General features: G+C 39.2%; 1 non-coding gene and 1 pseudogene across 1 annotated transcript; one reads left to right on the top strand and one right to left on the bottom strand.

The window, feature by feature from the left end:
- Positions 1–29,028: 29,028 nt before the first annotated feature.
- Positions 29,029–64,877, top strand: LOC136316929 (eukaryotic translation initiation factor 2 subunit 3B-like; annotated as a pseudogene).
- LOC136317972 (U6 spliceosomal RNA) lies at positions 44,746–44,847 on the bottom strand. The gene has a single exon (XR_010727959.1). It is a non-coding gene; the product is annotated as a U6 spliceosomal RNA (small nuclear RNA).
- Positions 64,878–72,089: the final 7,212 nt, after the last annotated feature.

Below are 72,089 nucleotides of genomic sequence, written 5' to 3'. Positions count from 1 at the left end.
CACACCTGTTAGATTAGCTATTATTAACAAGACAGGTAATAGCAAATGTTGGAGAGGTTGTGGAGAAAAAGGAACCCTCATTCACTGTTGGTGGGAATGTAAAGTAGTACAACCATTATAAAAGAAAGTATGGTGGTTCCTCAAAAAACTGAAAATAGAACTACCTTATGACCCAGCAATCCCTCTACTGGGTATATACCCCCAAAACTCAGAAACATTGATATGTAAAGACACATGCAACCCCATATTCATTGCAGCATTGCGCACAGTGGTCAAGACATGGAAACAACCAAAAAAACCTTCAATAGAAGACTGGATAAAGAAGATGTGGCACATATACACTGTGGAATACTACTCAGCCATAAGAAATGATGACATCGAATCATTCACAACAAAATGGTGGGATCTTGATAACATTATATAAAGTGAAATAAGTAAATCAGAAAAAAACAAGAACTGCATTATTCTATACACAGGTGGGACATAAAAACAAGACTAAGAGACATTGATAAGAGTGTGGAGTTTACGGGGGGGGGGAAGGGAGAAGAAAAGGGGGAGGGGAAGGGACACCAAGAAAACTAGAGAGAAGGAGATGGAAAACAATCTGACTTTGGGTGATGGGTATACAACATAATTGATTGACAAGATTTCCTGAAAATGTTTTCTTTGAACATATGTACCCTGATTTTTTAATGTCACCCTAGTAAAATAAAAAAAAATTGCTAATTAAAAAAAAAAATAATAACCTTAAATGTAAATGGATTAAATGATCCAATCAAAAGACATAGTAGGCCCTGGCTGGTTGGCTCAGTGGTAGAGCGTCGGCCTGTTGTGCAGACGTCCCAGGTTTGATTCCCAGCCAGGGCAAACAGGAGAAGTGCCCATCTGTTTCTCCACCCCTCCCCCCCTCCTTCCTCTCTGTCTCTCTCTTCCCCTCCTGCAGTGAGGCTCCATTGGAGCAGAGATGGCCCGGGCACTGGGGATGGCTCCTTGGCCTATGCCCAAGGCGCTGGAGTGGCTCTGGTCACGGCAGGGCAACACCCCAGAGGGGCAGAGCATCACCCCCTGGTGGGCAGAGCATCGCCCCCTGGCGGGCAGGCCAGGTGGATCCTGGTTGGGAACATGCAGGAGTCTGTCTGACTGTCTCTTCCCGTTTCCAGCTTCAGAAAAATACAAAAAAAAAAAAAAAAAAAGACATAGTGAATCTGCATGGATAAGAAAACAGGACCTGTACATATGCTGTTTACAAGAGACACACCTTAAAACAAAAGATGCACATAGATTGAAAGTAAAAGGATGGAAAAAAACATTTCATGCAAATGGAAATGAAAAAAAGCTGGGGTAGCAATACTTATATCAGACAAAATAGACTTTAAAACAAAGGATATAGTAACATATATAGAAGGCCACTACATAATGATAAAGGGAGCAATCCAACAGGAAGATATAACTATTATAAATATCTGTGCACTTAATATAGGAGCACCTAAATATATAAAGCAGACTTTGATGGATATAAAGGGTGAGATCAACAGCAATATTAGAATAATATGGGATTTCAATACCCCACTAACATCACTAGATAAATCCTCAAGAAAGAAAATTAATAAAGAAACAGCAGACTTAAAGGACACACTAGATCAACTCGATTTAATAGATACCTTCAGAACTTTTCACCCTAAAGCAGCAAAATATACATTCTTTTCAAGTGCTCATGGTACATTCTCTAGGATAAACCACATGTTAGGGCACAAAAGTGGTCTCAACAAATTTAAGAAGATTAAAATCATATCAAGCATTTTCTCTGATCACAATGGCATGAAGCTAGAAATCAACCATAACAGAAAAACTCAAAAATTCTCAAAACATGGAAACTAAATAGCAGGTTGTTAAATAATGAATGGATTAAGAATGCGATCAAAGAAGAAATTTTAAAAAATTCCTAAAAACGAACGATAATGAGCATACAACAACTGAAAATTTATGAGACACAGCAAAAGCAGTCCTGAAAGGAAAGTTCATAGCACTACAGGCACACTTTCAGAAGCTAGAAAAAGCTCAAATAAACAACTTAACCCTGCATCTGAAAGAACTAGATAAAAAACAGCAAGTAAAGCCCAAATATAGTATAAGGAAGGAAACAATAAAGATCAGAGCAGAAATAAATGACATAGAGGCTAAAGAAACAATACAGAGGATCAATAAAACCAGTAGCTGGTTCTTTGAAAAGATAAACAAGATCGATGAGCCTTTAACTACACTCACCAAAAAAAAAAAAAAAAAAAGAGAGAGAGAGAGAACTCAAATAAATAAAATTGGAATTGAGAGTAGAGAAATAACAACTGACACAAAAGAAATACAAAATATTGTAAGAAAATACTATAAAGAACTGTATGCCAAAAATCTGGACAACCTAGATGAAATGGACAAATTCCTTGAAACATACAATCTTCCAAAAATCAATCTGGAAGAATCAGAAAACTTAAACAGACCAATTACACCAAATGAGATCAAAAGAGTTATAAAATACCCCTAACAAAAAAAAGTCCTGGGCCTGATGGCTTCACAAGTGAATTCTACCAAATATTCAAAGAAGAACTAACTGCTATTCTTCTCAAGCTATTTCAGAATATTCAAGAGAAAGGAAGACTTCCAAGTTTCTTTTATGAGGCAAGCATAATTCCGATTCCAAAACCATGCAAAGACAACACAAAGAAAGAAAAGTATAGGCCAATATCCCTGATGAATATAGATGCTAAAATCCTCAACAAAATATTAACAAACTGGATCCAACAATATATGGAAAAAATCATACACCATGATCAAGTGGGATTTATTCTAAGGAGGCAAGGCTGGTACAATATTTGCAAATCAATCAATGTGATTCATCACATAAACAAAAGGAAGGAGAAAACCCACATGAAAATTTCAATAGATGCAGAAAAAGCATTTGATAAAATCCAGCACCCATTCATAATCAAAACTCTAAACAAAGTGGAAATACAGGAAACATCCTCAATGTAGTAAAAGCCATCTATGAGAAACCCACAGCCAACATCTTACTCAATGGGCAAAAATTAAAAGCAATCCCCTTAAGGTCAGGAACAAGGCAGGGGTGCCCCCTTTCACCACTCTTATTCAACATAGTCCTGGAAGTCCTAGCCACAGCAATTAGACAAAAAGAAGAATAAAAGGCATTCAAGTTAAAAAAGAAGTAAAACTATCATTATTTGCAGATGATATGATATGGTATATACTAAATTCTAAAGTCTCGGTCAAAAAACTACTGGACCTGGTAAATGAATTCAGCAAAGTAGCAGGATATAAAATTAATACTCAGAAATCAGAGGCATTTTTATACATCAACAATGAACAGTCAGAAAGAGGAATTAAGGAAACAATCACTTTCACTATTACAATAAAAAAATAAAGTACCTAGAAGTAAATTTAACCAAGGAGACTAAAGACTTGTACTTGGAAAATTATAAAACATTAATAAAAAAAATCAAGGAAGATACAAACAAATGGGAGCATATACCATGCTCATGGTTAGAAAGAATAAACATCATCAAAATGTCTTTGTTACCCAAAGCAATCTATAAATTCAATGCAATACCGATTAAAATGCCAATGACATACTTTAAAGATATAGATCACATATTCCAAAAATTTCTATGGAACCAAAAAAGAACACGAATAGCCTCAGCAATCTTAAAAAAGAGAAGAAAAGGGAAGTATCACACGTCTTGATATCAAGTTATACTACAAGGCCATTGTACTCAGAACAGCCTGTTACTGGCATAAGTACAGGCATATTGCTCAATGGAACAGAACACAGGACCCAGAAATAAACCCACAGCTCTCTGGACAACTGATATTTTACAAAGGAGGTAAGAAAATACAATGGAGTAAAGACAGCCTCTTTAATAAATGGTGTTGGGAAAATTAGACAGCTACCTGCAAAAAAATGAAACTAGACCACCAAATTACACCATTCACAAAAATAAACTCAAAATAGATAAAAGACTTAAATGTAGGCTGTGAAACCATAAGCATCTTAGAAGAAAACAGGCAGTAAGCTTTCCAACATCTCTTGAATCGATATATTTGCTGATTTATCTCCATGGGCAAGTGAAATAAAAGACACAATAAACAAATGGAACTATATCAAACTAAAAAGCTTTTTCACACGCAAAGACAATAAGAACAGAATAAAAAGACAAATTACACAATGGGAGAACATATTTAACAGTACATCTGATAAGGGGTTAATAACCAAAATTTATAAAGAACTTATAAATTTCAACACCAGGAAGACAAAAAATTTAATCAAAAAATGGGCAAAAGAATGTTCTCCAAAGAGGACATACAGATGGCCAATAGGCATATGAAAAAATGCTCAACATCACTAATCATTAGAGAAATGCAAATTAAAACCAAAATGAGATATCACTTCACAACAGAATGGCACTCATCAACAAAACAACACAGAATAAGTGCTGATGAGGATGTGGAGAAAAGGGAACCCTCCTGCACTGCTGGTGGGAATGCAGACTGACACAGCCTCTGTGAAAAACAGTATGAAGATTCCTTAAAAAATTAAAAATCAAACTGCCTTTTGACCCAGCCATCCCACTTTTAGGAATATACCCTAAGAACAGCATAGAACTATTCCAAAAGGAGAAATGCACCCCCATGTTTATGGCAGCATTGTTCACAATAGTGAAGATCTGGAAACAGCTCAAGTGTCCGTCAGAGGACGAGTGGATTAAAAAGCTTTGGTACCTATATACTATGGAATACTACTCAGCCATAAGAAATGATGACATCGGATCATTAACAATAACATGGATGGACCTTGATAACATTATATGGTGTGAAATTAGTAAATCATAAAAACCTAAGAACTATATGAATCCATACATAGATGGGACATAAAAATGAGACTCAGAGACATGGACAAGAATGTGATGGTAACGGGGTTAGGGTGTGGGTATGGGGAGGGGGTGAGGGAGGGGAGAGGGGGTTTGGGGGAGGGGAGGGGCACAAAGAAAACAAGATAGAAGGTGATGGAAGACAATTTGACTTTGGGTGAGAGCTATGCAACATACTGAAATGTCAAAATAATCTGGAGATGTTTTCTTTGAACAAATGTACCCTTATTTATCAATTTAACTGCATGAAAATTAATAAAAATAAGATTTAAAAATTCCCATTCAATAATAGGAGTGAGATGAAAATTATCCTAGTGATTATTTTTTATAGGAGGGAAGAGAACATGGAAGAGATGGGACTGTCCCTCGAGAAATGACAAGACACTCAGGGGAGGTAGACAATGTTTTCCTGAGTCATCACTATTCTTCCTGAACAATCTTCCTAGTTTTGGATCAAATATAGGTAATGCATAAGTGGGAATTTCTCCAGTTGCTATTGCTCATTTTTTTATGGATGGCAATAAAGGACACAGTATTAAGAGTCATCCTTATCAAAGTTGAAGCAAGAACAAACAGCTGCCAACTGGTGCTCTCACACTGCCCACTGCCTGCCCTGATTGGTCTAGGAATAAATCAATTTATTAATTCATTAAATGGGAATAATGCAATATTGAATTATATGTGACTTATGATGTATATGCCATTTACTATACAATGATAGGTTTTCCCATTTTTTAATTGCTTATTGCCGGTGTAAGAAAAGTTATGTTACATTTGAATAAATATTGCCATAATCTCCCCCCCCAAAAAGTTCCCAAAAAACAAAATCCCTGGGTTCATTGGCTTCACTGGTGAATTCTACCAAATATTCAAAGAAGAACTAACTCCTATCCTTCTCAAGTTATTTCACAAAATTCAAGAGGAAGGAACACTTTCAAGTTCCTTTTATGAGGCGAGCATAATTCTGATTGCAAAACCATACAAATACAACACAAAGAAAGAAAATTATAGGCCAATATCCCTGATGAATTTAGATGCTAAAATCCTCAACAAAATATTAGCAAACCGAATCCAGCAATACATGAAAAAAATCATACATCATGATCAAGTGGGATTTATTCTGGGGAGGCAAGTATGGTACAACATTCATATCAACTAATGTGATTCACCACATAAACAAAAGGAAAGAGAGAAACCACATGATAATTTCAATAGATACAGAAAAAGCATTTGATAAAATCCAGCACCCATTCATGATCAAAACTCTAAACAAAGTGGGAATACAGGAAACATACGTCAACATGAAAAAGGCCATCTATGACAAACCCACAGACAACATTATAATTAATGGCCAAAAATGAAAAGCTATTCCCCTAAAATCAGGATCAAGGCAGGGATGCCTCCTTTCACCACTCTTATTTAACATACCTGAGTTTCTCACGTGACCTTCTTGGAAGTCCTAGGCAGAGCAATCAGACAAGAAGAAGAAATAAAAGGCATCCAAATTGGAAAAGAAGAAGTAAAACTATCATTATTTGCAGATGATATGATATTGTATATAGAAAATTCTAAAGTCTCAATCAAAAAACTACTGGACCTAATAAACAAATTCAGTAAAGTGGCAGGATATAAAAATAATACACAAAAATCAGAGGCATTTTTATACACGAACAATGAACTGTCAGAAAGAGAAATTAAGGAAACAATCACTTTCACTATTGCAACAACAACAAAAATTACCTCGGAGTAAATTTAAGCAAGGAGATTAAAGACTTGTACTCAGAAAATTATAAAACATTGGTAAAAGAAATCAAGGAAGACACAAATAAGTGGAAGCATATACTGTGCTCATAGTTAGGGAGAATAAACATAGTTGACAATACATAACCAAAATTTATAAAGAACTTGTAAATCTCAACACCAGGAAGACAAACAATCCAATCAAAAATGGGCAAAAGAAATGAATAGACACTTCTCCCAAGAGGACATACAGATGGCCATTAGACAAATGAAAAAATTTTCAACATCACTAATCATTAGAGAAATGCAAATTAAAACCACAATGAGATACCACCTCACCCCAGTCAGAATGGTGCTCATTAACAAAACACATAACAAGTGCTGACAAGGCTGTGGAGAAAAGGGAACCTTCCTGCACTGCTGGTGGGAATACAGACTGGTGCAGCAATTGTGGAAAACAGTATGGAGATTCCTCAAAAAATTAGAAGTGAAACTGCCCTTTGACCCAGCCATCCCAGTTATAGGAATATATCCCAAGGACACCATATCACTGACTGACAAAAAGAAAAGCACCCCCGGAGTGACGTCACGAAGATGGCGCCGTGAGCAGCGCATCCGACAGATCTCCCCAAAATCTCAACAAATTTGTCAACTAGAAACAGAAAAATTTATCTTCGGAGCATCCTAGAGTTCCACACACACACTGAAAGCAAAAGGACTGTTGCTGAGGAGGGAATGCGCCTGTGGTGAGTCAACCCACGTCCCGGGGAGTGCCGGCAGCCACCAGCCTGCTCTGAGAAGCCGCACGCCCCCCGCACTTGCCGCGTCCCGGGGAGTGCCCACAACCGCGGGCGTGCTCTGAGAGGTCACGCGCCCCCCCCCAACCGCGTTCTGAGAAGCCGCGCGCGCGCCCCGAGCGGCCACATCCGTGCCGGCAACCTCCGGAGTGCTCTGGGAAGCCGCGCGCGCGCCCCGAGCGGCCACATCCGTGCCGGCAACCTCCGGAGTGCTCTGGGAAGCCGCGCGCGCGCCCCGAGCGGCCACATCCGTGCCGGCAACCACCGGAGTGCTCTGGGAAGCCGCGCGCGCGCCGAGCGGCCACATCCGTGCCGGCAACCACCGGAGAGCTCTGGGAAGCCGCGCCCCCCCCCAGCCGCGTCCGGGGGAGTGCCGGCAGCCACCGGCGTGCTCTGAGAAGCCGCGGGCCCAGTGCCATAGTCTGGGAGGGGCGCCAAACCTGTCTTTCCTAGTCAGGAGATTCTCTCCGTGGACGGGGCACCTTACCCAGCCATTGGAGCTAACAATCAAGCGTTGGGCGAGGGGCGCGTAGGCAGCCTGAAATACTCTCTGGAGCACAGCTGCGACCCAATCACTGAAATTAGCTTAACCCATAAAATATGCGCACCTTCGGTTCTAATTGATAAGATCTCTCTCAGTTCAGCGATCCAAGACAAGAGGCGTGATATTTTTTAAGTGCCTCTCGCTAAAGGGGCGGGGGTAACTTCTGATTGATAGAGCCCCCATATTCAGGGATAAACGCTAACAAGAAGGACTTGGCAGATAATAAGGTCTATACTACACTAGTCGCAAGCAGAGACTAGTGCCTCCTCTTCCCTGCAAAAACAGGCTACAAAGTGTGGAAAGCCTGGGTTGAGAGGTCCAACTAAATGATAGGCGCTGAACAGTCCCCTTGATAACAATTGACTCCCACCACCGCCTGATTACACTGGAGGCCCTGACTGTCAGAGCCTTTCCCAAAGCCTTGTGCTGAGTGGGGATAGAGTGGGGATTTCCCAGCTCTTTGAGCCTCTTACTCCCCAGGCAGAAGCAGTTGCAGCCTTATAGCTGGATCACCAGGCTGCTAATTCAGGAGGGGAGACTAGGGGAGAGACTCCAGGAAAGCAAACTCTCTCATTGTTGGACTCTGCAAACACCAACAAGCCTTGACTACCAGGGAGACTAAAGCCAATTATATGACATTGCCATAGAATCCCATCAACTGCAAATCCCTACCTAAGTGTGACACAGGGGCAGAACCTGGGGTACAGAGTCACCAACCAGGAAGAGGGAGAGAAAAGAAAAAGGAAGAAGTTAACCTCTCAAAATCAAGAAAAATCCACAGACTTTATAACTTGTTCCACTAATTCTTTGTTGTTGTTGTTTCTTTCTTCTTTCTTACTGCCTTTAATATTATTTGTATTTCCACCACCTCGGTCCTTTTATTCTCTGCCCATCTTATGCTACCCTTTTCTTGAACTACACTACCCATGAGTGTTACATTTTATTTCTTTTCTTTATCCTTACTATCCTTTAGGGTTACACTCCAAAACCCTTAACTCTCACTCTCTCCTCTTTTGTTTTGTTTTATTTTTTGTCTTGCTTTATTTTGTTTTTTTCTCTTACTATTTTATTTCTTCCTTCGTTTTTCTCTTTTTCTTATTTTTTCCTTTCTATTCGTTTTTTTTCTTTTCTCATTTTACTTTCCTCCCATATAATCCTCAATCATGAACAAATTAGTTAATTTGGGACTCAAGGCTTTTTTTTGGCTTTATTTCTCTTTTTTGCTTTTGTTTTTATTTTTTTTTCTTGTTTGTTTATTTTTGTGGCATTTTGGGTCCTCCCAACCCAAGGTCTCCATTGTATTTAGTCTTCACTCCACTTAATACAACAGATTTTTACTTATTATTTTTATTTTTTCTTCTTTATTATTCTTTTTTGGTCCTTTTTTCTGGTTCCCTCTTATCCCTCTCATTATATCTCTTAGTTGACCATCACTTACAAGCAAATCATCTTATGCTTGTCTAAGATTTTCTTCCTTTTTTTTTTTTTTTTTTTTTTTACATTTAGTAGGTCCCTACTCCCTTTTTTTTGCCCCTTGAACTCTTCACTCCAAATCAGGCCCTCCATTATAGGCACGATATTTCCCTGAGGAGGGGAGAGGAGGGAAAGAGAAGAGAGAAAAAAAGGGGGAAATAATAAATTATTACTGTTTTTTTTTGTGGGGTGTTTTACCTTTTTTTTTTTTTTTTTTTACTTTTTACTCTTTATTAATTCTAATTAGTGCTATCAATAAGACCACCCTCAGATGCCAATAAGAAAGAGGAAATCGAATATTATGGATACAAAAGAAAGAGAGGTAACACAAATAGATGTGGAAAAATCTATGGAGAAAAGACTTAACATATTGGAAGCCTTGGAGCTAAATGACAGAGAATTTAAAATAGAAATCTTAAAAATACTCAGAGATATACAAGAAAACACAGAAAGGCAATATAGGGAGATCAGAAAACAACTCAATGAACACAAAGAATATATTACCAAGGAAATTGAAACTATAAAAACAAATCAAACAGAAATGAAAAACTCAATTCACGAGCTGAAAAACGAAGTAACAAGCTTAGCTAACAGAACAGCCCAGATTGAAGATAGGATTAGTGAAATAGAAGACAAACAACTTGAGGCACAACAGAGAGAAGAAGAAAGAGACTCAAAAATAATAAAGAACGAGAAAGCCCTACAGGAATTGTCTGACTCCATCAGAAAGAATAACATAAGAATAATAGGTATATCAGAGGGAGAAGAGAAAGAAAATGGAATGGAGAATATACTCAAACAAATAATAGACGAGAACTTCCCAAGCCTATGGAAGGAACTAAAGCCTCAAATTCAAGAAGCAAACAGAACACCAAGTTTTCTTAACACCAACAAACCCACTCCAAGGCACATCATAATAAAGATGACACAAACCAATGACAAAGAAAAAATTCTCAAGGCAGCCAGGGAAAAGAAGAGTACAACATATAAAGGAAGGCCTATTAGATTATCATCAGATTTCTCAGCAGAAACTCTACAAGCTAGAAGAGAGTGGACCCCAATATTTAAAGCCCTGAAAGAGAGGAACTTTCAGCCAAGAATACTATACCCATCAAAGCTATTCTTCAAGTATGAAGGAGATATAAAAACATTCACAAATACAGAAAAGATGAGAGAATTTATCAACAGAAAGCCCCCACTCCAGGAAATACTAAAGGGGGTTTTCCAACCAGATTCAAAGAACAAAAGAAAACAACACCACAAGTAACAGCTCCACCAAGAACACAATAAAACGAAACTTAAACTGTGACAACAAAGGAAAAAAAAGGGGGAGAAGGGTGGAGATTAACAGTAGCAAAGGATGATGAAGTGCAGAAATACTTATAAGATAGGGTACTACAATGAATATGGTAGGTACCCTTTTCATTACTTAATGGTAACCACCCTTAAAAAACCACCACAAAAACACTTGACTTAAAAAAGGTAGCAACAGAGGAAAGAAGTATGGAACACAAACAAACAAAAACAAATGATAGAAAAACAAAAGAGAAGAATCAAACTAGATACAAAACTAACAGAAAGCAATTTATAAAATGGCAGTAGGGAACCCACAAGTGTCAATAATTACACTAAATGTAAATGGATTAAACTTACCAATAAAAAGACACAGAGTAGCAGAATGGATTAAAAAAGAAAATCCAACTGTATGCTGCCTACAAGAAACTCATCTAAGCATCAAGGATAAAAACAAATTCAAAGTAAAAGGCTGGAAAACAATACTCCAAGCAAACAACACCCAAAAAAAAGCAGGTGTAGCAATACTCATATCTGATAATGCTGACTACAAGACAGAAAAAATACTCAGAGACAAAAATGGTCATTTCATAATGATTAAGGGACAGCTGAATCAAGAAGACATAACAATCCTTAATATATATGCACCAAACCAAGGAGCACCAAAATATATAAGACAGCTACTTATTGACCTTAAAACAAAAACTGACAAAAATACAATCATACTTGGAGACCTCAATACACCGCTGACGGCTCTAGATCGGTCATCCAAACAGAGAATCAATAAAGATATAGTGGCCTTAAACGAAATACTAGAACACCTGGATATGATAGACATCTACAGGACACTTCATCCCAAAGCGACAGAGTATACATTTTTCTCTAGTGTACATGGAACATTCTCAAGAATTGACCATATGTTGGGCCACAAAGACAATATCAGCAAATTTAGAAAAATTGAAATTGTACCAAGTATATTCTCTGATCATAAAGCCTTGAAACTAGAATTCAACTGTAAAAAAGAGGGGGAAAAACCCACAAAATTGTGGAAACTAAACAACATACTTCTAAAAAATGAATGGGTCAAAGAAGAAATAAGCGCAGAAATCAAAAGATATATACAGACAAATGAAAATGAAAATACGACATATCAGAATCTCTGGGATGCAGCAAAAGCAGTAATAAGAGGAAAGTTCATATCACTTCAGGCCTATATGAACAAACAAGAGAGAGCTCAAGTAAACCACTTAACTTCACACCTTAAGGAACTAGAAAAAGAAGAACAAAGACAACCCAAAACCAGCCGAAGAAAGGAGATAATAAAAATCAGAGCAGAAATAAATGAAATAGAGAACAGAAAAACTATAGAAAAAATCAATAAAACAAGGAGCTGGTTCTTTGAAAAGATCAACAAAATTGACAAACCCTTGGCAAGACTCACCAAGGAAAAAAGACACAGGACTCAAATAAATAAAATCCAAAATGAAAGAGGAGAAATCACCACAGACATCATAGATATACAAAGAATTATTGTAGAATACTATGAAAAACTATATGCCACCAAATACAACAATCTAGAAGAAATGGATAAATTCCTAGAACAATACAACCTTCCTAGACTGAGTCATGAAGAAGCAGAAAGCCTAAACAGACCAATCAGCAGGGAAGAAATAGAAAAAACTATTAAAAACCTCCCCAAAAATAAAAGTCCAGGCCCAGACGGTTATACTAGTGAATTCTATCAAACATTCAAAGAAGACTTGGTTCCTATTCTACTCAAAGTCTTCCAAAAAATTGAAGAAGAAGCAATACTTCCAAACACATTTTATGAGGCCAACATAACCCTCATACCAAAACCAGGCAAGGATGGCACAAAGAAAGAAAACTACAGACCAATATCTCTAATGAATACAGATGCTAAAATACTAAACAAAATACTGGCAAACCGAATACAACAACATATTAAAAAAATAATACATCATGATCAAGTGGGATTCATCCCAGAATCTCAAGGATGGTTCAACATATGCTAAAACGGTTAACGTAATACACCATATCAACAAAACAAAGAACAAAAACCACATGATCTTATCAATAGACGCAGAAAAGGCTTTTGATAAAATACAACACAATTTTATGTTTAAGACTCTCAACAAAATGGGAATAGAAGGAAAATATCTCAACATGATAAAGGCCATATATGATAAACCATCAGCCAACATCCTATTAAACTGGCGTAAAACTGAGGACTTTCCACCTTAAATCAGGAACACGACAGGGTTGTCCACTCTCTCCACTCTTATTTAACATGGTGCTAGAAGTTCTGGCCAGAGCAATCAGACAAGACAAAGAAATAAAAGGCATCCATATTGGAAAAGAAGAAGTAAAGCTATCACTTTTTGCAGATGATATGATCCTATACATCGAAAACCCAAAGGACTCCACAAAAAGATTACTAGAAACAATAAACCAATACAGTAAGGTTGCAGGATACAAAATTAACATACAAAAGTCCATAGCCTTTCTATATGCCAACAATGAAATATTAGAAAACGAACTAAAAAAAATAATCCTCTTCACGATTGCAACAAAAAAAAATAAAATACCTAGGAATAAACATAACAAAGAATGTAAAGGACCTATATAACGAAAACTATAAGGCATTGCTAAGAAAAATAGAAAACGACACAATGAGATGGAAAAATATTCCTTGTTCTTGGATAGGAAGAATCAATATAATTAAAATGGCCATATTACCCAAAGTAATATATAAATTTAATGCAATTCCCATCAAAATTCCTATGACATTTTTTAAAGAAATGGAACAAAAAAAATCATAAGATTTATATGGAACTATAAAAAACCCCGAATAGCCAAAGCAATCCTAAGGAAAAAGAATGAAGCTGGGGGCATTACAATACCTGACTTTAAACTATATTATAGGGCCACGATAATCAAAACTGTATGGTATTGGCAGAAAAATAGACAATCAGACCAATGGAACAGAATAGAAAGCCCAGAAATAAAACCACATATATATGGTCAAATAATCTTTGATAAAGGGGCCAACAACACACAATGGAGAAAAGAAAGCCTCTTCAACAAATGGTGTTGGGAAAACTGGAAAGCCACATGCAAAAGAATGAAACTCGACTACAGCCTGTCCCCGTGTCCTAAAATTAATTCAAAATGGATCAAAGACCTAAATATAAGATCTGAAACAATAAAGTACATAGAAGAAGACATAGGCACTAAACTCATGGACCTGGGTTTTAAAGAACATTTTATGAACTTGACTCCAATGGCAAGAGAAGTGAAGGCAAAGATAAATGAATGGGACTACAGCAGAATAAAAAGTTTTGCTCTGCAGGAGAAACTGATATCAAAATAAACCGACAGCCAACTAAATGGGAACTGATATTTTCAAACAACAGCTCAGATAAGGGCCTAATATCCAAAATTTACAAAGAACTCATAAAACTCAACAACAAACAAACAAACAATCCAATAAAAAAATGGGAAGAGGACATGAACAGACACTTCTCCCAGGAAGAAATACAAATGGCCAACAGATATATGAAAAGATGCTCAGCTTCATTAGTTATTAGAGAAATGCAAATCAAAACTACAATGAGATACCACCTCACCCCTGTTAGATTAGCTATTATCAACAAGACGGGTAATAGCAAATGTTGGAGAGGCTGTGGAGAAAAAGGAACCCTCATACACTGTTGGTGGGAATGTAAAGTAGTACAACCATTAGGAAGGAAAGTATGGTGGTTCCTCAAAAAACTGCAAATAGAACTACCTTATGATCCAGCAATCCCTCTACTGGGTATATACCCCAAAACCTCAGAATTATTGATACGTAAAGACACATGTAGCCCCATGTTCATTGCAGCACTGTTCACAGTGGCCAAGACATGGAAACAACCAAAAAGCCCTTCAATAGAAGACTGGATAAAGAAGATGTGGCACATATACACTATGGAATACTACTCAGGCATAAGAAATGATGACATCAGATCATTTACAGCAAAATGGTGGGATCTTGATAACATTATACGGAGTGAAATAAGTAAATCAGAAAAAAACAAGAACTACATGATTCCATACATTGGTGGAACATAAAAACGAGACTAAGAGACATGGACAAGAGTGTGGTGGTTACCAGGGGTGGGGGGGGAGGGAGGACATGGGAGGGAGGGAGGGAGAGAGTTAGGGGGAGGGGGAGGGGCACAGAGAAACTAGATAGAGGGTGATGGAGGACAATCTGACTTTGGGCGAGGGGTTTGCAACATAATTTAATGACAAAATAACCTAGACATGTTTTCTTTGAATATATGTACCCTGATTTATTAATGTCATCCCATTACCATTAATAAAAATTTATTAAAAAAAAAAGAAATAATGGAGCCAAGAACTGGTGGGCTGTTACCTTTAATCCTAGTTTGTACATGGTAGGCAAGAAATACACCCAGTGAGAAAACACTTCCCTTTCCATTCAGGGTTCCCAAAGCCACAGTCACCTTAGTATAAGGCTTATTTTACTCTTAATTTTTTGAACACTTTCTTCTCTGGACTTACTGCAGCCAAGAGGCATTTTATACCAGCTGAGCAATGGCCTGAGCCTCTCATGTTGTACTGGGATATTAGCTGGTCTTGAGTGGCAGATTTGAATCAAATTACTAACTTGGGGATGAAGGTATACTCCAATTTTGTCATCAATAGGTCCTCTTTCAATACCAGTGAGGAACAAGAAATATGAAGCCTCATCATGAATTGCATTAGCTTCTAGAAATCAACTCAATTCCAGAAACCCAGAAGCTAATAATAAATCATCTCTGGAAATGAAACGAGAAAAGAAGGACACCTAACTCACTCCCAAACACTCAGGGAGCAACCAACATCACCTGGGATACTTTGAAACATCTAACCAGGTGTGCTAAAGAACTTTTTCAAAATACTGAAACACCATAAATCCCTAAAAACCTCTTTTTCTCTATACTTGCTCTTTACCTTCCACTACAACTATCTAACCATCTTCTCTTTTAATCTTTACTGAAACAAAATAAGAGATGTATGGAATCATCCTTCTAACCTTGAACCCTCTATGACCTAGATTGGGGAACTTTATTTACAAACCCTGAGTGAATGTCTCTTGGATGCAAACATCGAGAAACAGTGTGAGTGACCTTTATGCAGATACAAAAAAAAAAAAAAATGAAAGGGCTTTAGAAAATTAGCCTAGAAGTTCTAGATTGCCCCTTCCTTTTGTTGTAAAGTACTGCACCCCAGATTCTGAAAGGCACTGTACCTCACTTCATCAAATCCAGGTAGAAACACCCAGTCCAGATGCATTTTGAAGAGTTTTATTGAAGGAGGAAATTTGGTAAATATGCTGGCTGCATATGACTGACATGGGGCATGTGCAGACCCAAACTGTGCACTGAGTATATTTCAGAGGCTGGTTATATACCCTTTGATCACATACAGGTTGGGGGGGGGCATAACAGCATGACACAATCATTAACAAGATTAACATTTGACAAGATTTATGTTACATTAACAAGATTAACATTTGGTCTAGGGCAGGGGTAGTCAACCTTTTTATACCTACTATCCACTTTTGTATCTCTGTTAGTAGTAAAATTTTCTAACCATTGACCGGTTTCACAGTAATGGTGATTTATAAAGTAGAGAAGTAACTTTAATTTATAAGATTTATAAAGCAGAGTGACAGCAAGTTAAAGCATCTAATAATAATTACTTACCAAGTACTTTATGTCAAATTTTCGCTAAGTTTGGCAGAATAAATCTTTATAAGACAACTTACTACAGTTAAATTAATTTTTTTATTTATACTTTGGTTGCTTTGCTACCACCCACCATGAAAGCTGGAACACCCACTAGTGGGCGATAGGGACCAGGTTGACTACCACTGGTCTAGGGAATTTACAAAAAATACTAAAACTTTCAAGGTAATACAATAAAAAATATTCACAAATTCTTTCAGTATCTATCTCTCCTCTTTTGCCTAGAGGTACACGTTAATCTCAGGATTTCAGAAAGGGAGACTTCTACTCCGAGAAGCCTACATCTACGAACTTTCTCAAAGGTCTAGGCACCTAGTCAGGTTGTTTCTACTACTGTTAAAATACCCTAAGAGATCTTGACAACTTTTGCCACTGGACAGGGAACGCATCAGAAATTCCTTACGTGCAGGCTTTTCTTCTCCTTTCTCTCCTGTCCTTAATTTCTGTGCCGCTTGTTCTACACACAGGCCATTTTTGGCCAGAGAAACCTCATCTAAAACCTCTGCTCCTAATCTTTCCTTCTCCATGGACTCCCAAATCTCTCCCCTTCTTGCCTGACCCCCAAGGGCACCCCTCTCTTGGGACCCTTCTTTGGTCCTTCTGCAAATCTTTCACTTGAGTCTCTTCCCTCCAGAAAGCCCCCTCCTTTCACAGGATTCTGTTTTCTCATTCACCTGGAAATACCAGTCTTCCTCCTCCCCAGCTGGCCAGGGGTCCCTTTCTTCTCCACAGTGTTTTTAAACAATTTCTCCCTCCTTATAGATAGGAAGCGCTGTCTCTTTTACTTCTTTGACCCATCCCCCCCACCGGCCTCAGCTGTCTCTTTTTCTTCTTTGACCCATCCTTCCCCTCCTCAGAGACTGACTGTGCCTTCCACTACCCCTCATCCTCTCCCCTTTCCTCAGAGCTCTAAATCTTTTTGATTCCTCTGACCATGTGGCACCACCACTAATACCCCAACCTCCTCCTCCTCCTGCAGATTCTGATCCTCCTTCTTTTCCATCCAGCTACTCTCACTGGCCATCCGTCTGCTTTCTCTCTTTCTCCCTCTATGCTGACAACTCCCTGCCATCTCAAAAAGCTTAAAAAAGCAGAACTGTCTATTGAGCTATATGAGTGAATAATCTGTTTTGTCTCTTTGTCAGAAAATATCTCTAGTATAATTTTAATTGAAGCAAGTAAAGCACGTTCATTTAAATTCCTTAATTCATAATGTGTATCTGAAATCTTTGTTTAATGTGTAACTGTGTCTGTTTCTAAGGCCTTAAACCAATAATGACCCACCTCTTAAACCAGTCTTACTCATCCCCATGGACTCTCCCTGCAATACCCCCAACCTTCCTATTCAAAAACCTTCAGGGGATTATTGCCTTGTACAAGACTAACACCTAATCAATGAGGTGGTAGTTCCCCTTCATCTAGTAGTCCCTAATCTACCATGGAAGAACTTTCACCCTCCCACTACATAGCCCTCCTTATCTCTGCATTCCTAATCTCCAAACTAAACCCACTTATAAATGTAAGTGCACTGATGGTCAGTTCTTTAAATATTGTCTCTTTCTTCAGTTGACCACCTCCTCTAATCCTTGGATCTTTGATATCTGGGACCCCTGGGATAATAAGTGGGTAAAACCATATTTAGTGTATCTCTATTCATCAAACTTTGGACAGAAAATTCAAAATATATAAAAAATGGGTAAGGATGCCTGACCAGGCAGTGGCACAGTGGATAGAGCATCGGACTGGGATGCAGAGGACCCAGGTTCGAGACCTCGAGGTCGTCAGCTTGAGTGCAGGCTCAGCTGATTTGAGCAAAGCTCACCAGCTTGGACCTAAGGTTGCTGGCTTGAGCAAGGGGTTACTCGGTCTGCTGAAGCCCACGGTCAAGGCATATATGAGAAAGCAATCAATGAACAACTAAGGTGTTGCAACGAAAAACAGATGATTGATGCTTCTCATCTGTCTACGTTCCTGTCTGTCTATCCCTCTGTATGACTCTGTCTCTGTAAAAAAAAAAAAAAAAAAATGGGTAAGGAAAACCCCCTCCAAGGTTCTTGAAGAATTAACCAATTCTATCCTTACCTATGAGGATGACCTTAAAACTCAAGCATCTAATCCCTACTCTCAACCTTTTTGGCTAGGACTCATCAAATAGGGCAGTCAAGTTCTCAACCTCACTTCTGTAAATAACATTTCTCACTGCTTTCTCTGCATCTTCCTTAATAAGCCTCCCATCACTGTGGTTCCTTTACCCTATCCACTCAACATCACCAAAAATCTAGACCCTTTTCCTCTTTCTGAAGTTCCTCTCTTCCAAAAAGACCCCACCTCAACCCTCTCAATTTGCTACACCTATCAGCCTATCCCGTTATGTAATAAGACTATCCCAATCAAAACTTCTCTAACCAGCCCTAATGGAACTCATTTCTGGTGAATGGAACCATTCTAAAAACCTTAAACACCTCTTCCCCCCTCTCTTGTGTCCCAGTAGTAGTTGCACTACAACTAACATATTATGGAGAGGAAGAATTTTCAAACCAGCTGAGAACAAGCAGGAATAAACGGGCTGCCTTCCTCCCAGTCCTCCTTGGCCTTACCCTTGCCACCTCTATAATGCCTGTAGGGATAGGTGGGGCTGGCTTAAGCCATAGTATATGGACTACTAACCAACTAAAGGCAGACCTGGAACAGGCCCTTGATAATTCAGTCATCTCTCTAGCCTCCAGCCAGAGGCAACTTACCTCTCTAGCTCAGGTCGCCCTACAAAACCAGAGGGCAAAGATCTACTAACAGCAGAGAATGGCGGTACTTGCCTCTTTTTATAGGAACAGTGTTACTACTATATTAACGAGTCTGGCCTGGTCGAGGAAAATATCAACTCTCTCTGAAAACTTCAAGAATGAATCTGCAGTGGCCAGGCCAGTACTGACCCCTACTCCGAACAATGGTGGAAAAACCCCTTATTCTGCATGCTAGCACCAATTATAGGACCAATCCTAATTCTGTGCCTAATTTTAATGCTTTCCCTTTTCTTTAGCAAGTTCCTACAGGCCCAGATGAGAGAAATCTCTAGGATGACCTACAATCAAATGCTCCTATACCTTTATTCCTCAGTACTCCAAGGAGAACTTCACGAGGGAAATATCAAATAGGTAGGAATGACAGCAGGAAGAAGCCACCCCTCAGCCCAAGAAGTTCCCTCCTGAATGTTCTCCAAATCCCCCTCCTTTTAAACCACACATATTCAGTCCTTCTAAAAACTTAGACCAACAGGTTCCCTGTCTCTAAAAATCTCCACATATCCTCCCATTCGAGAGGAACCAGACCAGCATGTCTCATAAGACTCATCCAGGAGACCGTGTATCACCATGTCACTCTGTCCACTTGGCACTCACAGCAAGGAATTCACAATTATTACCTTGCAAAATTTTTTTACTTCCTCACTCAGGTTTTCGAGGACATTGCCTGGTTCAGACCTCACAGCATGGAAATTGATGGCCTCCTTAACTGGATGAGGGACTTGTCTTGGCAAGGTTCCCTTCTTGAGTTCTCTCCAGAAGAAGCAATAATTTTCCAATTTTTTCTCCTCTTTCTCCTCATCAACCCTCACCATATATTATAAAATTAATAACTGCCTTTCTTTTATATGTAACCACAGAGTTGAGAAATAATAAATACATGAATTCCAAAGTGCCCTCTTGATGTTCCACTTATCTGTCAGACCTCACCCTTACTGGACTATATTGCCCCTGAGGCAGAGGAATTCCAAAAAGCTGGCAAGCCTTTCAAGGAGGACATACCAGAACTTTTGACTCAGTACCCCCTTCCCCAGGCTCTCCAAAACACTATAAAAATTGCCCCTAGTCTGTAACGGGTGCTCTCCCCAGAGAAGTGCCTGGCAGAGTTTCTTTCTTCCTTTCAATAAAGCCTGTTACTCTGGTCTTTTAGAACTCCCCATGGATTCCAACACTTCTTTCTGCACAAACTCTGCACAAACTGGTTTCTCCTTTAGCACTCCACCATATTGGCTGCTTTTCCTCTGCAATGCTAATTTCAGGAACCAAGAGAGAGTGAGCCACTGGTCTGCCCTGATTTAGAGTGTAAAAACAAAACCTTTAAACCAATATACAAACAAGGAAGTCTCTGATACAGAGTCACTGATCTGAGGCATAAATGGGATTCTTCATAAGAGTGCACCACCCCACATCATGCAACAGTCAAGGGTGTGGGGAAAAGCTTAGTGTTGAGAAGATCTTAGTATTAAAAGGGTGTAAAAGGCTTAGTCTTAAAACTAAACCTTAGACTACATGGACCTTGTCTGCTTACAGCCTGTCCCCTACACCCAATGCAAACTATAAGCAAGCAAACATATACATCATATTTGCAAACTTATTTGATGCACAGGAGAAAAATGTAAGGTTTACATGAAATCCATTAGTGGTAGAATAAGAAAGCAAAGTGGAGAAAAATCTGAAATTGGATAAAAAGTAAAATGGGGAAACAGTTCTTTTACATTGGTGGGACCAATAGGGTTAACATTCATAGGCACTGGCTGGTTGGATCAGTGATAGAGCTTTGGCCTGGAATGTAGATTTCACAGGTTCGATTCCCAGTTAGGGCACAGAGGAGAAGCCCCCACTTGCTTCTCTACCCCCTCCCATATTGCTTCTCTCTCTCTCTCTCTCTCTCTCCCTTCTCTCTTTCTCTCCCCCTCCTGCAGCCATGGCTCAACTGGTTTGAGCAAGTTCTCCCCAGGCACTAAGGATGGCTCCATGGTCTCTGCCTAAGGCACTAAGAAGAGCTCAGTTGCTGAGCAATGAAGCAATGCCCCAGATTGGCAGAGCATTGCCTTCAAGGTAGATTCTAGTCCAGGTGCATGTAGGAGTCTGTCTCTGCTTTCCCTGCTCTTGCTGAATAAAAATAAATAAAAAATATTTACAGTATACAGATATAGTATATGGTCAACAAATAACATTAAGGAGCTTCCATGTTGCCAGGCATGTTTTGGAGAGGATATGGTAAAGAAAATAACTGATATTTTAAAGGGATGCTATAAATAGGACTTATTTAAGGTAAAGTTTAACCTTTTACTAGGGAAACTACATGCCAGGATTATGACTACCTCCCATGACCTGCTGAGTTATGAGAAAAAAAAATCACATGATTTGTTATGACCAGGTCAGGCCTTCCATGTAACCACTGACCTTCTAAGGTCTCGTCCCACGTGGAGGTATAGGCAGATGAAGAATATGGAGGCACCATTGGCATGGAGGTAGTGGAGAAGTCAGCTGTAATTTTCGTCTCAGCAGATGTGTGTTACAGAGTTAAATGCTGCGGCAGTGTCAGAAGTGTAGTGTATGGCAAGGAATAGGCCTCTTAGAATTTGTACTGCTAGACAGATTCCTAAGATAGATCCAAAGTTTCATCAGGAGGAGACACTTGAGGGCGCGGGAGGTCGATGAATGAGTCGTTGATGATTTTAAAGAGTGGGTGGGATTTGTGGATGTTGGTCATTATTCTTATAGTTAAAGTACAATGGTGATTTTTCATGTCATAGGTCATGGATAGAGGCCATGTAGGAATTATGATGACATACATTGCATTTATTTTAAGTATCATTTTTGTAGTTGGGTTTGTGGGGTTTTCTTCCAAGTCCTCACCAATTTATGGTGGGTTGGGGTTGATTGTGAGTGGTGGGGTGAGTTTTGGTATTGTAATTAGTTTTGGTGGGCCTTTTCTAGGCCTTATAGTATTTTTTATTTATTTAGGGGGAATATTAGTAGTTTTTGGTTATACTACAGCTATGGCGACCAAGCAGTATCCAGAGGTGTATGTGTCTAATATGATGGTTCTAGGTTCTTTTATTGTGGGCCTGCTTATGGAGGTGGGGTTAGTTATTAGTGTGATTGAGAGTGAGGGCATTGAGTTGGAGGTAATTTTAAAGTTCAATGACATGGAGGATTGAGTAATTTATGATACAGGTGATACTGGATTTTTTAGTAAAGAGATTATGGGTGTTGCAGGGTTGTATAGTTATGGGACTTGGTTGGTGGTAGTTAAGGGTGGTCTTTGCTTATTGGGGTTGTGGTGATTATGGAGATTACTCATGGAAATTAAATATGAGCATGGTGAGAGGGTAATGAGGAATGAGAGGAAATATAGTTTGACGAGGCCTTTTTGATTAGATACTGTGGTGGAGAATTTTATATGTATGTTTGAGATTGATTTTGGTAATAGTATTTCTAGTCAGATTTGGTCCAATAGGAGGAAGACAGATTTCTGGCTCATTGTGAGGCCTATTAGTGGTTGGAGTCAGTGTATAATGGTGGGGAAATAACCTAATAGGTTGGAAAATTTGAATATGTTTGATGGTTTGTTGAATTTTAGGTTATAGGTGATTTGGTTTAGTTCTAGGGCTATTATAAATCCTATTAGGGTCATTCCTAGGGCTGTGAGCTTTAGGTAGGGGGGTATAGTTTATTTTTGGGATGGTGGTTGGGGAGATGTTGTTTGATAGTAGGAATCCTGCAAAAATGCTTCCAATTAGTAGGCGTTTAATAGAGTTAATCAGGAGTGGGTTGTTTTCATTAATTAAAATAAGAGGGGGGAATCGTGGCTGTCCCAAGAGTGCAAAGAAAATGATTCAGGTACTGTAGACAGCTGTGAGGGAGGTGGCTAGGAGGGTTATCAATAAGACTCAGACGTTGGTGTATGGGGTGTTGGCGGCCTCAATAATAAGGTCTTTGGAATAGAAGCCCATTAGGAAGGGGGTGCCTGTTAAGGCAAGGCTTCCTACAATTAAGGCAGTAGTGGTGAAGGGCAGGGTTTTGAATAGGCTCCCTATTTTTCAGATGTCTTGTTCATCACCTAAGCTATGGATGATCGATCTGGAGCATATGAATAGTATTGCTTTGAAGAATGCGTGTGTGCAGATATGAAGGAACACTAGGTGGGGTTGATAGATCCCAATGGTTACTATTATCAGGCCTAGTTGACTGGAGGTGGAAAAAGCAATGATTTTTTTTTTATATATCATTTTGGGTGAGGGCGCAGACTGCTGTAAATAGGGTTGTGATTGCTCCCAGGCATAAAATTATGGTTTGTACCAGTTTGTTGTTTTCTGTTATGGGGTAGAATCGGGTTAGTAGGAACACCCCTGCTACAACCATGTTGCTCGAGTATAATAGGGCAGAGACAGGTGTGGAGCCCTCTACAGCAGAGGGGAGTCACTGGTGGAGTCCGAATTGGGCAGATTTTCCAGTGGCAGTCAGGAGTAGGGCCATTAGTGGAAAGTTTGTGTTCTCTAGATTTAGTGCAAAGATCTGTTGAAGCTCTCATGTATTAGTATTAGCTATAAATCATGCTACAGAAGTGATGAATCTGGTATCCCCAATCCAATTATATAGGATTGCTTGGAGGGCAGCGGTATTGGTGTCTGTATGGCCATATCACCACCCGATAAGCAGGAAAGATATAATACCCACTCCCTCTCAGCTGATGAAAAGTTGAAACAGGTTGTTGGCGGTTACTAGGACTATTATTGTAATTAAAAATATTAGTAGATATTTAAAGAAGTGGTTAAGATTTGGGTCCGAGTGTATATATCATATTGAGAACTCTATAATAGACCAGGTGATGAATAATCCTATGGGCATAAATAGTATTGAGAAATAGTCGAACTTGAAGCTCAGCGTTAGTTTGATTGTTTGAATTATAATTCAATGTCAGTTTGAGATTACTATTTCTTGGTGAGAATTAATAAATAGTAAGGTCAGAATTAGGCTAGCTGCAAAGGAGTATGAGATTATGGTCTTGATGTAATTTGGGTAGTTTGGTTTTTTATCTAAATTGAGGGCTGTTGCTACAATTGGTATAGTTAATAGAAGCAGTGTGAGTACAATTGATATGTTAAATAGATTTATTGCTTTTATTTGGAGTTGCACCAATTTTTTGGCTCCTAAGACCAACTGATAACTACTGTTCTTTAAAAACTTGAAAAAGCCGTGGCTTTAGGCACGGTGGCATGAGTTAGCAATTCTTGCATACTTCTTCGGTAAATAAGGGGGTTTAGACCCTATTACTAGATTCACAATCTAGGGTTTTTATTAAACTATATTTACAGTACAGCGTACCCAGGATGATTTTTGGTATGATTGATAGGAGGATTAGGGGCATTAGGTGTATTACTATAAGTGTATTTTCTCGTTTGTAGTTGGGCTTGATGTTGGTGATGTGGTGCGCTTGCCCTGTGAGTTATGATTAGTATGTATAGGAAGTAGAGGGCGGTAATAATAATGTTTAGTCCTATAAGGATAATGGATATGTTCGATCAAGAGAATTTTGCTATAACTACGAATAGCTCTCTGATTAAGTTGATAGTAGGGGGGAGGGCTAGGTTAGTGAGGCTCGCTAGGTGTCATCAAGAGGCCATAAGGGATAAGATGGTCTGTAGGCCGCGTGCTAAAATTATAGTTTGGCTGAGAATTCGTTCGTAATTGGAATTGGCCAGGCAAAATAGTATAGAGGAAGTTAATCTGTGGGTGATTATTAGAGCGGTGGCCCCTATGTAGCTTTTTGGGGATTGGCTGAGAATTACTATGACTACTAGGGCCATATGACTTACTGGTGAGCAGGCAATTAGTGATTTCAGGTCTGTTTGACGTAAGCAGATTGAGCTTGTTATAATTATGCCTCATAGAGTATCATAAATGGGTATGCCATATTACTTGTAAGTGGGCTAAGGAGGGCTGTGATTCACAATATCCTGTAACCCCCTAGCTTTAATATGACTGTGGCAAGTACTATAGACCCTACAATAGGAGCCCCTACATGTGCTTTGGGGAGTCAGAGGTGGAGTTCATAGAGAGGTATTTTTACTATAAATGCCAGTATGCAGGCCAATCACAGGAGAGAATTGCCTTAGGAGTTTTGTAGGGGGTTGGTTCAGTATTGTAATAATAAGAAGTTTAATGATCCTGTAGTGTTTTGGATATATGTAAGTGCTACTAATAAGGGGAGAGACCCCACTAGGGTGTAAAATAGAAAATAAAGTCCGGTATTGAGACATTCTGCTTGTCCACCTCAGCGGGTGATGATAATGAGGGTTGGTACTAGGGTGGCCTTGAATAAAATATAAAATAGAATTAATTCTGTGGCTGTAAAAGTTATGATTAAGAATGTTTGTAATAGAATGAGTATAGTAACATAGAATTTTTTCAGTGTTGCAGATTCTTTTGTCAGGTGGAACTGGCTGGCAATAATTATCAGGGGTAGAAGCCATGTTGTTAGGAGAAGGAGTCAGAGAAAAATATTAGGGAGAGGTTTAGGGTGTTATTGCTGAATTGTTGATCAGGGGTAGGCACAGTAGGCTAATCAATAGGCCATGTATTGTTGTGTTAATTCACATTATGTTAGGTTTGGATAGTCATGTAAGGGGGATAAGTATAACTGTTGGTATAATAATTTTTAGCATTGCAGTAAGTTTAGGTTTTGGACATGGTCGACGCCGTAGGTTTTGGATACTATGACTAATAGAGACAATCCCAGGGCTGGGAGTTAGGTGGGAGTTTAGAATTGTCATAGCGATTATTACAAATAGTGATAAGATCATGCCTTCTAGGCATAGTAGTGAGGATATTATGTGGGAGCGGTATATTAATAGGCCAACTAGAGAAGTTGTGAAGGCTAATATTGTGTTTATATAGGTCAAGGACATTTAATAGTTATGGGTGGGGCCATAGTCTAGTGAGTTGAAATCACTTATTTTATTTTAAACTAACTATCATTACTCTGCTCATTCTAGTCCCTCCTGTGGTCATTCGTAAGACAGGCTAATGGCTAGTAGGGAGATGAGAAATAGGGATATGATGAGTATGGTGGGGAGGTTGTTGGTCTGGGTCGCTCAGGGGAGGGGTAAGAGAAGGACAATTTCTAGGTCAAACAATAAAAAGGTAATAGCCATTGGGAAAAATTTTATGGAGAAAGGAAGACGCACTGACCCCATAGGATCAAATCTGCATTCATAGGGGCTGGATTTTTCTGCATATGTGTTGGTCTGGAAGAGTCAGAATGCAATAATTACTAGTAGGGTTGCTAGTAGGGTGTTAATAGAGATGGAGATCAGTATGTTAATTAGTCTTTTTCAGACTTATCACTAAATTAACTGATTGGAAGTCAGTTGTACTGATTAATACTAAAAGAGTAAGAACCTCATCAGTAGATAGAGACATATAAGAATAATCATACAACGTCTACAAAATGTCAGTATCAAGCTGCAGCTTCAAATCCAAAATGGTGGGTCAATGTGAAGTGGAATTTTAACTGTTGTAGTAAGCACACAATTAAGAAGGTGGAGCCAATAATTACATGTAGTTTATGGAATCTAGTGGCCATAAAGAATGTGGAGCCGTAGACTCCATCAGAAATGGTAAAAGAGGTTTCATAATATTCAGAAGCTTGAAGCAGTGTAAAGTATAGGCCCAAGCAAATTGTAATAAATAGGCCTTGAATTATATGTATGTGATTACCTTCTATTAGGCTATGGTGGGCTCAGGTAATTGACATGCCGGAGGCTAGTAGGATGGATCTGTTTAGTAGGGGGACATTTAAGAGGTTTAGGGGGGTGATGCCTGTGGGAGGTTGGTACCCGCCTAATTCAGGAGTGGGGGCAAGACTTGAGTGGTAGAAGGCTCAGAAGAATCCTGTGAAAAAAAATACTTCTGAAATAATAAAGAAGATTATTCCATAACAAAGTCCCTTTTGAACCACTGGTGTGTGGTGACCTTGAAATGTACCCTCTCAGACAACATTGCGTTATCGATATATTGTTAGATTAGTAGTTAGGCCCCAGTAGTAAAAGGGATATTGAGTTAAAGTAGAATCATATAATTAGTCCTGAAGTTAGTAATAGTGCAGAAAGGGCTCCTGTGAGGGGTCAGGGGCTGGGATTTACTATGTGGTACACATGGGTTTGGTGGGTTATTAGGCATTATCGTGTAGGTAGAGGCTGACCAGGTGTGTGAAGACGTAGGCCTGGATAAGAGCTACAGCAAATTCTAAAATGGTTAGTAAAATAACGATAATGAATATAATTAATGCTATTGCAGTGCTGATGCTCATGAGTGCTAGAGTTGCCCCTCCAATAAGGTGGATTAAAAGGTGCCCGGCGGTAATATTTGCCGTCAGTCACTCCACTGTAAAAGACAGACATTTCCTTCCTTCCTTCCTTCCTTCCTTCCTTCCTTCCTTCCTTCCTTCCTTCCTTCCTTCCTTTTTTCTTTCTTTCTTTCTTTCTTTCTTTCTTTCTTTCTTTCTTTCTTTCTTTCTTTCTTTCTTTCTTTCTTTCTTTCTTTCTTTCTTTCAGCTTGCCTGTCTTCGCAGGCCTCCCATAAATTGGTATGGCCCACCATTATCCATAGCCACAGCTCCTTTACCATCTACTGGAATTCAATGCAAATCTGCATGGCCACAACCACCAGTCGCACAATAATTCTCCTCACTAAACTCTCAACACACCAAATAAAGCTTCCAGGTTACAACCATCCCCACCAAGAAAGGAAACAGTTTATCTCTCTCAGACCACAAACGGCATTCTGTCAGTTATATCATGCACCCAGGGAGAGGTCTTTCATGGGGTTGCCAGTATGTTACCTGCATGAAAAATCAGTAAGTCTGAGGATAGAGAAACTTTGTTTAAAAGTCAGTCAACCTGCTGACAGGTGTCAAGCAAACTCAAGCCTGAGAAAAAAATCGAACTGCCTTTGGACCCAGCTATCCCACTTTTAGGAATATACCCCAAGAACACCATAGCACTGTTTGAAAAGAAGAAATGCACCCCCATGTTTATGGCAGCATTGTTCACAATAGTGAAGATCTGGAAACAGCCCAAGTGTCCGTCAGAGGACAAGTGGATTAAAAATCTTTGGTACATATATACTATGGAATACTACTCAGCCATAAGAAATGATGACATCGGATCATTTACAACAACATGGATGGATCTTGATAACATTATACTGAGTGAAATAATTAAATCAGAAAAAACTAAGAACTATATGAATCCATACATAGAAGGGACATAAAAATGAGACTCAGAGACATGGACAAGAGTGTGGGGGTTACAGGGTGAGGGGAGGAGAGGGAGGGGGTTGGGGGAGGGGAGGGGAATAAAGAAAACCAGTTAGAAGGTGACGGAAGACAATTTGACTTTGGGTGATGGGAATGCAGCATAATCAAATGTCAAAATAACCTAGAGCTGGAAAAAAAAAATCAGTCAACCTACTGGCAGGTGTCAAGCAAACTCAAGCCTGAGAAGTTCATACAGTGAAGACTGCTACACTGATGATAGATAGTTCTTTCCACCTTTTCTCTCTCCCTTCACTCCTCACTCTGGGGGCCTGCGTCCAATCAGGCACCATTCAGGATGACTTCCTGCTTCTGTGGGCAAGATGGTGTGGGTTAAATCTATCTTGACTTTGGGGCAGCCACGTCTTCTCATCAGGATCTCACCAGCTTGGTAAGGTTTTAATATGTAAAAAGGCAGAGTAAACTCGGGTTTGCGGATAACAGTGCCTCCTGGGAGACATTTACCAAAAGTAGTGCAGTATTGTCGCGAGAAAGTGTTTGCTGGGAGCCGGCAAAAACCTGCACGTTGTCAAGTCTGTGACTTAGATTTGGGGGTGTGAGACCGTTGGACCTGGAGCTCCCAGAGGATTTGATTTTAAAGTTATAGTATTAAGTGTGCTTTAAAGTGTTTATTTGTCAAGTTCTAGAAGAAATATTTGTTAAAGATTCAGTAAGAGACTTTTACTTTCTCATCGGTGCTAATTCTAAAATTTTGCCCTAACTTTTCCAGATTTCTTACTGTGAATGGAAGGGATGGTACTCATCTCTTTTGCACGTACAATACAAAGGGTTTTTGGACTGATTAGTCTTATGATTGTTTCTGAAGTGAACTCTTCATACAGAAAACCTGTTTATTTTTCAGAACTAAACAACTGAATATATGGTGGCAAGGTGTAGGTACTAAACGTGATATCAGACTCCTCATTTCTTTTACTTGCTGTAGTTTAAAATAAAATACTTTATTGCAGGATGTTACCAAATTGACTCAACTCTCTCAGGAAGTTATCAGAAGACAGGTCACAATTAACATAGGTAAAAATAAATGATTGCATCGAATACTAGTATATTTCGGGAAGCCTGACTTGACTTCTCTTTGACAATGCATTTTAATCTCTTGTGCTATAAACAGAATAAGAGGACACAAATATATAAGGAATAGATTTGAGTACTGATGAGTACCTGCTAGACTTTTTGGGGATCCACAAAGAAGGTACTCCAGTCTTATCTTATGGAATATGTGTAATGCAAAGGCATGGATATATGAAAAGGCAGTATGCTGTGAGCACATATAGCAGAAGTTTAAGAAAGAGTTGAAAGAGCTTGTTGCACAGAATCATTTTATTTTGTTTTTCAGTTGCAGTGCATATTCAATATTGTAAGGTCGGTGGATAATGGGAAAGGTCAGACCCGGGAACTTTGGCTAGGACCGCCCACAACCAAGTGCGCCAAAAAAGGCTTCACAGGAGCCCTTTGGAAAACAGTGACCATCTGCCAGCCAGAGAAATTTCACGTCATATTAGCTCAACCACCCTAGGGACCCTTTAAATATCTCCCATGCGGGTCACCACTTGCAACTTCCCTGGCCTCCATCTTTCCTCAGGGCCAGGGAACCTCGCCCGGCGGGATGCGCGTTGTACTAAATAAAGCCTTTTACTATTCCACACTTTGTGGCTCTGACCCCTTCCTTCCTTCTTGGTGGGGAAAAATACCTTACATTTTGGTGCCAAAAATCTGGGAGGAGTTTTTTTTTTTGGTGTTGTTTTTTTGTTTTGTTTTGTTTTTGTATCTTTTCTGAAGCTGGAAACGGGGATAGACAGTCAGACAGACTCCCGCATGCGCCCGACCAGGATCCACCCAGCACGCCCACCAGGGGCGACGCTCTGCCCACCAGGGGGGATGCTCTGCCCCTCCGGGGCGTCGCTCTGCCGCGACCAGAGCCACTCTAGCGCCTGGGGCAGAGGCAAGGAGCCATCCCCAGCGCCCAGGCCATCTTTGCTCCAATGGAGCCTTGGCTGTGGAAGGGGAAGAGAGAGACAGAGAGGAAGGAGGGAGGGTGGAGAAGCAAATGGGTGCTTCCCCTATGTGCCCTGGCCGGGAATCGAACCTGGGTGCCCCACACGCCAGGCCGACGCTCTACCGATTAGCCAACCGGCCAGGGCTGGGAGGAGTTTGAAGTCCACAAAGACCGCTCCTCTTTCCTTCCCCTCTGAGAAAGAACCAGGACCTCTGACCTTCCACCCACTTCGGCGCATGGTGCGGTAAGTCCCCTGGCTCCCCCTTCCCCTCAGCTCTTTCCTCAGAGACTCCCTGTCCAAAACCTTAGTGCGTCAGGGAAGTCTTTCTGTTCCTCGTGTGTGTGCTTGTGGAGACATCCGGAGCACATCCACTTTACCTTATCTGTCCATGGCCAGACCTTGAGGTTTTAGGACGCTGATACTCAAATCTGACCACTTCAAGGACTGAGGGCGGCCGTGGGGGCACAGGAATCTCCCTCCCTAAAGAAGAAGAAACTGTTCTTCTCCGCTGTGGCCAGGCCACAGAACCCACTGAATTAGCCTCCTGAAGGGACTTTTGGTGTTAACACCCTCACCAATTTAACTATTGCCAAAAAAGCTGGGAACTGATTGGAGATCTCTTACATACACGGATTCTAATTATTTGCGCACCCGTCCTTAATCTCTGTGCCGCCTGTTCCACCGCGCAGGCCTTTTTCTGGCCAGAGAAACCTCACCTAAAACCTCCACTCCTGATCTTTCCTTCTCCATGGACTCCCAACTCTCTCTCCCTCCTGCCTGACCCCCAGGGGCGCCCCTCTCTTGGGACTTTTCTCTGGTTCCTCTGCAGACCCCTTTTGTGCTCGGGTCTCTTCCCTCTGAGAGCCCCCCCTTCGCAAAAACCTGTTTTTTATTCACCACTGCCATCTCTCTTTCTGCTCCCCTGCTGGTCAGGGGCCCCTCCCTTCTTCACTGTGTTCTTTAACCCCTCCTCTGTCAGGCCATTCTCAGCCTGGCATTGGTTCTTACACTGGTTTTCAGGATGTCCAACCCCAATTTTCTTGCAGGAAGTTCTGGCCCTGTCCTGCCTTTGGCTCCAGCATTTCCTGCGGGATCTGGGTGCCAGGGTCCACACGAGCCCCCCTCCTCTTATTCTCAACCCCCCCCCCCAAACCCCTATACAGAACCTGTGAACACGGCATTTAAAGTTTTTAACATCCCAACTAGTAGAAACAGGCCAAGGCTGTTCGCCAGGCCCGCATGCAGCTGAAGGTAATGCTCCAAACCCAGGCTCTTGTGGCAGCCCTGAGGCCAGTAGAACACCAGAGGCAAGGCACAGGAAGTGCCCGACCCAAGTCCAAGCCACAAAGAAAAACCCCACCAGCAGCTTGCTTTAAGTGTGGCAAGCAGGACCACTGGTCCCAGCAGGGCCCCTGCCCACAGCTGCCCACTGAGCCCTGCCCTGACTGCAAGCAGCCCAGTCACTGGCAGAGTGATTGCCCCTTTGGGCAACAGGTTTTTCCTCAGCGCCTCTACGTGGAGGACAAGCCGCCCGAATAGAAGGCCAATCCAGCCAGGTCGGTGCATCACTCAAACTCCTAGGACATGGCCTGGACTCGGAGATCCCAGGGTATGCTGCTACAAGTGGGTAAGTCCATCTCATTTCTTGTGGACATGGGGGCTACCTTCTCTGTTTTGCTATCACACTCTGGGCCTCTAGTTCCCTCACCGGTTTCGGTTATGGGAATGGATGGGACCTTCTTCCTTTCTCCTTCTTACGCCACTCCTGACATGCAGTTCTGCCTCAAGCTTGCCTCCTTACAGGACCACTGGCAGTCGGAACCACTGGACTCCATCCATCTCCAGCTCACCAAAAGGCTGGACCCTACAAATCCCCCTATTACTCCTCTTTTTTTTTAAATCCTTACAGGACTGCATTCGCGAAGTTTCTCAACTCACGCCACACAGATGTTCCTCCTGACACCCCTCAAAGTCACCACCTTCCAATCTCCCCCTCCTCACGACACCCCTAATCAGCAAGAAGTAGCCAGATGAATAAACGGCACCCCTTTTCTATTTAACACAAAAGGTCAGAATATAAGGTCAGTGGATAGTGGGAAAGGTCAAACCTGGGAACTTTGGCTAGGACCACCCACACCCAAGTGTGCCAAAAGAAACTTCCCAGGAACCCTTTGGAAAACAGGGACCGTCTGCCAGCCAGTGAGATTTCACCACGTCATATTAGCTCGACCACCCTAAGGACCCTTTAAATATCTCCCACGCGGGTCACCACTTGCAACTTCCCTGGCCTCCATCTTTCCTCGGAGACAGGGAACCTCACCAGGCGGGATGCGCTGTACTAAACAAAGCCTTTTATTATTCCACACTTTGTGGCTTCAGCCCCCTTCCTTCCTTCTTGGCGGGGAAAAATACCTTACAAATATTGTTTGCTTATTTTCAGGTGTTCATGCACAGAATGATTCTAAGAACAGTGTTTGTAAAATTTGATATGAAGCTTTTATTAAGAAAATATTTTTCTTAATTGGTAACTTTCTAATTTAGAAGAGAAGTTCATTCACAGTAAATTTTGGACATTATTTTAGGGTTTCTATAAACAATATAACAAGTTATGAAAAAATTATAAATCATACAATACTTTAAACTATATATATTTTCTGTGGTTCAACTGGATTTGTTTTGTTATTTTCATGGATTTCTCACCCTGTCCTTTAGAATTGGACAGAGACATCTATCTATTTCACTCAAAATACTGGGGGCCTGACCTGTGGTGGCACAGTGGATCAAGCATCAACCTGGAACACTGAGGTCGCTGGTTCAAAATCCTGGACTTTCCTGTTCAAGGCACATATGGGAGTTGATGCTTCCTGCTCCTCCCCCTTCTCTCTCTCTCTCTCTCTTTCTCTAAAATGAATAAATAAAAATAGTAAATAAAATTTAAATATATATTATAAAATACATATTTTATTAAAATATATTTTATTTAATATATTTATTATATATATTTATTAAATATATATATTTAATATATATTAAAAATACTGAGAACTTCTTTAGTATACAAAATTTTTCTGCATTTTCCATTTAGTGTTTATTTCAAGGGAAGGTAATCTTTTTGGAGATTAACAGCAGGTTGAGTAACATGTTACCTAACTGTACTTGGTTTAGCATGTTGGTGAACAAAGAACAGACCTTACACCAGAGTAGTTACCATACAAAGCAAAATTTATTTGCGGCACATAGGAATCCACAGGAAATAACTTTTAACAGTTATGACTCCCAGAAATTCTAGGTTGTGTGTTTTTTGTCTAGAATGCTTATGCATATTCTGGATGAAAGTTTTTGTCATGTTATTTGGGGGCTAGCATCAAGTAGGTATATATAAGGTCTACTGGAAAGTTCTGTCCATTTCTATCACAATAAGTTTCAACAAGTAAGCACATGTTTATTTGGCGCATGTGCCTCTCTATTTTTATCACTTAATGTATACATACTGACGTAGCAAATTAACTAAAACAAAGTTGATTCATGTTAGTCTTATGTGTGAAGCGATAGTGTACCCATGGCTACTGAAAAAGTTCATTTACGCCACTGTCATTTTTACAAATTTCAACAAGGAAGAAATGCTACAGAAGCATGTCTGTCGCATTCACCATATTCCCTGGACTTAGCACCCTCCGACTATCACTTGTTTTTGCCCTTACAAAATTTTTTGAAGGGCAAAAAATTCAAAAAGGAAGAAGATATCAAACAAGCACTGGTTCAATTTTTCATATCAAAAGATAAAACATTTTTCAAAAATGGGATATACAAATTGCCCTCACGCTAGAAAGAAATCATTAATAATAATGGCAATTATATTATTTAATAAAGTTTATTGATGGTAAAAAAAATTTTGTATTTTGTTTTATTCCAAAAACAGACAGAACTTTCCAGTAGACCTTATCTATAGTAACATGTTATGTTTTTTGCCTAACTCTTAACCTGTTTGAACCAGTTCTCTTTCACCTTTATTCAATGGGTTTGTAGGTGGCAGTTAAAGGCACAATCATTTCCTGGAACATAAGCTTCAGTGTATTTAATGAAAATCTAATTAACTTTTTGTTGTTGTTGTTAGAGACAGAGACAGGGACAGACAGACAGGAACAGAGAGAGATGAGAAGCATCAATCATTAGTTTTTCATTGCAACACCTTAGTTGTTCATTGATTGACTTCTCATATGTGCCTTGACCGCGGGGCTACAATAGAGGAAGTGATCCTGTGCTCAAGCCAGCCACCTTTGGGCTCAAGCCAGTGACCTAAGTGTTTCAAACCTCCGTGTACCTCCATGTACCACTCAGATGCTCTATCCACCGTGCCACCGCCTGGTCAGGCTTTTATTTTATTTTTTTATTTTAATGAGAGTAAGGAGGAGACAGAGATAAGAACATTGATCTGTTTCTCTTTGTGCCCTGACCAGGAATCAAACCTGTAATCTCTGCTTTGGATGATGCTCTAACTGTTCTAACCCACCAAGCTATCAGGCCAGGGCAAAATTTTATTAACTATTTAAGTTTATCTTGGGGGTTAACATGACTAATTTATAAACAGGATGGTCAGGTATGTGATAGCGTTCTCTGTTACACTGCAGGAAAACTTTTGCAAAGAAAGTATATGTAAAAGGTGGAAAATAACATTGTTATTGGTTATAGATTTTTACCAATTCTTTCATGTCAGGGATCCAAACCAAGGGTCTCAATGCTACTTGCATCAAGAGAATGAGTCTTAACCAGAGCAGAAACTTTGGTCAGTGACTAAAAGGGGAGCTCATGCTCTAAAGTATCTTTTCTCCTTGGGTCAGGCTTGAGGAGGTTTTAAAGCAGGGGTCTCCAAACTTTTTACACAGGGGGCCAGTTCACTGTCCTTCAGACCATTGGAGGACCAGACTATTAAAAAAAAACTATGAACAAATCCCTATGCACACTGCACATGTTTTAAAGTAAAAAAGCAAAAACGGGAACAAATACAATACTTAAAATAAAGAACAAGTAGATTTAAATCAACAAACTGACCAGTATTTCAATGGGAACTATGGGCCTGCTTTTGGCTTTGTGGCGCCGCCACATATAATACTCCTGGTGACCATCAATGAAAGAGGTGTCCCTTCTGGAAGTGTAGTGGGGGCCAGATGTGGCCTGCAGGCCGTAGTTTGGGGACCCCTGTTTTAAATCAACTAGCTGCGGGCTCTGGCTGGTTGGCTCAGCGGTAGAGCGTCGGCCTAGCGTGCGGAGGACCCGGGTTCGATTCCCGGCCAGGGCACACAGGAGAAGCGCCCATTTGCTTCTCCACCCCTCCGCCGCGCTTTCCTCTCTGTCTCTCTCTTCCCCTCCCGCAGCCAAGGCTCCATTGGAGCAGAGATGGCCTGGGCGCTGGGGATGGCTCTGTGGCCTCTGCCTCAGGCGCTAGAGTGGCTCTGGTCGCAATATGGCGATGCCCAGGATGGGCAGAGCATCGCCCCCTGGTGGGCAGAGCGTCGCCCCTGGTGGGTGTGCCGGGTGGATCCCGGTCGGGCGCATGCGGGAGTCTGTCTGACTGTCTCTCCCCGTTTCCAGCTTCAGAAAAATGAAAAAATGAAAAAACAACAACAACAACAAAAAAAAATCAACTAGCTGCGTAGATAGGATTGATAGGTAGGGAGTTCTGAGAAAGGGGCAGTGTCTTCAGGAAAAAAATTGGGAGTATGCACACTCTTGCAAGCTTCTTGGCACAAAACACAAATTGTGGATGTACATTATTTCACCTGGGTATGATTTTTAGTATGTAAATGAAGACAGGTTCTCAGGCATGGGGTGGGAACAGTCTGAAGCAACCTAGGTCTATGGTAGATATGTCTGCTTGAGCTATCTGTAGATGTGGTTAACCATTAGTGGTTTTAGTTAGTTCCTGTAATCAAGCATAGTTTGTGACACATATTAGATATTTGGGAACATTAGGGTCTCAAAAGATAGCCTGGTGTATTTATATGTATTATGGATTGGTGTGGGGTTTTTTGTTTGCTTTGTTTTTTTATTAGGTTGACATAGTTTATGAACTGAACAGGTTTCTGGAAGTTCAGGTGCTGTGCCAAGAGAAACCAGGCTGGAGAGGTTTTTTTTTTTTTTTTAATAATTTTATTTTTTTAATGGGGTGACATCAATAAATCAGGATACATATATTCAAAGATAACAAGTCCAGGTTATCTTGTCGTTCAATTATGTTGCATACCCACCACCCAAAGTCAGATTGTCCTCTGTCACCTTCTATCTTGTTTTCTTTGTGCCCCTCCCCACCCCCTTTCCCTCTCCCATTCCCCCCTCCCCCCCCCCGTAACCACCACACTCTTATCAATGTTGGAGAGGTTATTTTAAGCAAAGTTAACTAAAGCACCTGTCAGCAGATGCGCTGAGACCAGAAAGGCATAGCCATGAGCAATAAAAGGGAGTATTAGATACAGCAACTAGGAGTGGCTGCTATCTGAAACAGACATTGGTATATGTGGGTGTTGGTGCATCTCATAAGCTCAGATTAGCATATTCTGGTCCATGGTTGGACTTTTTTAAAAACAGCAACACAAAAGTTATCACAGAACACAGGACATAGCAGATTTTGTTTCAAAGGAACATAAAGGCATTTAGCAATACAAGGTCAGAAGTATATAATAGCAGGAATTATTGTAGAACAACAGGAGGTAGCAGATTTTTGCCCCATGGAAACATTAAGGTTTTTAGTACTAAAAGTCAGAAATGTCTTAATACTTTTAATGAAGTGGACAACTTCATATAACACTATCTACCCACCACATCATCCTCCTACCCCCAATTTTGATTTCTAACTATACTGAAATACTTGGTGCATATTGGATGCATATTAATTATTTTTCTGATCTTTGTAGGTACAATTGGTCATGTTGCTCATGGGAAATCTACAGTTGTAAAAGCTATTTCTGGAGTTCACACTGTCAGGTTCAAAAATGAATTGGAAATAAACATTACAATCAAACTTGGATACACTAATGCCAAAGTACATCATATAATATGAAAGTAGAAACTATTTTACTTTAATTTTCAAAAATACCAGTGATAAATTCATTCTTTTCATTGAAACTTTTAGATTTATGAACTTGATGATGCAAGTTGTCCTCGGCCAGAGTACTATAGATCCTGTGGAAGTAGTACACCTGATGAGTTTCCTACAGACATTCCAGGAACAAAAGGGAACTTCAGATTAGTCAGGTGATTATTTTTGTGTTAAACACACTTTTTTGTTTTGTGTTTGTTGAACTACATGTAATGGAGATATTGAATAGTAATTTAAACTTTAGCTTGATTCAGATGCATTTTCCCCAAATGTGAGTAAGAAACTTTAAAGAACATTTTCTAGCTTTGAAGAACATATTCTAGTTTACAATAGCTACTTAATAATTTTTGAGTTTATGTTGTTAAAACAATAGGTTTAAAGATCATTCATTTAAGCCTATGCTAAACTATAGATGTGAAGATTCTATAAAGAATCAGCATATATTCAGAGTGAAGTTATTGCATTAAGTGGTTTCTTTCTTTCTTGTTTTTGCAGCATTGTAGTGTCTTGTTTCTTAGGTAAGGAGAAAAGCCAAAAGCATTATGAATTCTTTTTAATATCTTGGATTTTAGAAGGTCGTCATTGACTGTCTTGGTTTTTCATAAGAGGACAGTGATAAACACCAAGTGATATATTTGGGTGTTAGAATTACCCAAGGAAAGTTTAGAGCATGAGAGCATGAACATACAATTTTCAAAATGGTAACCAAATAGTCTTTTTGTTAGTCTTTAAATGCTGCCTTCTGTCCATTAGGTTGGCAGTTGCACTAGTTTTTCAAGATGCTAGAATTCATCACCAGATTCCTTTTTTGCATGACAGTTCCCATTCTGATAATGCAGTCATGTGCTTTTTTTCCTTAAAGCAGTCTAATTTACTTCAGATAATCACATCTTTACTTCCATGAAAGCCTATTTAAAATCTCTTTGCTTCTCTCTCTTCTATAAATTGCAAATGCTTAATTAAAATTACTCAAAATTTGTACATTCTTATTGTGTTGTTTTATACTTTTTTACTCTGTATCTTACCTTTTTTTTTTTTTAATTAAGGGAGAGCTGGGGAGGCAGAAACAGACTCCCTCATGCACACATGTGCTCCTGACTGGGATCCACCCAGCAAACCCTTCCCTGTGGGGTGATACTTTGTTGCTCAGCAACCAAGCTATTTTTAGTTTATTTTAGCGGTAAGGACCAGGTTGACCAGCACTGCAAAAGTGGGTGGATTTTATAAAAAGGTTGACTACCCCTGCGAGTGGGATAATTAAGTTGCCACAACTAGCAGTTGATGCTTCTTATATCTCTCCCTTCCCATCTGTCTCTGCCTTTCCCTCTCACTCTCTTTCTCTGGAAGAAAAACACCCAACTATAATAACTAGGGATACAGGTGAGTTTTTCTCAACTTCATAACAAATCAGTACTACAAGTCTTCACAAAACATCAAATGGTGAAAGAATGAGTGTTTTATCCTACTTCAGGAAGAAGGCAGGAGTGTCTTTCCTCACCATTTATTATACATACTTCTACAGGTTCTGTCATAAGACATAAAAAGATAATCTTTCCAAATTTGAAAGGGAAATTTTGTTCATTTGCAGGTGTTACGATTATTAACATAGTAATTCCCAAGGCACCTACCAAAATCTTAATTAAGCAAGTTTGCCAGAGTTCTAGAATGCAAGATCAATGTACAGAAATTAATTGCATTTCTTGATACTAATAATGAATGTATACACACCAAAATTTTATATACTCTACTTAAATCTTATAAAAAGATGACATACAGTACTTAGATGTAAAACACATAGAGAACTTACTCTGTGAAAAGTACAGAGCTCTGAAAGAAGTAAAAAATCTAAATGGAGATACTGTGTACATGGATTAGAAAACTCAGCATACTAAAAATGCTAATTCTGCTCCAGTTGATGTCCAGGCTTAATGCAGTACTTATCCCAGCGAGGTTTTTTTGTTGGTATAGATAAACTTATTTTATAGTTTATTTGTAAAGAAACTAGAATGGCTACACAATTTTATGTAAAAATAAGTAGCAAATATTGCTCTAACTGATTTGAAAACTTACTTAGCTATGGCAATAATTGCTGGATCAATCAGTGGAACAGAATTAGAGAATTCAGAAATAGAATTATATGTCTAACTGATTACAGACCAGTAATAAATTAGGTCTGTGGACAATAGGCTTTTTAGCAGATAGTACTCAGCAACCAAATGTCCATAAGATTAAAAAAAAAAAAGTAGAACAGCCCTGGACAGTTGACTCAGTGGTAGAGCGCCAGCCTGACATGTGGATGTCCTGGATTTGATTCCCAACCAGAGCACACAGGAGAAGTGTCCATCTGCTTTTCTACCCCTCCTTCCCCTGTATCTCTCTGTCTTCTCTCCTCCTGCAGTAGCCATGGCTTGATTGGCGCAAGTTGGCCCTGGGCACTGAGGATGGCTCTATGGCCTCCACCTGAGGCACTAAAAGAATGGCTCCATTTGCAACGGAGCAAGGGTCTTCCATGGGCAGAGCGATGGACTTGCCGGTGGCTCCCAGTCACGGTGCTTCTGCCTCCCCTCCTCTCACTAAAATAGAAAAATTAAAGTAATAGCTATAAACCTAACATCTTGTTTATAAATTGTACACTTTGTGCTCAACATTTGCGTATTTTCATACACTTTGAGTGCATGTTCAAAATATATATAGTTATTAAATGGGTTAATTGAAACTAATTTCTAGAAGAAAATGCAAGCAAAAAATATTTTAGAATGTAAGACTTTTTGAGGTGATTTTACATGTTGAGCTGAAGAGGAACACGTTAAAAAGACTGGGAAAGTTGTAGGTCATCAAAAGTAAAAATAGTGTATAAAAATTCAATTAAGAGGTTCAAAATAAAAGTTACTAACCTACAGGTAATATTTTCAAATCACATCTCCAGTAATGGACTGAAATATATAGGGAATCCTAAAAGAATTCACAGTTAAAAATAAAAGATGTCCGCCTGACCAGGCGGTGGCGCAGTGGATAGAGCGTCGGACTGGGATGCAGAGGACCCAGGTTCGAGACCCCAAGGTCGCCAGCTTGAGCACGGGCTCATCTGGTTTGAGCAAAAGCCCACCAGCTTGAACCCAATGCTACTGGCTCCAGCAAGGGGCTACTTGGTCTGCTGAAGGCCCTCGGTCAAGGCACATATGAGAAAGCAATCAATGAACAACTAAGGTGTTGCAACGCACAATGAAAAACTAATGATTGATGCTTCTCATCTTTCTCCGTTCCTGTCTGTCTGTCCCTGTCTATCCCTCTCTGACTCACTCTCTGTCTCTGTAAAAAATAAATTAAAAAAAAAATAAAAATAAAAAAAAATAAAAGATGTCCTTGGTTTGATTCCCAGTCAGGGCACACAGGAGAAATACCTATTCTGCTTCTCCACCCCTCCCCCTCTCACTTCTCTCTCTCCTCCTGCATCCATGGCTCAATTGGAGCAATTTGATCCTAGGCACTAAGGATGGTACCATGGCCTCTGCTTCAGTTGCTAAGAAGAGCTTGTTGCTGAACAAGGGAGTGATACCCCAAATGGGCAGAGCATCACCCTGTAGTGGGCTTACTGGATGGATCCTGTTCCCTGGGACATGCAGGATTCTGTCTCTGCCACCCTTCCTCTCACTGAATAAAAATAAATAAATAATAAAAATACTGATTCAAGTAGAAAATTGGCAGAAGACATGAAGAGCATATTTAGTAGGCAAATAAATAGTTCTCCATTTCATTAGTATGCATTTTATTTGTATTGAACTTTAATTGGAGTTGGGTATTTTCCCAAGCTTAGTTGAGTCTTGTCTTTAGGAAAATTATATCTGCTCATAGTGAATTGTATCGGCTTTGTAATGATGTTTAATTATTTTAATTTCAGCTGATAATCCCTTCAAATTATCAAAGCATCAAGCTTTAGTAGCCACTTAAAAGCTACATTATTTTCAGGGTGGTTTCACTTGAAGGAGTTTGTAATTTGCATATTTATGTATTTAATTGATCTCAAATCTCATTGTTATATTTTGATTATTAGACATGTTTCCTTTGCTGACTGTCCTGGCCATGATATTTTGATGGCTACTATGCTGAATGGTACAGCAGTGATGGATGCAGCTCTTCTGTTAATAGGTAAATAATATCAGGATTGGAAAAATCAATGCAGAGTCTATTTAAGGTGAAATATTCAAAGGGAACTAGGCTTTTTACTGGCCATACATGGGAAATAATAGGTTATCCAAATTAACATTCATGTCTGCTTATACAATACTAAACAAGGTGAACCTGGGGATGATATCTTGAGAATTGTTATGGGAGTTGAAAAAAATTATTTTTATGTCAACAATACATTTTCCTACTATTTTTATTTAGAAGTTTTTATATAGAAGTATAGGACGGTGGTTCATTTTTTAAATCTCTGGAATGCTCACATGTATCAATGTAATGGTTTTCTTTAAATATAGATCTCCCATATTCATATGAAAAGCTGAAGTCAAAACCTGAATAAATATTTTCAAAGCTAAAATTATGTTTTCTTTCCTATGTTAGTTGAGACATTTTGTTATTGGTGGCCAAATGTAAAAGTTAGAAGGTAATATTTCCACACCATATTGCCTTTACTTCTGACACCAACTGCAAGTTCACTGAATTCTCTTAACCATCATTAGCTTTGATGATTTGTTTGAATCACAGATTTTACTGAAAACTGAATGCTCACATCTATGATTTATTGTACAAAAAGGATGCACATTAAAGTCAGATAAAGGAAAAGATGCATAGGACCCAGTCAAAGAATATTCTAAACATGTATCTATCAGTGTTTGTCTGGAGGCAGGAATTACTCTGGTTTCAGTGTGTATCATAAACATGACATACTGTAGTACCAGCCAGGAAATCTCATTTGAATTTCAGCATTCAGAGTTTTTATTGAGGTTGCATCATACAGGCATAAGTAACTTACTGGTAGATTTTAGTCTTCAGATGATTGAGACCTCATGTTCCCAATCCCCCACACTAAAATTACATGAGTATTAAATGAATCAAATTGGTCTTTCTGGTTTGGCAACCTTTATTTTTTAGTGAGACAGAGAGAGGGACAGAAAGGAAGAGAGAGAGATGAGAAACATCAATTTTTGTTGCGGCTCCTTAGTTGTTCATTGATTGCTTTCTCATATGTGCCTTGACCAGGGGCTACAGCAGACTGAGTGACCCCCTTGCTCAAGCCAATGACTTTGTGCTCAAGCTGATGAGTCTTGCTCAAACCAGATGAGCCTGCACTCAAGCTAGCAACCTCGGGGTTTCAAACCTCAGTCCTCTGTGTCCCAATCTGACGCTCTATCCACTGCGCCACCACCTAGTCAGGCTTGGCAACCTTTATTGAAAGACTGGTGGTGGCAGCCACACCTTACGTCTAGTATCTAATATAGTCAGTCATGCCCAGACTAAGGATACTCCTATCAAAGCTTTTGTTTAAGATGTGCTAGGCACTTGCTGGAGTCCTTTTGAGCAAGGCCAAATCCTTTACTACACAGGCTAAACTTTTCAAGAAGCATGCCACATGGTATATCACTACAAACATAACTTGGAAAGATCATCATTGGGGTACTAAATAAAACATACTTCTATGTAGTATATTTTTGGTACTTTAGATTGTTCTCTTTTGTTAATAAATAGCTGTAAAACCAAGTACTGTATATCACAATCTAGTAACTTAGAATAAGTAACATTAATCATTCTTTCTTTGACTAGAATTTTCTTGTCTATAGCTGAAGGTCTCAGTTTACAGTAATTGATAGCAATTACATCACGATTTGGGTTTGGAAAATCTGCTTTTAAGTTTTCTCAGACTTTGGTTCCTACACACATGGGCTTTCTCTATAAATTTCCCACTGTCCTTATAACATGGCAACTATTTTGAGAGACGAAGAGCTTTGAAGTTGGAACGTAGAGTCTCCGAAATTGAAGTTATGTCATCTCCTCACTTTGCAGTACTCTCTTTGGAATTAAATCATTAGTTCTGTTTCACACTAAAGGGAAGGATTTCACAAGGGTGTGAACACCTGTAAATGGGGATCACTGGGGGCCATCTTTGTTGTTATTCACATTCTTAGCCTTGAGGAATTATAGTTTATAGATTATATGAAGCAACTTTCTCTTTGAAGTATTCTGGAGCTAGATAGGGCCAGAAAGTCCTAAAGACTGAATAGAACCACTATCCCTGAGTTAAAGCTGTGAAAGAGCTTGGCTTGAAAGAGGCCAAATTTCTTGATTTTAAGCATTCTGTTCAGGGCTAGGAATAGGAGTTAAAAGGCTGGGAGACTGCAGGGAGCTCGATCATGAAGTTTAAATGGGCAAATAAATACACCTGTCAGTGGTGTCCAGGAAATTGCTTTGAATAGGACATCCAAAAGTCTGTGAGGTGCCAGCTAATTCATATTACTCTTCTTATTTGATTTCTTTCTTAATCTTTATCAATTTAGCTGGTAATGAATCTTGTCCTCAACCTTAGACTTCTGAACATTTGGCTGCAATAGATATTATGAAACTGAAACATGTTTTAATTCTACAACATAAAACTGATTTGGTAAAAGACAGGCCAAAGAACAGTATGAACAGATTTACATTTGTACAAGGTAAGAGGATGTAATATTTAATAAATGTATGAATTATTTTGAGAGGCATTTAACTCAGATAAATTATGAGTTGTAAAACCTATATATCTTCCTCCTACTTAATATCTTTATTGCTTTTAGCCAGTTGACAGAAGTGAAATGTTTCTGTATTTGATGTGCTGAAAGTACATTACCTGGAAAAGTTTTATTCTATGTTATCAACTGAGGTTATCTTTTCAAATGTAAACACATTGCTTTTAAATAAACAATTTAATAATTCTATTTTCAGATAAAAAATCAGAAAACTTCACAGATTTGCCTGTCATCCTTGCATAGAGGCATGCTAATCTTTTCTGTATTATTTCAGTTTTAGTATATGTACTGCCAAAGTGAGCAGCAATTAGATGTCCTTAAAATTCTTCCAGTAATAGTGAAGTGAATGAACCATGTTTCTTTTGTGTTTGCATTCTAATAATCCTGATTCTTTTTTCTCAATGACTACCTATGTCCAGAACAAAAGCTGACAATGAGTTTTTAATTTACTTAATATCTCTTTCTCTAAAATGTACTACTGTTTTCATTTTGGGTAAGACATTGTGTATTATTTTTTGACATTTCATGTCTTAGTTGTTAGAAATATTGGCTTTATTAGCCACATTATGTGGTATAGAAAACAAAAAGTACATGTATGTATAAAATCTTTCTGCTTGGTTTATTTTATTGACTAGCTTGTTTGCTCTTTAATTAATAAAGAACAAATTTACAGATGTGAGGGCAATCTGGCTGTGACATTGGCCACCCCATTCATCAGGATTTGGGTAATCTGGCTGGCTAGGTGGGTATCCCCTTCCTCCTTCACTGTTCCATGTGTCCCTCCTGAAGCTGTGCACTTTGTTGAGGAGAACAACATTCCCCAATAGAGGAGAGGATGGTTCTTTAGTAAAGGGTATATGAGTAGCTGTGCACCTCTGCTAGAATCTTCAAACAAACAAAAAAGTAACTTGTTTTTTATGTGAGAGGAGGGGAGAGGGACTGACATGTGCCCCAACCAGGATTCACATGGCAACTCCTGTGTAGGGCCTTGAATTAGCCAAGCTGTTCTTGGCATCTGAAGTTGATGCTGCCCGGGGCTGATAAACCAATTGAGCCACTGGCTGTGGGAAGGAGAGAAGGGTGAGACAGAGGGGAAGAGAAGCAGATGGTGGCTTCTCCTATGTGCCATTACCAGGGATTGAACCTGGGGTGCTACATGCTGGGCTGAGGTTCTATACACTGAGCAAACTGGCCAGGTCCCAGAAATTTTTAAAAAATATTTTATTGATTGATTTTACAGAGGGAGGAGAGTTGAATGAATGGACTCAAGAAATATAAACTCATAGATGCTTCTTTTTAGTTTTGCTTATTGTTTCCCATATGTGCCTTGACTGGGCCAACCCAGGGTTTTGAACCAGCAACCTCAGTATTCCAGGTCAATGCTATTATATATCCACTGCACCACAGGCCAGGCTGTACCAACAATTATTGATTAGCAAAGGGTCTGTACTTTACTCTTGACATGTGTTGGAGTATAAATTTTATTGTATTGAAAGTCTTCTCAGCTATCAAAATTTCCTTCCCCGTCGTGCAAGTACAGTATTTATTACTTTTAATAGTTTTATTTTTTGGGCCCTGGCCAGTTGGCTCAGCAGTAGAGCATTGGCCCGGCTTGTGGAAGTCCTGGGTTCGATTCCCGGCCAGGGTACATAGGAGAAGTGCCCATCTGCTTCTCCACCCCTCCCCCTCTCCTTCCTTTCTGTCTCTCTCTTCCCCTCCTGCAGTCAAGGCTCCATGGGAGCAAAGTTGGCCCCAGGCGCTGAGGATGGTTCCATGGCCTCAGCCTCAGATGCTAGAATGGCTCAGTTTGCAACAGAACAACACCCCTAATAGGCAGAACATCACCCCCTGGTGGGCACGCCAGGTGGATCCCAGTAGGGTACATGCCAGAATCTATCTCCCTCCCGCTTCCTCACTTCAGAAAAATACAAAAAAAAAAAAAAAAAAGATTCTTTTTATTTTTTTATAGATTTAATCTAACTTCAGAGTGTTCAGTTTTAGAAGGAAAAACAAAACTCTAATATTTATAAACAGAATGATTACTTATATGTTGCTGTTTAAATCAACTTAATGGTTATTTTATGTAAATGATCAGAACAATTTTTAGAATTCTGATCTTTAAATTTTGCCATATAGGTACAGTAGCAGAAGGTGCTCCTATTATTACAGTTTCTGCTCAGCTGAAATATAATATTGAAGTTGTCTGTGAGTATATATATAGTAAAGAAAATTCCAGTACCTCTAAGAGACTTGACCTCAGAACCCCGACTTATTGGTAAGTTCTTTTCATTATTGTCTTTTCATTATTGACTTGATCTTTCCATTCTGTTTATTTGCTTCTAAGGGTGTTTATTATTTTTCGTTGTTGTTGCACAGAGGTGACATTACAACTTTAAAAAAATTTTAAATAAGGAATGAGTTTATGAAAACCAAGAACAACATGTGGGATAAGTGAAAATATGTATATGTACTTTTTTGAGAGAGAGAGAGAGAGAGAGAGAGAGAAAGAGAGAGGCAGGAACATCCAGCTCTTCCTGTGCGTGCCCTAACTAGGGAATCAAACTGTCAACCTCTGTGCTCTGGGATTATGCTCTCATCAACCACACTGTCTGGCCAGGGCTTAATTTTTATTGATTTTTAGAGAGACAGAGAGATGAAGGGAGGGGGAAAGGACTTGTGTTTCACTGAGACATGCATTCCTTAATTGCTTCCTGTGTGTTCCCTGACCAGGGTTAAACCCATCACCTTGTCATTTCAGGTTGATTCTCTTAAATAACTGAACTGGCCAGGCCACATATGCAATATGGTATTAAGATAGATTAATTCAAAGATTTTGGCAATGCAAGATTGGATGCAAAACAGAACCCTGAATAAAATATTTACATTAATCTTTTTTGCTGTGTTTATGGTATACTGTGTAATCAAGGTTAGAGTAATAAAGTATTCTTTGTTGAGAGGTAATGTTCTAATCAGGAACAGGATATTAGAATTAATGTACAGGTGATTTTCATGTTTCTTTTACCTTAATTTTACAGTATCAAGATTGATACAGTTTGATTAACTTCAGAATTCTTGCCCACAAGTTTATAGTGGCCTTTCCAAAATAAACATTCAGTCTTTTAGACCTACATCTAGGACTCCTGTGTGTTTTATGGGAAATTTTCTTCTGTTGAGTGAATGCAATGCACACATTTTGTTAAGGACCACTGTTTTCCTCAAGGTTACATAGTCATAGAATTAATTTGTAATTCTTCATTTGTTTGTTTGTCTGTTTAGGTAAGATGAGGGGAGATAGTGAGACAGACTCCCACATGTACTCTGGCCAGGATCCACTTGGCAACCCCTGTTGTGGAGCCAGTACTCAAAACAGTCCAGCTATTTTTAGTGCCTGAAGCTGACTCTCAGATCAAGGAACTATCCTCAGCGCCTGGAGCTGACGCTTGAATCAGTCGAGCCCCTGGCTCTGGCAGGGAAAGAAAGAGTAGGGGAGAGAGAAGGGTAGAGAAAATAGATGGCTAATTCTCATATGTGCCCTGACCGAGAATTGAACCCAAGATGTCCATACACCAGGCTGATGCTCTACCACTGAGCCAACTGGCCAGGGCCTATTTTGTAGTTTTAAACTAAATTTTTATTACTGAAGTCAGAGGTATATAAAGAAAAAATCCAGTTCTGCAATACTAATGCAAACATGTTTTTCCATTGCTCTGTCTTTTTATGCAATTATATACATATAAACAGAAGTATACCTGTACAATTTCTTTTAAATGAGAGAGGTGTTGAAGCCAGAAAAATGAGCTGCAGGACTGGTACCATGAAAACAAACTACAGTACATGAAACAGTACTGATGAGAAAGAAAGGTCTTTTCAAGTGCCATTCACTTGAAAAGATGGTGGAACTCCTGTCCTCAAAACCCATATTTCGCTTGTTTTGTACAGGCAGGGGTTTTTATAAGGAGGGAGAAGGATGAGGAATGAGCAAAAATAAAACAAAGGAATCAAGGGGGGGGGTGTGTGAGAGACTTCTTTGCTGAAAGAAACTAGCGTAAACTAGCCCAGTGTGTTGAGATAACTGATTAAAGTCAGTAGAGCTGGAGCTGGTTTATCTAAAGACCAGAATTTGCTTCTTTGGTTGTTATAGGAACTGAAGCTAGCAAGAAATTTACAAACTATATTTATTGTTCTTTGTCACAGGATCCTATAGTGAGGTTGTCCTATTGACCTACAAGCCTCAGCATGGTAGGAGTGAGAAGGGGACCACTGAGGCCCTGGCCAGTTGGCTCGTGGTAGAGCGTCCGCCTGGCGTGCGGAAGTCCCGGGTTTGATTCCCGGCCAGGGCACACAGGAGAAGCGCCCATCTGCTTCTCCACCCATCCCCCTCACCTTCCTCTCTGTCTCTCTCTTCCCCTCCCGCAGCCAAGGCTCCATTGGAACAAAAAAAATGGCCCAGGCGCTGGGGATGACTCCTTGGCCTCTACCCCAGGCGCTAGAGTGGGTCTGGTCGGGACAGAGCGACGCCCCCTGGTGGGCGTGCGGGGTGGATCCCGGTCGGGCGCATGCGGGAGTCTGTCTGCCTCCCAGTTTCCAGCTTCAGAAAAATACAAAAAAAAAAAAAAAAAGAGAAGGGGGCCACTGAGATCCATGTAGCCCTAGCTAACATTTATTCTTCTTGCTCAGATGTTAATCTTTGATGTGTGTCAGCTGGAGGGGAACAGGCCTTTTAACTGTTAGAATTTGGCAAGAGGTGACAGCACAGAATTGACAGCATATTTTTTATTTGTTACAGAACACGTAATGTAATTACTAAACTGGTGATACTGAATTATGGTTACAAGAGCAACAAACTGGATTTAACATTTTACAGAAGTTTTATATAAGCTTACTTTGGCAGTACATTCTAATTTAGCTGTATATTAGGGCTTATCGGACTAACAATCAGAAATACAGCTTATTTTTCTCAGAGTATTAGACCCTGGAGAATAAATTTTAGCTACTTTTATTAATAGTATGTGAGAGTTATTGCATTAGTTTGCCATAAAATACCACATGATGGGTTGTTTAACAGAAATTTATTTTGTCATGGTCATGGAAACTTGAGATCAGAGTGTTGGAAGATTTGGTTTCTTCTAAACTCTCTCTTTGGCTGCAGGTAGCCTCATAATGCTTTGTCTTCACATGATATCGTGTGTGTGTGTGTGTGTGTGTGTGTGTGTGTGTGTGTTTTCAGACTTTCTCTTAGATAGATACTAGTCATAATGGAGTAAGTAAGGCATATCCAGTATCCTCAGTTGACCTTAATTATATCTCTTAAAGACTCTGTCTTCACTTTGTTACATTCTGAGGTATTTAATTCCACAGTTAGGACTCAACACGAATGGGGCAGGAATAGGTTGGCTTAGAATACTAATCTCTTCACATAACTACACAAGTATAGTAGTTATGTTCTTTTTTTTTTTTTTTTTTTTGTATTTTTCTGAAGCTGGAAACGGGGAGAGACAGTCAGACAGACTCCCACATGCACCCGACCGGGATCCACCCGGCACGCCCACCAGGGGGGACACTCTGCCCACCAGGGGACGATGCTCTGCCCCCCCCCCCCGGGGCGTCGCTCTGCCGCGACCAGAGTCACTCTAGCGCCTGGGGTAGAGGCCAAGGAGCCATCCCCAGCGCCTGGGCCATCTTTGCTCCAATGGAGCCTTGGCTGCAGGAGGGGAAGAGAGAGACAGAGAGGAAGGAGGTGGGGGGTGGAGAAGCAAATGGGTGCTTCTCCTATGTGCCCTGGCCAGGAATCGAACCCGGGTCCCCCGCACGCCAGGCCAACACTCTACCGCTGAGCCAACTAGTGGTTATGTTCTTAACATTGTATTCCATAGTATAGGTAAAGCATAATCATGTTATTTAACTGATCAGTATTTTTTTCCACTATAAGTAAGACTACAAGGAGCACTAGAATAATAGTTTCCCAAAAATTTACCTTTAAGGTATGGATATCAAGTGGTCACTCTCATAGAAAATGGAATTTGAATAAATATTTCTTCTAATTAAATTAACAGAAAGAGTTTTTCCCTGACTAGATTGTGGCGCAGTGGATAGAGGCTCAATCTGCAGTACTGGGGACCCAAGTTCGAAACCCCGAGGTCACCAGCTTGAGCGCGGGTTTATCCAGCTTGAGCACACGCTCACCAACGTGAATGCAGGGTCGCCGGCTTGAGTGTGGGATTATAGATGTGACCCCATGGTCTCTAGCTGGAGCCCCTCCTCATGTCACCCTCTCCCCCTGACAGGACACATAGGAGAAAGCAATCAATGAACAAGTAAAATGCTGCAACTATGAATTGATGCTTCTCACCTCCCTTCCTTCCTGTCTGTCTGTCTCTTGCTCACTAAAAAAAAAATTAATAACAATAAGTTTTATGATTTCTTCACATTCTCTATTCCTATAACAGTTATTAGGTCCTTTGATGTCAACAAATCTGGCTGTGAGTTGATGACATTAAAGGTGGAGTGACTGGTGGTAGCATTTTAAAGGGAGTACTAAAGGTAAGCTGAATTTTAAACTCTTTTAACCAGAACAAAATATGATAAAATGAGATTAAAAAGTAAACTTTATATACATATATAGCTTTGTTTACGATTTTGTATTTTAAATGTCTTATTTAAATTGTAGGTTTACTTATTTATTTATTTACTTATTTATTTATTTATTTTAAGTAAGAGGAGGGCAGATAGCGAGACAGTGGGACAGACTTCTGCATGCAACTTGACTGGGATACACCTGGTAATATCTGTCTGGGGCCGATGCTTAAATCAACTGAGCTATCCTTAGCACCTAAGGCTGATGCTCGGACCAACCCAGCTCTCTTCAGCACCCTGGGCCAACACTCTAAATTAATCAAGTCACTGGCCATGGGAGGAAAGAGAGAGAGAGGCAAGAGGGAAGGGGAAAGTAGCAGAGGGTTTTATGTGTCCTTACCAGGAACCAAACCTGGGACACATACACACTGGGCCAAGGCTCTAGCTGCTGAGCTGCCAGTATATTACTGTATTTCCCCATGTATAAGACTTTCCCATGTATAAGATGTACCTTAATTTTAGGGCTCAAAATTTTAAAAAATGTATTACGTAGCTATTGAACTCAAGTTTTTTTGGGTTTTTTAAGAGACAGAGCGAGTCAGAGAGGGATAGATAAGGACATACAGACAGGAACAAAGAGAGAAGCATCAATCATCAGTTTTTCATTGCGACACCTTAGTTGTTCATTGATTGCTTTCTCATATGTGCCTTGATGGGGGTGGGATGCTACAGCAGACCGAGTAACCCCTTGCTCAAGCCAGTGGCCTTGGGTCTGGGCTTGCTCAAACCAGACAAGCCCGTGTTCAAGCTGGTGACCTTGGGGTCTCGAACCTGGGTCCTCTGCATCCCAGTCCAACACTTTGTCCATTGCACCACCACCTGGTCAGGCTGAACTCAAGTTTTATTCATCATAAAATTCACACAAGTCCTCATCACTGTCAAAACTCCCAACCATTAGATGGTCCTCATCTGTGTCTGATGACAAATCACTGCCTTCACATTGCCTCATCCTCAGTTCCATCTATGGCATTTGAAATGCCACAACCACTGTATAAGATGCATCTAGTTTTAGACCCCAAATCTTTTGAAAAAAGGTTTTATTTATGGAGAAATATGATATTCTTAAAGTTGATTGCTTAATAATTAAATGGTAGTTACTTCATAACTGTCTCCTAACATTTTTTCTTTTATTCTTTTAAAGTAATGCTTGAAATTACTTTTAAAAATAGAAGGATCTTTTTACTTTAACAATTAGGACGCTTTACTGGTAAATGGTAATTGTCTTTTTCCAAGTATTTAATTACTTATATGTTTCAGGTGGGCCAGGAGATAGAAGTCACTGTCCTTCACTGTCTTTGGTATTGTTTCCAAAGACAGTGAAGGAAAACTTATGTGTAAATCAATCTTTTCCAAAATTGTATCACTTTTTGCAGAACACAATGATCTGCAATATGCTGTTCCAGGAGGTCTTATTGGTATGAAACTTACTTTCCTTTATAACCTTTTATTTAATGGTTAGTCCTGTTACTATTTGTATGAATAGATTGTCTAAGATTATATCTCTTTAATTAGATATTTTAGCTAATATGGAGGAGTGTACCTGGTGACTTTATATGTTTTTTTAAATTTATATGCAAAGAATATATTCTGGTTTCATGAATAGGGTAATTTCAGCAATAACACTGTTTTATGATATAGCATTTAATACATATCACTGTATTCTTATTTATACTGCCATTGTTTGCTTTTTATGTCATTTTTTACAAATGTTAGTTTACCCACAAATACCACTTGTATCATGAAATTGTACATACACTGAAGCTGACAATAAAAATAATTTTCAGTTTGAAGGACAGTGAAATTAATATATGGCTAGTTTCTTATTCAGTTTTTTATCAGTATTTGGGACAAGTTCATATTTTTGTGAGAAGATACATTGCATTTTTATTTGGATTAAAGAAGAAAATTTTGGATGATGAAAAGTTTTGTTGTTTTAGCCGTATATTAGAGTATGTTGAAATGTTACCTTATTTCATGGGGTCCCCAGTTTTTAATAGAAATCAATTGTAAACATATTTAAACTCCCTTATAAATTTGAATTACATCTCTCCTGTTTTTTGTTTGTTTGTTTTTGTATTTTTCTGAAGTAAGAAGCAGGGAAGCAAAGAGACAGTCTCCCACATGTGTCTGACCGGGATCCACCGGACATGCCCACTTGGGGCCATGGTCTGCCCATCTGGACCATTTCTCCGTTGCAACTGGAGCCATTCTAGCGCCTGAGGCAGAGGCCATGGAGCCATCCTCAGGGCTCAGGCCAACTTTGCTTCAATGGAGCCTTGGCTGTGAGAGGGGGAAGAGAGAGACAGAGAGGAAGGAGAGGGGAAGGGTGGAGAAGCAAATGGGTGCTTCTGTGTACCCTGGCCAGGAATCAAACCCAGGACTTTCACACACCAGGCTGATGCTCTACCGCTGAGTCAACTGGCCAGGGTCTCTCCTGTTCTTTTTAACCATTTGGTTGTGATGTTTTTTTAGCTGTAGATTGCTTTGAGTTTATCTGGTATAGAGTTTGTTGAGCTTTTTTGATGTGTAGATTAATGGGCTTTTTTTTCTGTTCTTGAATCAGTTCTGAGATTATTTCAGTCATTATGTCTTTATTATTTGTCATTTCTTCCTTCCTTATAGAATTTATTATGCATTTATTGTTACACTTAGCGGTGTCTCGGTTCCTGAGACAATTAATTTTTTATTTTTGCTCAAAATAGATAATCTCAAACGATCTGTATTTAGATTTGGTGATTCTTCTTGCTGCTTAAATCAACTTTTGAGCTTCTTCGGTTAATTGTTCATTTCAGTTATACTTTTTGACTATGGAATGTTTATTTGATTCTTTTGTTTTTTTATTGTTGATGCTGTGTACATGGTGAGCAGTGATTAGCATACTGTACTTTGGTTTTTAGACATAATTTTCTTAAGTCCTTAGAACACATTTAAAATATGCTGTCATAAACTGTTCATTTAAAAAGGCTAAGATATACCTAGTTCTTAAGTAATCCTTTGAATTACTTTTGTTCCTATATAAGGCCCATACTTATTTTTTGCATCTCATAACTTTTTGTTGAAAATGATATTTTACATGATACAATATCATAACTCAGGAAATTAGATTTTTCTCCTCTCCTTACAAGCTTGTTGCTGCTTGTTCTACTAGTTTTTGTTTTTGTATTCAGTGAATTTGTGAACTAGTTCAATATTTTGTTGTTTTTTTATGTGTGCCCAGTGAAGTGTACACTTGTCAGCTTAGGGTTCAGCTAGTGATTGAACAGAGAGATTTCTTTAATGCCTAGAAACAGTAAGTCTTCTTGTCATTACTCTTTATGTTGATGTATGCCTTCAACACTTATCCAGGCAGTTAACAATTCTGCCTTCTCATTCTCTTCCAGCTTAAGGCCAATAAGAAATGAGAGCTTATAGCTTTCTAAGGTCTTTCCTAACATGCGTATAGCTCTACACATAATATAGACATATTATAGATATTCTCTAGATTTCTAGGAATATATCAGATTTTTTAAAGCTCAATGTACATCCAAACTTTTGTCTTTCAAGTATTTTGGTTGGTGTGTTATTTGCCCCAGTTATTATCCTTTAGTTCTCTGGGGAAAACACTTTTCACACTGGGCATCCAGGCTGAATGAGAACTTCCAGGGAAACATCAGACAAATCAAATGGTAACCCTCGGGATGAGACTCAAGTTGCTCTGGCCCTGTTCTGCTGACTACACTGACTGCCTGCCAGCCTGTAGTTTTCATCACAGATTTGTGTTCTTTACAGAACTAGTGGACAGGGATGGGACCTAGGACAAGTTAAAATGTCATAAACCTTGCTGGTCTTACTGAGGACACCCCCCTTTTTAAAATAAATGTTCCACATGTTGCTGCAAGCCTTTAGATAGAGTTTTTAAACTAATTCTGACTTTTCTTTTTTGTATGATAGGAAGAAAATTTTGGAGGGCTTTTACTCTATTTTCCTGACATTGCTTTGCTTTATATTTACGTTCTCCATTCTCTATATGATTGTAATATGTTTATTTTCAATGAAGATATTCAGGAGACCTTTTTTTTATAACTTGTTATTACATCATTGTACAAATATTTAAATAGAAAGATGTAATAATAAGGCTGTGACATCTTATAGCTATTGGTACCCATTCCACACCAATAGGAATCCCAGTTTAGGATAAGGAAGAAGCCAGCTTTATTTAGTTCACATAGTTCAGTTGTGATACAGTACAGCTATGAAACTAGCTCATTTGTGCTATATGGCTGTTGTTAGATTCCCACAGGCAAGACAACCTTCACACAAGGCCCCTCTCTGTGTAGATAGCTCTGCCTTGCTCTGCTCTCTTCTGCTCTGGTGATGCATCTTTATTTTATTTTATTATTATTTTTGGATGTGAGAGGAGGGGATATAGACTCCCTCATGCATCTGACCAGGATCCACCCAGTAATGCCTCTGGGACTAGATCAAGGCTTAAATCAACCAAGCTATCCTCAGTGCCTGGGGCCAATGCTTGAATCAGTCGAGCCACTGGCTGAGAGAGGGAAAAAGAGCAAGAGAAAGAAGTAAAAAGAAGTATATGGTCACTTCTCTTGTTTGCCCTGACTCGGGGTCGAATATGGAACATCTGGATGCTGAGCCAATGTTCTATCCATTGAGCCAACCAGCCAGGACACATCTTTATTTTTTAAGTTATAACTTAGAAAACGCAGTCATTAGTCTTTTGTGGGAAAAAAAAGGTACATTTTCTAAGCTGACTTATATAGAGGAAAATTCCTGCCTGTGGTCCCTCACTGGTTTGTCCTCACTTTATTGGTCCAAAAGGCACTATCCTGATTGGTCAGAAATGGGCTGCTCTGTCTGATGGGTGAAAATGGTAATGAGGATATATCTGTGCAGCCCTAAGTGGATATGGAAATAAAATTCCAGGAACCCCTTTAAGAGTTGGCTCAGATGGCAGGACCACAGTAGAAGCAGGCAGTTCAGTGTGGAGGCAGGTAGCTTAGCTCAGGTTTCTCTCTTTAGAATGGCTACTAGGCATCATTTTTTAAATTGTGCCACATTTGCCCCCAAGACTCCTTCTTGGTAGGTATCTTTTTTCTCAAGTTCAACACTAGTGTACTACTTAAAAGCCTTAACAATTACCAGTTTTAGTTCTAGAAATTAATCATGAGATATATGTCTTCCTTTTCTTTTTTAAGTGAGAGGAGGGAAGATAGACTCCCTCATTCACCCTGACCGGGATCCACCAGCAACCCCCATCTGGGGCCCATGCTGTAGTCGGCCAAGCTATCAACAGCACTTGAGACTGATGTTTGGACCAGCTTAGCCATCTTCAGAGCTTGGGGCTCACACTCAAAACTGAAATGAAGACACTGACTGCAAAAGGAAAAGTAGGGGGAGAAGGAGGGAAAGAAATAGATGGTTGCTTCTTGTGTGTGGCCAGACTGGGGATCAAACCTGGGACATCAGCACTCCAGGCTGAGGCTCTATCACTGAACCAACCAGGATATCTTTTTTTATTATTATTCAGTGAGAGGAGGGGAGGTGGAGATAAACTCTCGCATAGGCCCGGACCAGGATCCACCTGGCAAGCCTACCAGGGGGTGAGGCTTTGCCCATCTGGAGAGTTGCTACATTGCTTGGCAACTGAGCTCTTTTTAGAGCCGGAGGTGAGGCCATGGAGCCATCCTCAGCACCCAGAGCCAACTCTCTTCAGTCGAGCCATGGCATCAGGAGGGGAAGAGAGAGAAAAAGAGCGAGAAGCAAGAGCGAGAAGGATGGAGAAACAAATGGGTGCTTCTATGTGCCCTGACTGGGATCAAACCCACAATATCCACACACCCTAGACATCCACGTTCCAGGTCAACACTTGACCACTTAGCCAACTGGCCATGGCTAGGATATCTTACTAAATGAGATTCATTTTGGCCTGGCCTGTGGTGGCACAGTGGATAAAGTGTTGACCAGTAATGTCAAGGTCACCAGTTTGAAACCCTGGGCTTGCCTGGTCAGGGCACATATAGAAAGCAACTACTATGAGTTGATTCTTCCTGCTCTCCTCCCTCTTTCTATATTTCCCTATCTCTCCTCTCTCTAAAAATCAAATAAATAAATAAACAAATAAATGAGATTCATTTTGAGTTTGGCAAGCATCTCATTTGCCCTTATAATTTAATCAGGTGAATATTTTAATTTTTAAATTTCCAATAATGCTTGTTTCCAGTGTTGTTATTTTTAAATCAGAGTTTTTGTATGTGATTAGTATATGATTTTTATTATATAATTCTTATGTGATATAAGCATAATGTAACTGGATTAAAATGTGTAGGTACATGTACTCTTTTTTGGACTAACTTTAACTACCTTTGCAAACATTTTAAGAAATTAAAAGTTGGAAATATATTTTATTTATAAACCAAGAGTTGGAACAAAAATTGACCCCACTTTGTGCTGTGCTGACAGAATGGTGGGACAGGTGGTTGGTGCAATTAAAGCTTTACCAATCATCTTCACAGAATTGGAAATCTCCTATTTCCTACTTAGACAGCTTCTTGGAGTGCACATAGAAGGAGACAAGAAAGTAGCAAAGGTAACTGCTTTTTGTAATTCAAAACAGACAAAGCATGATGTTTCAACCAGTTTTCTCTTTTTATTTTGTAATTGTTACAAAAGAACAAAGTGAATAATTTGGAATTTTTTATATGGCAACCAGTCATAAAGTCAAAATTTTCTTAATAATGTATCGGGATAACATTTAAAATTTATGTGTACAGCTTTATTATACAAAATCAGTGTGCTCACAACCCAAAGTATAATTTTTATCAGTCGTCATATATTTGACACCCTTTACCCTCTATCACTCCCCATCCCCTCTTTCCTGTCTGCCCTCTGGTAACCTCTATTTTGTTGTGTGTATATCACATTTGTTTGATTTGTTATTTTTGTTTGTTTCTTTTTGTTTTATATTCCACACTTTTTGTCTTTTTTCATCTGACTGACTTCACTTAGCATGATTATCTCAAGTACTTCAATATTATCACAAATGGCAATATTTCATCTTTTGTTATGGCTTAGTATATTCTATAATACATAGTTATCAAATGTTTATATAGTTACCTATTGAAGAACTCTTCAGTTGTCTCCATGTCTTGGCTACCTTATGGTAGGCATCATTTGCAATACCTTCTAATTTGGTTGGTTGCCACTTCGTTTGATGTATACTCATTTATTTATTTTTTCTTTTAATTCCCTTTCATTTGTGGTCAAATAATAAAATCCTAAGACATTTTAAGAAATTAAAAGTTTAGTACCTGTGTTTTACTAGACATCTGTAAGTTTAGTACCTGTGTTTTCTGCTATATAATTTATTGTTTCATATCTTATATTTAAGTCTTGCATTTTGAGTTAATTTTTTTGTACATGGGACAAACAGTGTAGTTTTCTCATTTTGTATGTGGCCTTTTAATACTCCCAATACTATTTATTAAAGAAACTTTTATCAGCATTGTATGTTTTGGGGTCCTTTGTCAAAAATTATTTGCTCATATATGTGGGCAAATAATTTATTTTCCTACAAATTTATTTCTGGGCTCTCAATTCTGTTCCATTGGTCAGTGTGTGGGTGTGGGTGGGTGTTTTTTTTATTATTACCATGCTATTTTGATTATTGTCACTTTTTTTTTTTATAGTATAATTTGAAGTCAGGGAAAGTGTTAGCTTGGACTTTATTTTGTTTTATCAGAATTGCTGTAGGTGTTTGGTGTCTTTATGGTTCCAAACAAAATTGTGAATTTATTTGAAAAATGAATTAATACGTTTTTGTGGCATATATTATAAACATTATTTCTAGCATGCATGTGGCTTTTTAAAAACACTTTAGATTTTGTTGGCAAAGACATAGAAATAATCAAGCTTTTGAGAAAATGAAGTTTCTATCATTTTCGTATATAAATTTATTGACAGTTAACCAAAATTTTAAATGTGCAAATACATCTTAGCAATTTTACTTTAGAGTAGTTTTTGTTTTAATTTCTTATTGATTAGAGAGAGAGAAAGAGGAGAAATGGAGGGAATGGGAGGGAGAGAGAAGCATCCAGTCATTGTTCCATTTAGTAGTGCACTCAATGGTTGCTTCTCATTTGTGCCCTTACTAGGGATCGAACCTGAAGGTGTGCCTGAAGAATGCTCAACCCACAGAGCCACCTGGCAAGCCAGTGCCCAGTGTGTTGTTCTTGTTAACAGCAGTAGAAAAATTCCATTTATGCCAGGGCCTGGTAGCTCAGTTAATTGCAGTGTTATATAGATGTGCCAGAGTTGTGGGTTTGATCCAGATGGGATACATGCAGGAGTCAGCCAATTAGTGCATAGATGGGTGGAATGGGAAGTCATTGTTTCTCTCTCTCTCTCTCTCCTCCATCCCTTTTTTAAAAATCAATCAAAAGAAAAATGTTTTTTAATTTTTGTTTTTGTTTTGAGAGGAGGGGAGATAGACTCTGGCATGTGCCCCAACCAGGATCCACCAGGCAAACACCATCAGGGACTGATGCTTAGATCAACTGAGCTATCCTCAGCCCTGAGACTAACATGCAGACCAACTGAGCTATCATCAGTACCCAACACTCAAACTAACTGAGCCACTGGTTGGAAATGGAAGGGATTGGGGGAGGGGAAAATAAGCTGATGATCACTTCTCCAGTATGCCCTGACTGGGGATTGAACGCAGGACATTTGCACACTGGGCTGATGCTTCTTCCACAAAGCAAACCAGCCAGGGCCAATAAAAATTTTTTTAAGAAATAAAATACCATAAAAGCAACTATGAGATACAGTCAGTGGTGGGATTCAAACAATTTAACAACTGATTCTCTGCCCTAATGACCATTTTAAGTATAAAAAAAAAAGATATACCAAAAAAGATATACCAAAAAAAGATATACCAAAAAGATATATTATTTCATGCATTTAATATTTAAATAAGGACAATCAAACAGGCACACAAAACTAGATTATAAGAGTTTTAAAATATTAAGGAAAAAATATTAAATAATACCTGACAAAAAATAATGAAACTTATTTAAGATATTGCTGCTTGATTTTTTGATTGGTATCCTCCCTTGCAATTTTTTTCACCTGTGGATAGAATGAACATTACTATGGGCATTTAGAATACACAGTTGCACAAATGAACATTAAAAAAGAGTAAGGAATGTAAACTTACTTGTGATTTCCACTATGGGCAGCTGCCTAAGTATTCACCTTAGAACTCTGATGACAAGTGCCATTTTAACAACCAGTTTACCAAACTCAACAAAAAATGGGGAATCGGTCCTGCTGAACCTGTGGGAACCAGCTGAATTCCATCACTGGATACAATAGTACCTATTGAGTTAAAAGAAATATGTATCATTTCTTATGGCTGAGTTGTATTCTGTTGTGTATATCTTCTTTATTCAATCCTCTATTGAAGGACACTTTGATTGTTTCCATGTCTTGGCTACTATGAATAATGCTGCAGTGAACATGGAGGTGCATTAGTCTTTGCATAATAATGACAGGAGAGGAGATAGGGAGGCAGATTCCCTCATGCATGCTGGGCCGACTCTATCCACTGAGTCAACTGACCAGGGTCAATAAATGCTTTTTGTTTTTTGTTTGTTTGTTTTAGTGAGAGGAAGGGATGCAGAGACAGATTCCTGCATGCATCCCGCCCAGACCCACCTGGCAAGTCCACTAGAGGGCAATGCTCTGCCCATCTGGGGCGAAGATGCTTCATTGTATCAGGAGCCATTTTTTAGTGGCAGAGGCCATGGGACCATCCTCAGTGCCTGGGGCCAACTCACTCTAATCAATCCATGGCTGCAGGGGGGAGAAGAAGAGAGATGAGGACAGTGGAGAAGCAGGTGGGTGCTTCTTCTGTGTGCCCTGACCAGGAATCGAACCCAGGACATCCATACACAGGACCAACGGTCTACCACCGAGCCAAGTAGCCAGAGCCAATTTTTTTTTTAAAGAAAAATTCTGTAAAAGAAGTAATGAGATACCATATATACATAATGAGTTAAAATATCTGAAGTTAACCCGGGCCAATTGGCTCAGTGTTACAGCATTAGCCCTTATGTGTATTTTGAGTTTGATTTCCCGTTGGGGTACACAGGGTAAGTGACCATCTGTTTTTCCACCCTGACCCCTACCCCTTCTCTTTTCTCTCTCTCCCTCTCATACGCATGGCTCAGTTGGTTCCAGCAAGTTAGCCCCTTATGCTAAGGATGGCTCCCTGGAACCTCTGCCTCAGGTGCTAAAAAATATATATATATATCTGGGTTTTGAAGCAACAGCCCATTTGGGCAGAGTATCACCACCCTGTATGGAGCTTGCCTGGTGGATGGCGGTTCTGGAACATATGGGAGTTATTTCTCTGTGTCCCTCCTCACACTTAAAAAAAAATCTGAAGTTACAAGTTTGGGGAGAGAAATCAGTGGCAATAGAGCAGTGTAAAATTTTACCTTTGTTTTTAACAGTGGGCTGTATATATATGGTCTACCAGAAAGTTCTGTTCATTTTTAGAATAAAACAAAATACAAATTTTTCTTACCGTCAATAAACTTTATTAAATAATATAATTGCCATTATTATTGATTTCTTGCCAGCATGAGGGCAGTTTGTATATCCCATTTTTGAAAAATGTTTTATCTTTTGATGCAAAAAATTGAACCAGTGCTTGTTTGATATCTTCTTCCTTTTTGAATTTTTTGCCCTTCAAAAAATTTTGTAAGGACAAAAACAAGTGATAGTCGGAGGGTGCTAAGTCTGGGGAATATGGTAGATGTGACAGAATTTCACAGCCTAGTTCTGCAATTTTTTGACAAGTCCCCAAAGCAGCAGGTGGCCTGGCATTATCATGATGTAGTATGATGTTCTTCCTATTGAACATCGCCAGCCTCTTTTCTTGGACTGCTGTCTTTAAATTATCCAGTTGCTGACAATACTTCTCTGAATTGAGCTTATCGTTTGGTTTTAAAAGCTCATAATGTATTGGTCCTCGAATGTCCCACCACATACACAACATTCTCTTATTCAGAGTCAAATTTGGTTTAGAGGTGGAAGGGCTAGGTTTTCCGGGTTCACAATATGCCCTTTTCCTTACGATGTTTTTATAGGTAATCCACTTTTCATCCCAGTTATCATCCGGTTCAAGAAGGGCTAAATTTTGTTCTGAGCAAGCAGAGATGTACATATGATGACTCGATCATCCAAATTCTTCTGACTTAATTCATGTGGCACCCATCTTGAATATTTCCACACCAATCCTATCTTCCGAATATGGTCCAAAATGGTTTGCGGGGCTGAATTAAGCCTTTCTGCAATCTCTGATGTTGTCAGAAAAGGATCTTGCTCCAACATGGTCTTAACAACATCGTCATTGATCAAAGATGGTTGCCCAGAACGTGGTTTATCAGAAAGGTCAAAATCACCTGTTTTGAATTTTTCAAATCATCTTCTGCATGTCCTATCAGAAACTGTACCTTCACCAAACACTTTCAATAAATTTCTAAATGCTTCTGTAGCATTTTTTCCTTGTTGAAATTCGTAAAAATTACAGTGGTATAAATGAACTTTATCAGTAGCCATTGGTACACTATCGCTTCACACATAAGACTAATGTGAATCAACTTTGTTTTAGTTAATTTGCTATGTCAGTATGTATACATTAAGTGATAAAAATAGAGAGGCACACATGCGCCAAATAAACATGTGCTTATGTGTTGAAACTTGTGATAGAAAGGACAGAACTTTCCGGTAGACCTGATATTAACAAAAAGTCTTTAACCACCATTTAATTTTATTCTCTAGTTTTCTACAGGTGTTTAGGTTTCACTAATGATTTATATGGTCTTTAAAACGTATCTTTTTTTAATGTATGCAACTTTAGATTGAATATGTATATATTTTTCACATTGCAGCACTCTGAATCCTATAAGTATATAGTCAAAAAGTCTTTTTCATGTTAGAAAGAAATTATAGTCTTGAACAAGCAATATGAAATTGTAATTCTTTTGAATGAGTCTTATGTTTATAAAACTTAGTATTTGTCATTTTGTTTGGAGTTCCTTTAAGAAATACTTATTTTTATTTTTCTAGAGAGGAAGGGAAAACAAGAGGCAGGAAGAGCGGGGCAGAAAGAGAAATATTAGCTCATTTATTTCTCCACTTAATTGTGCATTGCTTGCTTCTTGTACATGCCTTAACCTGGGAATGAACTGGTGGTGACCTGGAACTGAACCAAAGCCGGAGACTTTGGGGTCGAGGCGGTAACTCCATGCACAAGCCTGTGATCTGAGTGCAAGCCGGTGACCTCAGTATTGCTGGTCAACACTTGATCTACCAGTGGTCGGCAAACTCATTAGTCAACAGAGCCAAATATCAATGGTACAACGATTGAAATTTTTTTTGAGAGCCAAAGTTTTTAAACTTAAACTATATAGATAGGTACATTCCTTATTGAGGTAGCGCCCGCACGTGGTATTTTGTGGAAGAGCCACACTCAAGAAGCCAAAGAGCCACATTTTGCCGACCAGGGTTCTATACCCTCACCAGTGAGACAAAAGGTTTGTTGATTGATTGATTGATTGATTGATCGATCTTTTAGTGAAACACAGTACTTAAAAACACTGATCTGTATTTGGTCACTGTGCTATAAGTGGAGACAACAACAGTAAGCTGTATAGCAGTTAATAATTACTTAGTAGAAGGTGTTACCATAGTTTTACAGAGGCCAGAAAGTTTAAATACCTTGTTTATGCCACATGAATGGTATTAGATCTCCAGATCTCACTTAACTATTGAATTTTTGTCTGGTTGTACTTTTCAGAAAGTTTTGTATACCTTGTTTGCCAAAATTTTGTAAAACCTTTCTTCAAAATTTTAAGTTTTGTTCATTATGCTATACATAATAGTGTAATTTAGAGTAAGACCTAGTGGTCCCTTGTCTATCATGCAGGTTAGGTTCCAGAACCTTTGTCCTTCGTGATAGGTAAAAATCTACAAAGTAGCAACCTTATATTTATTTTATTATTTATATATTTTTAAGGCTTTATAAACCCCTCCCCACACTCTTATAAATCTTTGCCATACTGTTAACCTTTTGCATACTTATTTTGCTTATTTTACCACAAAAAATAATTAAAATAATAAATATACATGTATACTGCAAAATCTTGTGATTTGGCAAAAAATCTGCAATGAAAAATTAGATATATCAATTAAAAATACGCGATACAGTGAGACCACTAAAAGTGTACTGTGATATGGCAAGTGTGATGTATATTATTCAATGAGTACTCTAAATAAACATTTTGTTTTGATGCCTGTGGGGTATTTATACTTTAAATCTCATTATAATTAAATTTGTGCAAGATTTTATTATGTTCCTTTATAGTTTATTTGTTTTCAGGAGTATTTGTTAAATTTTCACTTTATATTGATTGGAATATATTCTCTTGATGTTGTGTTTTTTTTTCTAATTTATTTCTGTATTTGACAAAGCTAAGCATGAAGTGCTTATGGTGAACATAGAATCTTTATTGACAGGAAGAAGAGTTAGTGCAGTAAAAGCTGATTTGAGCAAAATAGTTCTTAATCTTGTGTGCACTGAAGTAGGAGAAAAAATTGCCCTTAGCCGAAGAGTTGAGAAGCACTGGTGATAAGTTTGTCAGCTTTGCCACTGTCTAATCCGTGTAGCATATGAGGGTTTCTTTGTTTTATTTTATTTTTTTTGAGCAAAGTAGGAAAAAAGAGACAGGAACATGGAACTGCTCCTGTATGTGCCCTCACCAGAGATTTAAGCTGGCAACCTCTGTGCTCCTGGACAGGCACCAACCAACCAAGCTATCCAGCCAGGGCTTAATTTTTATTGATTTTTAGAGTAACAAAAAGAGAAGAAAGAGGGAAGGGAAGCATTTGTTGTTTCACTCAGTCGTGCAATTTTGGTTACCTCCTGTGTGTGCCCTCACCAGGAATTGAACCCACAACCTTGTTTTGGGTTGATACTGTTAACCAACTGAACTAACTGGCCAGGGCCACCTATTAGTTCTTGATGCTGTATGTGCATATATGTGCTCCCTCACACACTTTTCCTTAAATTTAATAGTTGTCATAGTTTCACTCTCAGTTGTATATTTGGATGACGAAAATCTGTATTTTCAACCCTGATTAAGCTAATTTACCTTTTTGTTCCAGTTACTGCAGTTGCCCTTTCTTTAATCTTAAATAGTAAAATATATACTTTGTATTCCAGTCTTACCACTTAATCTCCATTTGCCTTTTATTGGTTTTTCTTACTCCAACCCAGGATCACACATTTCATTTCCTTATGTTTCTCTGATACCTTTTAATATGGCTTAGCCTTCCTTTGTCTTCATATGAATTGAGATTTAAATAATACAAGCCAGTTAATTTATGGAATGTGCTTTAATTTGAGTTTGTATGGTATTACCCTTTGAGGCTCTCTAGAATCTAGACCATATTGCTTTCTTGGTAATGGATGTGGGTTCTTATCTACAAACACATTCAGAGGCATACAGTACCAGGCTGCATCTAATTGGTTAGGTTAATGCTGTTCTAACAGTCAATCTGTCTGATTGCTTTGTTGTAAAGCTTCTCTTTTTATACTTTCTATAAAGAAACACTCTATGCAAATAACTTGATACTGTATAAATATACTGCTGCTCATAAAATTGCCTCTTTCTTTTCCACTTGATTTTGAATGAATTGATCTTGCCTCCAAATAGCAAAATATTTATTTCTAACTGTGCTGTTTTTCTACATTTATCATTCGATATTCCTCTTTGTCCCATTTACTTATTTGAAAAAATATAAATGCGGATTTAAAGGTATTTACTAAGTGTTTTATGGTTTGTTACTGTTTGTTTTTATTTCAATAGTCATGACTCTCAGTGGCCAGTAAGATTCTCTTCCAGCTTGTTTCTGTGTTCTTTAGAAATAGCCACATTATTTTTTGAGCACATCTTTACTTTTTGGTTCAAAATTTCAGTTCATTTTATTCTCAACTTGCCCTATGCGTAGTCTTGGACATTTATTTCTCTATATTTAGAAATCATTGGCCCTGGCCAGTTGGCTCAGTGGTAGCGCGCCGGCCTGGCGTGCAGAAATCCCGGGTTCGATTCCCGGCCGGGGCACGCAGGAGAGGCGCCCATCTGCTTCTCCACCCATACCCCTCTCCTTCCTCTCTGTCTCTCTCTTCCCCTCCCGCAGCCGAGGCTCCATTGGAGCAAAGATGGCCCGGGCACTGGGGATGGCTCCTTGGCCTCTGCCCCAGGCGCTAGAGTGGCTCTGGTGGTGACAGAGCATCGCCCCCTGGTGGGCGTGCCGGGTGGATCCCGGTCCAGCGTGTGAGGGTGTCTGTCTGTCTCCCAGTTTCCAGCTTCAGAAAAGTACAAAAAATAAAAATAAAAAAATTTAAAAAAAGAAATCATTGCCCCTGGGTTTCTAAGTTTTTCATTTTCTTATGCGTTTTGCTTCTTCCTAAATTAGTTTTTGAATCCCATCATTTTCATTCTGAATGACATCATTATAACCCGGAGTCATTAGTCTACTTTTAATAAGTTATTGACAAACCTCGGCTTGTGTTTTTCTTTTTCAGTGACATTAATGCCTGGTCCAGTATAATCTTCCTAAAACATTTTGTTATACAATCTACTCAATAATTTCTAGTAATTTCTCACATCACCCCAGTATTCAAAGCCTTTTGCAAGCTTGTTTCATCTGTTTAATTTTTTTCTCCTGCTTCTTGCATCTAAAGCCTCTAAATTAAAATCATCTGTATTGTCATTGCCTCCATAATATTCAAGTCATCGTTGGCTTTCTGAACCAAATTTCATTATTGAGTCTTCCTTAATACCATACCCATGATGATCTCTCAGGATTTATAATGTAGATTTATCTAACTTGTTACTGATATTTTTAAAAAATGGATGCTTATTTTCTCTTAAGTAATATCTGCTCTTTGGCAATTAACCCTCATTTGAATTTTTTTTTAAAAAGAGAAAGTTTTCTTGGCCCTGGACTGTTGGCTCAGTGGTAGAGCATGTGCCTGGCATGTAGATGTCCCAGGTTTGATACCTGGTCAGGGTACACAGGAGAAGCGACCATCTGCTTCTTCACCTTTACCCCTCCTCTCTTTCCCTTTCTTTTTCCTGCTCCCTTTCTCTCTGCAGCCATGACTGGATTGGCTCCAGCGAGTTGACCGTGACCACTGAGCATGACTCCCAGGCCTCCACATCAGGCGCTTAAAAAAGAATGGCTCAGTTGCTGAGCAAGGAGCAACAGCCCGAGATGGGCAGAGCACCCCCTAATGAGCTTCCCAGGTGGATTCCAGTCGTGGTTCATGTGCTCTGACTCCCCTCCTTTCACTAAAAAAGGAATAAAGTCTGTTTAGAAAGTCATAGAGGCAGAAGAAGTGAGCTATGGAAGAAATAGGTTCAGGAAATAAGTTACAGGAAGAGAAATCTACTGGAGCTTAGGAAGGAGAGGAAAGGAAAATACACCCGAGGGAAGGGAACTCTGATTGGTACAGGTATGCTCTAATCCAGTGGTCCCCAACCTTTTTTGGGCCATGAACCAGTTTAATGTCAGAAAATATTTTCACGGACCGGCCGTTAGGGTGGGACAGATAAATGTATTATGTGACAGAGACAAGCATCAAGAGTGAGTCTTAGACAGATGTAACAGAGGGAATCTGGTCATTTTTTAAAAATAAAACATCGTTCTGACTTAAATATAAATAAAACAGAAATAATGTAAGTTATTTATTCTTCCTCTGTGGACCAGTACCAAATGACCCACAGACCAGTACCGGTCTGCAGCCTGGGGGTTGGGAACCACTGCTCTATAGAGAGAGCAGCTTCACTTGATTTTTACTATTTTCTCTACTATGAACATGATTTTCATGGTAATAAAATAAATAGAATTAATAGAAGATTTTTAAGACCTGTACCAGAGAACATAACATGTAATATGAATGGCATGCTGCCTGAATTAGAATAGGTTTTAAAAACAAAAGATGATTTTGGGTGTGCCCACTATCCTACAACAGAATTCTGTCAAAATGAAATTTCATACTTTGCTTGAAAATTTTAAAAGATATTACTTAGAAGAAATAAAGAAGCATCTGGATTATTTCCTTACATTCCTTTTAAATATTTTAAAACACACATAACTTAAATATATCATTTATTCATACTAAGTCCATTTACGTTGTTTTGCAACCATTACTTCCATATGTCTTCAGAACTCAACCTTGCAAAACTGAAACTCTGTACCCATCAAACAAGAACTTTCATTTTTCCATCACTAAGTCCTGGCAACCACCATTTTCCTTTCTGTTTCTTTGAGTTTGAGAATTTTAGGTACCTCATAAATTTTTACAATATTTGTACTTTTTCTTACTGGCTTATTTCACTTAGCATAAAATTCATAAGTTTCATGCCTGTTGTAACATATGTCAGAATTGTTTTCATTTTTATTCATTATAGGTACAGGGTGGGGCAAAAGTAGTTTACCATTGTTTGTATAGAAAATAATAACACATGAGTTAACTATTTTGCATACTTAAAACTGTAAACCCGCCTGACCAGGTGGTGGTGCAGTGGATAAAGCGTCGGACTGGGATGTGGAGGACCCAGGTTGAAGACCTCGAGGTCGCCAACTTGAGCGCGGGCTCATCTGGTTTGAGCAAAGCCCGCCAGCTTGGACCCAAGGTCTCTGGCTTGAGCAAGGGGTTACTTGGTCTGCTGTAGCCCCCCGGTCAAGGCACATATGAGAAAGCAATCAATGAACAACTAAAGTGCCACAACAACAACAACAAAAAACCCTAATGATTGATGCTTCTCATCTCTCTCCATTCCTGTCTGTCTGTCCCTATCTATCTCTCTCTCTGACTCTCTCTGTCTCTGTAAAAAAAATAATAATAAAACTTTTGCCCTACCCTGTATATAAAACATTTTATTTGTTTATATTTGTATGGACACTTAATTACTTCCAATTTCTGCCTGTTGTGCTTGATGCTGCAAGTGAACATGGATGTAAAAATATATGCTATTTTCTTTTGGCCCATTGATTGTTAAAGATTATGTTGTTAAATTCCCAGATGCAGACATAATTGGGAGAAATAGAGGGTTCTGGTTCAGACCACCACAGTAAAGCAAATTATCAGAGTAAAAAGCAAGTTACATGAGTTTTTTAATTTCCCAATACATATGAAAGTTACATTTATATGATACCACAGTCTTCAAAAGCATTATGTCTTAAATAACAATGTGTGTACTTTGAGAGAGAGAGTTAAGCATCAACTCATAGTTGGGGCACTGCAGTTGTTCACTGAGTGCTTTTCATACGTGCCTTAACTGGGAAGCTTCAGGACAGTAATCTTGTGTACTTAAGCTGGTGATGCTGTGCCACATAAACCCAGGCTCAAGCCAGCAACATTGGGGTCATTTGTATGAGCCCACGCTCAAGCTGGTGACCCCAGATTCTTGAACCTGGGTCCTCTGGATCCCATGTTAATATTCCATCCACTATGCCACCTCGTAGTTAGACAAGTCTGGGGTTTCAAACCCACCTACCTGTACGGCCAGTAGCTGCAGCCGTCGCAGCCATGGCCATTCACATGCAGGTTTTCGTTGGGTTCAGCAGTAGACAGTAAAGAAACAGTGGAGCCAAAAAATGGTGGGCCATGCCTTTATTCAAGACTCACAAAGCCAACAAGCAAACACACAGGGTTCACAAAGCCGCTGACACATTATCTGTTTCCACAACCAGAAGGATCTTCTTCCATTTCTCCTAAAATCAAAGGTTTCACCAGTCCCAAAGACCCTCATCTCTGGTTCCCTATCTACTGACATGGCTCCTTAATCAGCAAAACTGGCTTCTTTCCCTGCCATCTTGGCTTCTCTCTCCTTCTTCTCCTTCTCTTCTTTTAAAACTTTTCTGGTTGAAACCTCTCCTCCAGCAACATTAGCATAACAGTGACCCTTCTCAAGCAGGAAAGTAATTAACAATTTCACAGATCATAATCCTGGTGCTGCCCAGTGCCATTTTTTAATACTAAAAATAAGTAAACTCAAACAATAGAAATTTTACAAACTCATTTGCCCAACACCACCACCTAAGCATTCCAGGTTGATGCTCTGATGCTCTCTTTATCCACTATGCCACCAGAGGTCAGGCATGGCTATTATCTGTTGTAGTGGTCTCTGTATGCTTGTTAGATACAATTAGTTTATACTGTTGTTTGATTCCTCTATTTACTTAACAGTCTTATTTCTCCTGTATTATATATATTGAAAGTGAATTGTTGAAGTCTCCTTTTAGTATATAGCTATACATTCCTTCAATTCTCTCACATTTTTGTGTGTGTGTGTGTGTGGCAGGTTCAAAGACAGAGCCAGAGAGAGGGACAGGCAGGCTGGAAAGGAGGGAGATGAGAAACATCAAATTTTCATTGTTGTTCCTTAGTTGTTCATTGATTGATTTCTCATATGTGCCTTGACTTCAGGGAGCTACCACAGACCGACTGACCCCTTGCTAAAGCCAGTGACCTTGGGCTCAAGCTGGTGAGCTTTGCTCAAACCAGATGAGCCTGCGCTCAAGCTGGCAACCTTGGGATCTCAAACCTGGGTCCTCCACGTCCCAGTCTGATGCTCTATCCACTGCGCCACTGCCTGATCAGGCTCTCTGAGCATTTTGATGCATGTGTTTTAATTGTTGTCTTTCTAGTGAATTGATTGTTTTATCACTGTCTTTGTCGAATAACCATTTCTTCATTGATGTTAATTTTGTCAGATATTAGCATAATAACCCTGCCCTGTTTGTTTATTATTTTCATGAATCATCTTTTTCTATTCTTTTCAATTCAACCTATGCTCACATGTGCCTTGACTGTGGGCCTTAAGCAGACCGAGTAACCCCTTGTTCGAGCCAGCGACCTTGGGTCCAAGCTAATGAGCTTTGCTCAAACCAGATGAGCCCACGCTCAAGCTGGCAACCTCGGGGTCTCGAACCTGCTTCCTCCACATCCCAGTCCGACGTTCTATCCACCGCGCCACCGCCTGGTCACACCCAACATATGAATTTTTTAAGATACTAGCTGCGACTCGGTCTGTATTTTTGTTCAAGATCCGAGTGAAATTCCGGGATATGAGTTGTGATTTGGGAAGCTACCGCTAGTTGGCACTTCAGCGCACAGGTCAGTATTGGCAGTTTATACGAGTTGACTGACTTAGGAGCTCGGTTACAGAACGAATTAAATTCGTATCTCAAGGTACCGCTATATTCCATATTTCTTTCTCCTGTTCCTTTTTTTTTTTTTAAAGTTGTGCATTCAGTAGTGGCTTTTTCATCAGTGTTTACCATTAGGTTTAAAAAAAAATTATATATATATATACAAAAGTCCTTTGTCTTATGAGTACTTCAGCACTCCATCCTCCTTTGCTACTGCTGGTCTTTATCGTCTCCCATTTATGTTATTGTTGTCACAGATTATCCTTGATTTTATTGTGACCTTGTTGGAGTTTTGTTTTGTTTTGTTTTGTTCTTTGCAGCTGGTGAATGCAAAGTTTTTCCTGTAGTGGGGGTTTTCTGGTGATAAATTCCCTCAACTTCTGTATGTCTGGATGTGTTTTTATTTCTCCTTCACGTTTAAAGGATAGATTTAATGAATATAGTATTCTTTGCTGGTAGTTCCTCTCTTTCAGTAGTTTGAAATTTTGGGTTGGCTCTCTTTTGGCTTATAGAGTTCCTGCTAAGAAGTTTGATGATAACCTAATGGACCTTCCTTTAAATGTTATGTTCTTCTTCTCTGTACAGCCTTGAGGATTCTTTATCATTGATTTTTGACA

Source organism: Saccopteryx bilineata, chromosome X, assembly GCF_036850765.1.
Source record: "Saccopteryx bilineata isolate mSacBil1 chromosome X, mSacBil1_pri_phased_curated, whole genome shotgun sequence".
In the NCBI taxonomy this organism is placed as follows: Eukaryota; Metazoa; Chordata; class Mammalia; order Chiroptera; family Emballonuridae; genus Saccopteryx; species Saccopteryx bilineata.
The sequence above is the reverse complement of the archived record's forward strand: the minus strand, read 5'-3'. Positions and strand labels throughout refer to the sequence as shown.